Raw genomic sequence first — 72089 nt, 5'->3', positions numbered from 1 at the left:
GCTATCATGTGGCACAGTCATTTTTATTTCAAAATATTTTGTCCCCTTTTGTACTGCAATTCTCTCTCTGAGGTTGGGATTACCATTAATTTTTTTGTCTTTATTAACTTTATTACCTCCTCAGGAAGAGAAACCATGCTATAAAGGTTTTTTTTTTTAATCTATTAGAGTGATGGTATGCTAAGTGATGAATAAATGCTTCATGAGTAGACAAATATTAATTTATACCATGGCAGATTGTAAGCTGTGGTCTAGGACCACTAGCTTTGCTTTTTTTTTATTATCTTTAATGACTGAAAGAGTGCTTCAGATAGTAGGCCCTTAATCAATGTTTGTTAAAAATGAATTGAAGGACAAGAAGGGATCCAGTCTTAGGAGCTCTCTGATAAAACGTGAAATTAAGGACTCTAAATAAACTTTCAAAAGACAGAACCCACAAAGGGACACATCGAGGCAGTTCTACTCAAGGTAATCTGGAAAAGAGCAGAAAGGCTCTGCTCCCCGGGGTCGGAGGGGCTGCACGCCAGAGGGGTGGCCAGTCAGAACGAAAGAACTTCAGCCTCCCAGAGGCAGCCCCAGGGTGCTGGGAGCCATGGCTCACAGCAGTAGGGTAGTCTACTGAGCTGCACCCTGAGGAGCAGTGGGCACAAAGTGGGGGAACAGCGGGGGACCTCTGGCAGAGTGAGCACATGGAGCCCAGCCCTCAGGGCACACAGCAAGCAGCTTGGCCAGCACAGCCCTGATCAAGAAACAGAAGCAGGTGGAGCTGGTAAGCAGGAGCCACCAGGGCATGAGCCCATTGAGCTGAGGGAGGGGAGTGAAGAAAGACTGCAGAGCTCTGTCCTCTGCCTTTGGAACAGGACTCTGGGGTTCTGACCACATTCAGATCCTGATCACAGTCTAGGCCCCCCCCCACCTCAGCCCAATGGCAGAGGGGGGCGCTTATGGTCATTCACAGACCAGGAGGGAGGACAGAGTCTCACACACTGAGACCCTTGTGGGAGTGTCCCAAAAGCTCAGGAAGCACCCCAAAACCAGGCTCAGGCTTAGAAGCATGAGCAAGCAGAGAAATAAGAGGAAGACCATTGAGAAATATTTTCCTCATTAGCCCAAGAAGGATCAAAATACTCAGTCTGAAGATGAGGAAGCACAAGCTCCTGCATCTAAAGACTCCAAGAAAAGCAGAAATTGGGCTTAGGCTATGACAGAGCTCAAAAAAGACTTTGAAAAATCAAATGAGGGAGTTGGAAGAAAAACTGGGAAAAGAAAGGAGAGAGATGCATGAAAAACATGAAAATAAAGTCAGCAGCTTAGTCAAGGAAATCCAAAAAAATGCTGAAGAAAATAGCATGCTAAAAACCAGCTTAGGTAAAATGGATAAAACAGTTCAAAAAGTTATTGAGGAGAAGAATGCTTTAAAAAGCAAAATTGGCCAGATGGAAAAAGAGATAAGAAAACTCTCTGAGGAGAACAAATCCTTCAGACAAAGAATAGAATTCAGGGAGATTGATGAATTTACCAGAAATCAGGAATCAATACTTCAAAACAAAAAAAAATGAAAAATTAGAAGAAAATGTGAAATATCTCCTTGAAAAAACAACTGATATGGAAACCAGACTTAGGAAAAATAATTTAAAAATCATTGGAATACCTGAAAGTCATGATCAGGAAAAGAGCCTTGACATCATTTTCAAAGAATTCCTATGGGAAAATTGCCTTGATATTCTAGAAGCAGAAGACAAAATAGAAATGGAGAGAATCTACCAATTCCCCAGAGAAAGAGGTCCCAAAAAACCAACCCCTAGGAATATTATATCCAAGTTCCAGAACTCCCAAGTCAAAGAGAAAATATTACAAGCAGCCACAAGGACACAGTTCTAATATCGTGGACCTGCAGTCAGGATCACACAGGACTTAGCAGCAACTACATTGGAAGCTCATAGGGCTTGGAATACAATATACTGGAAGGCAAAAGAGCTTAGAATGCAGCCAAGAATGAACTACCCAGCAAGGCTGAATGTCCTCTTCCAGGGAAAAAGATGGACTTTCAATGAACCAGGGAATTTCAAATGTTCCTTTTGGAGTGGCCAGAGCTCAACAGAACATTTGATCTTCAGATACAGGACTCAGGTGAAGCATGGAGATTGGAGGAGAGGGGGGAAATATGAGGGACTTAATGAGGACGAACTGCATGTACTCCTGCATAGAAAAATGACACTGATAATACTCATATGAACCTTCTCAGTTAATAGAGCAGGTAGAGGGAGCTTTTATAGTTGAAGGACAGGAGAAAGCTGAATTCGAAGATAAAATATGGTGTAAAAATGGAGTCAATAGAAAAAAAGGGAAATGGAATGGGAGAAAGAAAAAGGAGAGGGGGAATAGTCCAAGATATTTCACTAAGATTTTTTTTATTACAATAAGCTATTGCAATGATATGGAATGAGGGAGGCAAGGGGGAATGAGGGAACCTTTGCTCTCATCATAGATGGCTAAGAGAGGAAACAGCATATATACTCAATGGGGTATAGACATCTTGAGTAGGAAGGAGGGAGCAGGGGGACGGGGTGGGGATGTGAATAAAGGAGGAGAGGATGGACCATGGGGGGAGAGTGTCCAGATATAACACATTTTCTTTCTTACTTCATGCACGGGGCTGGGATTGGAAGGCCTGCCTAGGACCATGGAGCCAGGTGGATTCTGGGTGTAAGGGGTGGTATGGGGGTTCAGGGCTTCTTGGCCCCAGGACCAGGGATATGTCTGCTGAGCCAGGCAACGACCCTACAGCAGAGTCATAGTGAAAGGAGAGAGAAAATAGAGTACATGGTAGTGGAGAAATAAGAAAGGAGGGAGTTGCGATCAACAATGACAACGTTGGAAAAATATGGAAGTAACTTTTGCGATGGACTTATCATAAAGAATGAGATCCACCCATGACAGAGTTGTTGGTGTTGGAACAAAGACTCAAGCACATATTTTGTTATTATTATTTGGGGGAGGGTTCAGGGCAAGTGGGGTTGGATGGCCTGCCTGGGGCCACATAGCAGGGTGATCTTTGGGTGTCTGGGGCCGGATTTGGACCCGGGTGCTCCTGGCTCCAGGGCCAATGCTCTGTCTGCCACCCAGCCACCCCTACTATTATTACTATTTTATTTTATTTTGGGTCTTCTTTATTTTCTTCTTTTAGGTTTTTGCAGGGCAGTGGGGATCTGGTGGCTTGCATTTCAGAGGGTTGAGTGATGGTTGGGTTTACGATGCTGGATATGGGCTCGGGTGCTCGTGGCTCCAGGGCTGGTGCTTTGTCCATTGCGCCACCTGGCCATACCTACAATTATTAGTATTATTTTTTTAATTTTAATTTTTTTCTCTCCCCTTTACTTTCTTCGCCCAAGCAAGTCTATCTATATTCATGGGGGAGGAGGGGTATTTTGTTTACTTGTAAACAAGAATATTTTATTAATGTAAAAAAATTGTACAAAATGAGAATAAAAAGTAAATTTAGAATAATAAAAAAATGAACTGAACTTCTGACTTTAAAATTGTCTAACTATGAAGCTGAACCTGAATTAAAGTAATCTAGATCAAGAAAAAATGAAGAGTTTTGATGCAGTGGATAGTCTATAAAATCTGTTTTGCAGATAAAATTGATTACATATCCTAAATCTAGCTCCAAGACACAGTTCAAGGATGGAGAGAAGCGCTCTCAGAAACAAAAACAGGGAACCATAATAGAAAAGAATTGGAAATTGAGGGGATGCCCATTAATTTTAATGTATGAAAGTGGTGGAATACTGTTGTTCTATAAGAAATCATGGGAGACAGTACTGAAAGGTCTGGGAATATTTGCATGAACTGATGTTGAAGGAAGTGAGTAGAACCAGAACATTGTACAGCCTAATAGCAACATTTTGTGATGATCAACTATGATGGACTTGGTTATCCCAGAAGTACAAGAATCAAGACAAATCTAAAACAATATGTGATAAAAAAATACACATTCATAGAAAGAACTACGAAGTCTGAATTCATATTAAAGATTACTATTTAAAATTTAAAAATGTGTTATGATATATTCATTCTCATGTTTTTTTCCCTTTTTGATTGGATTCTTCTTTCACAACATGATTAATATAGATATTTTGAAATAGTTATACATGTATAACCTAAAGTAGATTGCTTGCTGTCAAGAGGATTGGAGATTGAAGGGAGGGAGAGCAAAGAAATGTGATTGCTGAAAATGATCTTTGCATGTAGTTAAAAATAATTGAATATTTTTTTAAAGCAGGAACCAGAGGACCAGACACTATTTCCTAAATATACATCCAGGTTACAGTTCCAGGTCAGAGGAACATTTTGCTACAAAATCAGGGAACCAGAGGAGCAGTAGTAATTGCAGTTACAAGGGAGCAAGGATCCTTCCTGTTTAAGACCTATAAGAGAGACCAGGAGAACAATTGTTATGCCTCTCTCCCTGATCATGTCGTCTTGGAAGACCTGAAATCTTTCAAACCCCCAGCAAGGTCTGAAAACAGTGGTGAAAAAAATCCTGAAATTTGGGATAGTGCTATCTTCTCACTCTCCATCCCACAGAACAGAATCCAACTTTAGTAAAAAAAAAAAAAGTTCAAATTTAATAAAGTGGAAAAATTAGCAAGTAACAGCAAAACCAAAAAATTGAACCTGACCATAAAAATATATAGTGATAGGGAAGATCAAAACTCAAACTAATAAGAAGGTAAAAACATCAAGTGGTTTCTGCAGGAATTCAGTATATTATCTGGCTACCACCCCATCCTGCTCTGATGGAAGTAGTCCACTTTGATTATAAAATTATTTATATAATAAATCTGGATCTCCTGACTTATTTCTTGGTATCATGTTGGACTTCTTGTTAGGAGGAGTTTTGAATAGCTCATTGCAGGGAAATTCTAGTCAAGACAAAAGTTGTGGATAGTAGTCCCAAGGCCAGGGACAAGGTAGGGACACTGAATCATAAAACCTTACTTATGCAAATATTTCTGTTCCCCTCAAGAAGTATGGAAAAACCATTCTGCAGGAGTGAAAATGAGTGTCAGATATAAGAATTCCCAGGTAGAATTGGGAAAAATATCACTATTCCTGTTTGGATACATTCACATTCTAAAAATGAGAGTCAGAGGAGAGAATAATATATTTCCTTTTCTACATTATGTCCAATTTCACATCCAGATAGTTACAAATATTGTTTTGTCCTTCTTTGCACCCATGGCACTTAGTAAATGATCCTAAAATATATTAGGTACTCGATAAAAACATTATCGACTGCTTCTTTGTAAAGGGATTTGTGGGGCCGGCTAGGTGGCCCAGTGATTAAAGCAGTGGTCCTGGAGTCAGGAGTACCTGGGTTCAAAGCCAGTCTCATACACTTAATAATTACCTAGCTGTGTGGGTTTGGGCAAGCCACTTAACCCCATTTGCTTTGCAAAAAGAAACCTATAAAAAGGGGGATTTGTGAAAGGGGAAAAATGTTTTTTTTTTAGAAAGATTTTATTTATTTTGAGTTTTACAATTTTCCCCCCATTCTTACTTCCCTCCCCTACCCCACCCCCACAGAAGGCATTCTATTAATCTTTACTTTGTTTTCATGTTATATATTGATCTCAGTTTCTTCCTTAAGGAAGAAAAATAAAGTATGAGATAGCAAAATTAAATAATAAGATAAAGATTTTTTTGTTCTTTCTGATTGGAAGGTAATAGTGTTTGGTCTTTACTCAAAGTCCTTAATTCTTTGTTTGGATACAGATGGTATTCTCCATTGCATATATCCCAATATTGTCTCTGGTTGTTGCATTGTTGGATTGAGTAAGTCCATCAAGGTTGATCATCACCCCCTTGTTGCTGTTACGGTGTACAATGTTTTTCTGGTTTTGTTCATCTCCCTCAGCATCAGTTCATGCAAATCTTTCCAGGCTTCCCTGAATTCCCATCCCTCTTGGTTTCTAATAGAACAATAGTGTTCCATGCATACACATAACCACAGTTTGTTAAGTCATTCCCCAATTGAAGGACATTCACTTAATTTCCAATTCTTTGCCACCACAAATAGGGCTGCTATGAATATTGTTGTACAAGTGATGTTTTTACCCTTTTTCATCATCTCCTCAGGGTATAGACCCAGTAGTGGTATTGCTGGATCAAAGGGTATGCACATTTTTGTTGCCCCTTAGGCATAATTCCAAATTGTTCTCCAGAAAGGTTGGATGAGTTCACAGCTCCACCAACAATATATTAGTGTCCCAGATTTCCCACATCCCTTCCAACATTGATCATTACCCTTTCTGATCATATTGGCCAGTCTAGGAGGTGTGAGGTGGTATCTCAGAGATGCTTTAATTTGTATTTCTCTATTAAGTAATGATTTGGAGCAATTTTTCATTTGGCTATGTATTGCTTTGATTTCCTCAGCTGTAAATTGCCTTTGCATTACCTTTGACCATTTGTCAATTGGGAATGGCTTGTTTTTTTGAAAATTTAACTCAGTTCTCTGCATATTTTAGAAATGATTCCTTTGTCATAAATACTAGTTGCAAATATTGTTTCCCAATTTACTACAATTCTTTTGACCTTGGTTACAGTGGTTTTGTCTGTGCAAAAGCTTTTTATTTAAATGTATTCAAAATAATCTAGTTTGTTTTTAATGATGTTCTCCATCTCTTCCTTGGTCATAAACTGCTTTCCTTTCCATAGATCTGACAGGTAAACTACTCCTTGATGTTCTAGTTTGCTTATAATTTTTTTTATGTCTAAATCTTGTATCTATTTGTATCTTATCTTGCTATTTGGTGTGAGGTGTTGGTCTAATCTAAATTTCTTCCATACTAACTTCCAATGGGAAAAATACTTTAAGCCAAAATGTTTACTATCGTTAACTAGACTTGGTTCTTAAAATTCTTTTTCCTGACATTTTGGGCAGGGAAGGGCATTATCAAGATGAAAGTATTTCTTGAGAAAGCTAAACATTTAATCTTATCATTACTTTACCTCAATTATTTTTTACAATTCCAATCTGAAAGCAGGATCCTAAGAGAATAATAGATAGTTCAAACATACTTTTTCAGATTTAAAATGAAGGGAAAAATATAGAAATCAGGAATATGAAATTTAACATTATGATCTCTCTCTCTCTCTCTCTCTCTCTCTCTCTCTCTCTCTCTCTCTCTCTCTCTCTCTCTCCCCAATTATATTTAATTTTTTGACTGAGTGTTGGTGATATTTACTTTTTTTCAGTTCCTGCCCAGTAATGCTGTGGCAATTGAAATTGCTTTGTTTGTTTGTTTGTTTGTTCTGTTGTGATTTTTATATTGAGAACTTTTACAACTTTTATATTCCTTTTCTCTCCTTTTGCAAGAACTTTATTTAACATGGCCATTACAATGCATACCACACACACACACACACACACACACACACACACACACACACAAATTTATGTATGTATGTATATATATATGGACTGAAAATCAAAATAACTTTTATAAATTATAACTCAAAGCCACATTAGAATAAATATATTTTCTTTAATCATTTCAATTACTGTAATATGAGTTTAAATGCCTGCTAAAGCATTTCACATATGTTAATGTTAATAAATTTAAAATAAGAAATAATATTTAGAGCAAACTTGGAACTTGAAATCACCTTTAAGAAGAAATGTTCAATGCATCAAAATATTCAGAGCAGAACTTTTTTACGGTAACAAAGTTCTAGAAACAAAGTAGATGATTATTGATTGAAAAATAACTGAACAAATTCAGATACATGAATTTAATAGACTATTGTTATGCACTTAGAAACAACAACTATGAGGAATTATGAGTAAAATAGGAAGACTTAGCTGAGTTAAGCATTAAGCAGAGACAGGGAAACAGGCATCAATTGATTATGGCATTGTTAACAAAGGTGGAAACCCAACAATTTTGTTTCTATAATGATTAAGAATTGAGAAAAGTTGAGAAGAGTTGAGAAAAATGTATTACTGCTTTCTCTTTGGAGAGATGTGAGGACTGCAGTTGCAAAATATTGCATATATTATAAGATATGGTTGATGCATTGGTTACTTTTGCTGACCTTTTTTCCCCTCTCCCCATGCCATCATTTATCTATCTATCCATCCATCATCTATCTGTCTACCTATCTATCTACCTACCTATCTATCTATCTATCTATCTATCTATCTATCTATCTATCCATCCATCTGGATTTTTATTTATTTATTTAATTTTTATAGAGGCTAGCTGACTAGATTGAGAATGGGAGCACTTATTAAGAGATAAAGATTATATAACTGAAACAATAGTAAAAATACAATTTTAAAGGGTTATTTTATAACCTCCTCCTCCGCTAAATCTAATGCTCTTTACCCACAGCACTCATCCTTCTCCATTCTGATGCATTTGCCATGTTTTCTACTTCCTCCTTCCAAATTTAAAGTTCTTAATTTTTTTGTGTATCCTTAACCACATTGGCAGTCTAGAAAACTTTACGAAATCCTTTTCAGATGAATATTTTTAAAATGAATAAGTAATATATGTGATTTCATTTATATTGAAATAAAAATGCATTTTCCCTTGTAAACAAAATCTGTGTTCCCCATTTGATGACATTTTAAGCTCTGTGTACTCTCTCCTTCCAGAGTACTATATGTTACAAATACTTAGTAAATTGTTTTTCATTCTTTCATTTATTCATTTACTTATGTCTATTCTAGTACTTTTCTTAACTCTCTAATAGTCCCTTCTCTTCCTCCTTCAATGGTTAATTTTTTAATCAAGTAATAAATTAGTTAATTTTCATCCATATGCACATTCATATTTCCAAGTTCCAAAATTTCCCTCCACCCTCTCCTCAACAGGGAAAAATCAGGTTAGCATTTTACATACATATTTTGACAAACATGTTAATGAATTAAAAATTTTCAGGATGAGGATTTAGGAATAAGGGAAACAGGTACATAAGAAATAATTTTTTATAAAGTGTTCATCAGATTTGGACGGGTTTTCTCCTGCGTTTTGTTTTATTTTGTTTTGCTTCCTCTGGATGGGGATAACATAGGCAATAGCCAGTGAAATAAAGTTATCCTAACTCTCTGGACTGCCAAGGGGAGTTGCTTCCATCAAGGTTGTTCATCCTATATTGTTGTTTTTGATGTGTACCTTATTCTTTTGGTTCTACTCCTTTCACTCAGCATTATTCCATGCTTCTCTTGAGTCTGACCATTTATGATTTCTTTTTTTTTTTTTTTAGGTTTTGGCAAGACAGATGGTGTTAAGTGGCTTGCCGAAGGCCACACAGCTAGGTAATTATTAAATGTCTGAGGCCAGATTTGAACCCAGGTACTCCTGGCTCCAGCGGGTGTTCTATCCACTGCACTCAGCTGCCCCTCTTTTGAACCTATCTTAATCCACTGATTCATTACTCTTATTTCTTAACCAGTATCAGGCAGTTTTGATGACTGCTGCTTTATAGTGTGGTTTTAGATCTGGTAGAGCTAAGTTACCTTCCTTCATGTATTTTTTCAACAGTTCCCTTGCTATTTTTGATCTTTTGTTACTCCAGGTGAATTTTGTAACTATTTTTTCTAGCTTGGTAAAGTAGTTATTTGATAGTTTGATTGGTATGGCACAGAATAAGTAATTTAATTTGGGTAGAATTGTCATTTTTGTTACATTAGCTTGACCCAGTCATGAGCACTTGACATTTTTCCGACTATTTGGATCTCACTTTATTTGGGTGAGAAGAGCTTTATACTTGTGCTCATAGTTTCTGGGTTTGTTTGTCTACTTTGCTGAATTTGTTAATTATTTCAAGGAATTCCATAGATGTTTTTCTTGGGTTCTCTAGGTACCCTATCATATTATCTACAAAGAGTGAAAGTTTAGCTTCCTCATTGCCAATTCTAACTCCTTCAATATCTTTTTCTTCTCTTGTGGCTATTGCTAGCATTTCTAATGCTATATTGAATAGTAATAGCAATAATGGGCATCCTTGTTTCACCCCTGATTTTATTGGAAGTGCTCTGGGTTTATTTCCATTACATATAATATTTATTGATGGCTTAAGATATATATTATTTATTATTTTAAGGGAAATGTCATTTATTCCTAAACTTTCTAATTTGGTTTTTAATAGGAATGGATGTTATATTTTTTCAAAGGCTTTTTTAGCATCCATTGAGAAAATCAAATTTCTCTTGATGTGATTTTCATTTTCTACCCTAAACCTTTTACAATTGTCCTTGATTGGGGGCAGCTAGGTGGAGCAGTGGATAGAGCACCAGCCCTGGAGTCAGAAGGACCTGAGTTCAACTCCAGCCTCAGACATTTAATAATTGCCAAGCTGTTGTTAAAATCTTATTTAAATTTTTTGCATCAATATTCAGTAGAGAAATTGGTCTATAATTTTCTTTGTTTTCATTCTTTCTGATTTCAGCATCAGCACCATGTTGGTGTCATAAAAGGAGTCTGTCAGAACTCCTTCCTCTCCTATTTTTTTAAAGTAGGTTATGTAGAAAAGGAATTAATTGTTTCTTAAATGTTTGGTAGAATTCACTTGTAAATCCATCTGGACCAGGAGACTTTTTCTTAGAGAGTTTAGTGATGATTTTTTTCAATTTCTTTTAATTAAATGGGCTTATTTAAAGTAATTTATTTCCTCTTCTCTTAATCTGGGCAGTTTGTATTATTGTAAATATTCATCTATTTCACTCAAGTTATCCAAGTTTATTGGCAAATCAGCAAAGTAGCTCCAAATTATCCCTTTAATTTCCTCCTCACTGGTGGTTAGTTCACCCTTTTCATTTTTGATACTGTTAATTTGGTTCTCTTCTTTCTTTTTTAAAATCAGATTAATCAAAAGTTTGTCTATTTTATTTGATTTTTTTGTAAAACTCTTACTTTTATTTATGAGATCAATGGTATTCTTACTTTCAATTTTATTTAACTTTCTCTTGATTTTCAGGATTTCTAATTTGATATTTAATGGAAGAAGTTTGTTTAACTTTTTCTTTTTTCTATCTTTTTTTAGTTGTATACCCAATTAATTGATCCACTCTTTATTTATTCATATAGGCATTTAGAGATATAAAGTTTTCCCTCAATACTGTCTTGATTGCAACCCATAAATTTTGGTATGATGTCTCATTACTATCATTTCTAGGATATAAGTATTGATTATTTGTATTATTTGCTATTTTATCCATCCATTATTTAAGATAAAGTTAACTTTCAATTAGTTCTTGGTTTATTTTTCTCTGATCCTTTATTACATGTAATTTGTATTTTGCATCATGATCTGAGAAATGTTTATTATTTCTGCCTTTCTACATTTGACTATAAAGTTTTTGTGCTCTGGTACACAGTCAGTTTTGGTGAAGGTGTCGCATGCTGCCAAGAAAACGGTATATTCTTTCCTATCCCCATTAAGTTTTCTCCAGAGGTCTATCATATCTAAGTTTTCTAAGAGTTCATTCACCTTCTCAACTTCCTTCTTGTTTATTTTTTTGTATACCTGTTTAGTGATGATATAGCTTCATTACTAATCATGCCTTTAAGAAGATGTAGTTTTCTTCCTTATCCCTTTTAATGAAATTGATTTTTGATTTTACTTTGTCTGAGATTAGGATTCTTAAACCAGATTTTTTTTACTTCAACTGAGGCATAATATATTTTGCTCCAACATTTTACTTTCACACTGTGTGTATCTCTCAGTTTCAAATGTGTTTCTTGTATACAACATATTGTAGGATTCTATCTTTTAAAGATCATAATATTCCTCATAGTTTTACCATCAGTTTCTAAGGCTATCATCTCTCCTTATATTCTCTCTCAGGGATCTTATTAAATCCCATAATTTCAATGGTTCTGTCTGTGAGAAACATAAGCAAACTTATGTACATCTTCTTGTACTTCAAATTCATTAATAAAACTGCTTATAGAATATGTTACCCTTCCCATAGAATATGTAACCCTGCCTATAGGTTATATTATCCTGCCCCCTTAAACTCATTCCTAAATAAGCTTATTATCTTTTCCCCAAGATGTGCTTTGAATTCTTTTCAGGTTTTTTTTTTTGCAAGGTAAACAGGGTCAAGTGGCCACACAGCTAGATAATTATTAAGTGTCTTAGACCAGATTTGAACCCAGGTACTCCTGACTCCAGGGCTGGTGCTTTATCCACTATGCCACCTAGCTGCCCCTTTGTGCTTTGAATTCTTACTTTAGTTGTTCTATTGAATAAATACCATACTCCAAAATAGTCATTACTAAACTTTCAAAGTCTGGTTCCTTCTAATATTTTTCATATTTCATTTTATTCTCCCATACTTGAAAGTTAGTCATTTTCAATCATGTTCAGTTCTTCTCTGGCTAAGGTCTAGAGTCATTTGCTATTTCTTTTTCCAGCTCATTTTATGGATGAGAAAAGTATGATGAGGCAAATAGTGACTTGCTTGAGGTCAGACAGTTAGTAATTATCTGAGGCTGGATTTGCACTCAAGAAAATTAGTCTTTCTAACTCTATGATTGTTGATCTATCCCATGCAATACACTCTATATTGCAAGCAGACTAGTTGATTTTTGTTTTATAATCTTGGAAGTTTATCTCTAATATTCATAGAATCCTAGAGGTTGTTTCTTGTGCCTCTAAGGTATTCCTTTCTCATATCTACTTAGAAATGAAAAATGTTTCCATCTGAAGATTATGTCTCAAGGTCATACAACTTTTCTAAATTCCATATTGTTAGGTAAGAATTGAGAAAAAAACAAAAAATGATGACCCAGTTTGCCTTCACATAAGAATCAGTCTGGGAGGTATAGAGCTCAGAGTTTCTGTCCAGAACAGAAAATAATTGCTGTTTACACTCACCCTAAGCCATAGCTCAAGGTGAGGGCCAAGGGAGGGTGATCTACAGAATCTACAGGAAATGATCTACAAAATTCTATTCATGTCAAGAATGTAAAGGTTAAAGTTCCATTTCTAACATTTTGATTTTGTGACCCTAGACAAATCATTTATTTATTTTGTTAAATTAAATTTCAATCTTAGTCAGGCCACAAGAGAAAGTATTCATACTAGATGTTAGACTGTGTATTTGATACTTTTGTTTTAGACTCTCTAAAACTCTAAACTTCAGAAAAAAGTATTGACCTGCAATAATAAAGGTATTATAATCTTTCAAGACTTCCCTCTATCAATGAAATCAGAAATCTAATCCCTATTCCTCTTTATGTTTTCCTACTATGGGCATGGAGCATAGTAGGTATCTAAAAATTGCTTGTTGCTTGATTAATACATTGCTTGAGCATATCTGAATTTAATGACACAAAATTTAATCATATCCAAGCTGCATTGTTTTTTGGAAACAATTATTCTCCATTTAATCCAAAAGTGATCTGAGTCTTTTTGTAATACTTTATAAAATTTCTGAATATGCACAGGTTTACATTTGTAAAGGGAACTACATCAAAGGGTAAATTTCATCTACCATTTCATGTTACCACATCCTTTGTGACCTATGATCATAGAAAATTGACCAGAGTACTGAGAGATCAAATGATTTGCCCTGGCTCATAGAGTCACTTAGTTTCACAGGTTGAACTTAAATTGATTTTTTTCTAGTTTTGAGAATGCTTCTTTATTAATTACATCATGCTGCTTTTCAGATATGATAAATAGTATGTGGATGGCTAGATATATGACTGGTCTATATCAGAATGTCATAAAACATAGATCTAGAAATGAAAAAAACCTTAGAATCCATGTCTCGTCTACCTCTTCCAATGTGGGACTCAGGCTCAGTGTGGTTAAATGTCTCTCCTAAGATAACATAGGTATGGAACTGAAATGGGATTTGAACACAGTTCTCATAACTCCAAGTTGAACTGTCTTTGCATTTTACCAGAGTGTGCTTCTCAATGAATTTTTTATGCTTTTCTCTGTAGATCCATAAGGGGTCTTAGAAGTGAGAAATGTTTTTCAATCTTAAACTCTTAGAAGGCAGGAGCTATCTTTTGCCCTTTTGGTATCCCTAATACTTAGTTCAATGTATAAAGTAGGTATTTAATAAATATTAATTGAATTGAATCTATTATCTTGTTAGAACAATAAATATCATGAAGGAATACTTCTGGTTTTTGTCCATAAAATGTCTCTTAGTAACATTGTTCATAAGACACAGAAGGTGTGTTATAGTTTATAAAGTGCTTATTTAGAATCAAGGGATGTGGGTTTAAGTTCTACTTCAGGATACTTATTAGCTATGAGATGAAATTTCTTTGACCTATTAGAGTCTATGTCAACTTGTCAATACTATACAAATGTGAAACACCAAGTCTTTATTAGACCCTTTCTGTGACCAATATTCTAACAAATCTAATTCGTCAAAAAAAAAATTCTTCAGTTTACATTTTAGTTAAAAGAGTTGGTTAAAATGGAACTCAATGCTATATATTAACTTATAAAATACATTGGAATAGTTTAAGTATAGCAAAACAGTGGTCCTCAAAAACCTTGTGGTATTAACATGGAAATAACATGGAAATCTGGATTTTATTAATGAAAAATGAGTGAATTAATGAAAAAGAGTGAATTAACTTCTTGATGTTACATGAACCTTATCTTTCTCAAGAAAAAAGTCATTCAAGTCATGGCCTATATAGGCCTTCATTTCTTCTTTTCCAATGAACTCCCTTTTTTTTAGGTCATTTGGTCTATATCAAGTAAACCCATTAGGAATTGGCCATAGAGATGACTTACTTATATCACAGGACAACCATCTTGGAGGAAGGGCATTCAGTTAATATCAAAACAGTTGAAAGTTGAACCCAGAGGAGGCAACCTTCCTCCTTGAAGAAAATGTCATGAATTTGCATTGGCAGAATACTCAATTTATCACCTTTTTATAAAGCCAGGGAATATATAAATTATCACGAATTTCTTTAGTCAAATAAAGTCTCCCCCATATCACCTCAGAAAAAGGTGAATATTTCAATTTTTGTAAATTTTAAGTGGTAGTCTATTTCTGGAGCAAATTGAAAAGGTTAGGAAGTTTGGGAATTCAATTAGGTCTTTATGTTATGGTCTTATTTTAATAAAAGTTGATGCCTTCATACTCTAAATTGTTTAATATCTCTAAGTTGGAAGTTAAGGGTTGGATTAATATACTTAAAATCCAAAAGAATGATGATTGTTTTAAGGAGTCTATACAGAAATATGTCTTATGAGCACTGCTTTTTTTCCTATTTAAAATGAATTTTTTGAGAAGTGAATAAATTATTTTTGTTAGTTTATTTTTATATCTTCTTTTCTAAATACCCTTTCCTTCCCACCTTGTTCTTCCACTCTGTCCTTCTACTTCCATAGTAGAAAGAAAAAAGGAGAATAAAATGAAGAAATAAAGTATAAAAGGCAAGAAAAAAGCTGGGAAGAAAGGAAGGAAGAAAGGGAGGAAGGAAGGAAGGAAGGAAGGAAGGAAGGAAGGAAGGAAGGAAGGAAGGAAGGAAGGAATTAAAGGAAGAGTGGGAGGGATGGAGAGAGGAAAAACAGTTTAGCAAAAGTAAATGATAAAGTATTGCAGGTTGTGATATTATGTGCCCTTTGCTCTCTGCCTCTACAAAAATAAACTAGCCTAAATAAAACATAACAAACTGCAGTTTAATAAAAAAAAAATAAAAATCAAGAAAGGGATTAATGGTTTTAACACCTACTTACATAAGTCCCCAGATATCTAGGTAGTACAGTAGATAAGAGTATTGGATCTAAGTCAGGAAGACTCATCTTCATGAGTTTCAATCTGGCCTCCAGTTGGCTGTGTGACCCTGGGTAAGTCATTTAATACTGTTTGCCTCAGTTTTCTCATCTATAAAATGATCTAAAGGGAAAAAATGGCTAATCACTCCAGTATCTTTGCCAAGAAAACTACAAATGGGGCTATGAAGAATCAGAAATGACTGGACATAACAATTATCAAGTACTCAAATCACAAAAATGCCAGAAAAGACAGATTTATATTGAAGGTCACATATTAGTGATTTGAATGCAGATCATGGAGGGATAATTTGAAATCATACTTCACTGTGCTGCTTGCTAAATGCTGAATGTGCATCTTTTAAATGAAAGGACTATGTATTCAGAAATTAGGATACCTACTTGGCATTATATCATTACTTTACAACTTCAAAAAGCAAAACAAAACAAAACAAAAATCAAAGACTATGAGGTATCCCAGAAGAGAGTAAGGAAGTTTGCAGATATTAAATAAAATACTATGTGAAGGTATTCTCCACAAAATATTCATAATTATTACATTGAGAAAACAAAAAAATTCATAGAGACTGGCAAATTCCAATGAAATCCTTGATAGCTAGATGGTTTTCAGGAACATTTAGTAACTTCTCCAAGGTCTGACTCTTCTTCTCTCTCCTACCTGCTCCTCAGATAAAAATAAGAAGTGACATGTATAATAGGTATCATATTACTTGTCTTTTCAGTGAGTAAGGTAGAAGATAAAAGAAGGGAGAAAATTTGGAATTCAAACACTATTTAAAATGTTCAAATAAATAAATATTTTAATGGAAATTAATGTAAATAATTTAAAGGAAATTAAGGTGGCAGCTAGGTGGCACAGTGAATAGATCACCAGGCCTGGAGTCAGGAGGACCTGAGTTCAAGTGCGGCCTCAGACACTTAATGATTACCTAGCTGTGTGGCCTTGGGTAACTCACTTAACCCCATTGCCTTGTTAAAAAAAAAAAAACAATTAAGAAATGAATGGTGATAGTCCTGAATAAGTTTCTAAGTGTTTGCATAAATTAATGAATTAATTCATGGTTAAAAATATTCCTAGAACTGAAAAAAAGACGATGATTGCAATATAGGCCAAGATAAAATTGGGCTAGCAAGCTAGCGATTCAGTTCCAATGTTTGTTTTGCTTAGTGATTATGACTTCAGCACTGTTGAATAAGAAATCAAGATTTTAGGTTACTGGAAGCAAATGGAAATGAACATCTAGTCAAGTCAAGTCAATAAGCAGCTTACTTTTTACTAAATGCTTTCTAAGTGACAGCCACTTTACTAAATTGGAGATCAAATTATATCAATGATTTAGATTTGAATGGAACCATAAAGTTCACCTAGTGAAACCTTTTGATTTTATAGATGATGAACTTGATATCCAAGGATGGGAATGGCCAAGATCATATGAGTAGAAAAATGGAAGTCAGACTTTGAATCCATGCCCTTTGACTCTGTGTCCAGGATTTTTTTTTTCTCCCTTTAAGGCACTATTTCCTGAATGGGTTTAATCTCATTTATTCCACTGTTTGGTGGATTTAATGTTTTCTATAATATTCTTCCAACACTTTATTCCCATATTCCAAAGTGACAGATGGAATATCCCATCCTCTCACTTCTCTCCATCATCATCACCACAACTATATAGCAAATGTTCAACTTGTAAGGCAGTTTGGTATAGGAAACAAGTCAGTAAGCATTTCGTGACAATAGAGTAAGAAAACTGGAACATTAAAGTTACATTAAGGAAAGATATTGGTCTAGGATAGAGAAGATCTGTGTATTAATTCCATCTTTACTATGAACTAGCTATATTATGCTAGGCAAGTCATGTGACCTCTGGTTCTTTATTTCCTCACCCCTAAAATGAAAGAATTGGATGAAATAATCTAAAACATCTCCCAGGTCTTACATACTGAGTCTGTGAGACACTTACAAAAGAAGTTGCTTCCAGGTGTCATGAAGGTGATATTCTCTCATAAGTCAGTCTTTTCATCTTTTGCCCAAGTGTTTCTTCATGTCTTTTGAAGTCATCAAGATTTGATTATTCCTTCTTTCTTATACTTACTCATGCAATCAGTTGTCAAATCCAATTAATTTTATATTCAGAGTACCTCAAGTTTCCATCCCCCATCTCCACTTTTATTTACACTATTCAAATCCTCATGCCTTATCTGCAACCCTGATCTAATCTCCCAACTGGTCACTTTGTATTTGGACATCTATTCTACAATCAACCCTTCACACAACTAATACTTAGTTGTCCTAATGCTCAATTCTGATTGTATCACTTCTACTCAAAATCTTCCATATAACCTTTATGATAAAATAGCAATTCTTCAGTCTGATATTTTTAGAATTCTTTATAATTTAGCACTAACCTATCTTTTTTTTCAGTCCCCTTAATATAATCTGCATCCAACCAAACTAGACTTTTATTGTTTCTCTATCTTGTTCTCTATAACTTTTATGCCTGAAAGAGTCCCACCTTATCTCTGCTTAATAAAATTATTTTTTCCTTCGAACCCCATTGAGATGCTCCTTTTTCATGAAGCTCTCCCTGAATTTCCCCAACTAAAAGTGATCCTCACATTTCCTCATAACACTCTTTCTAGATCTCTCCTTGTAAAATAATTATTTTAGGTGATGTTGTGCTTCCTTTTTTCCCCTTACATATTTCTTGAAGTCAGCAGGGACTATGCTATTGTTCATTATTATATCTCTTCCAATCTCTAGATTTATGTCATATGCATAGTAGGTACATAATAATAAGTCCAATGATACTCGGAAGTATCCTAGCCTGAAAATACTGAACCTGCTAATTCTCTCATTCTTGTGACTATACAACTTCATGAAGTGATATCAACCAGCTTTCTGAGTTTAAACTGGAGAGTGAGTATATAGGTCAGAGGGTAAAATATTGTTTAAAATTTTTAACCTAAAGATTTGAAGCTCCTTTTAACTCTCATTTTAGGTTTCACTTCTCATTAATAATCATGAATAGTCACTGAATATTGAATTAATTAAAACCATATTATTTGCTGGATATATCAGAAAGTAAAAAAGAAATAAACCAAACATTCCCAAATGGAACACCTACAGAACCTTTACCTGAAGCTTCTCTCACAACATTACAGTCAGAGATATGAGGGAGGAAAAAGGGGGAAGGGAACAAGTATTTGCAGTGTCTATCATGTGGAAAGCACTGTGTATATGTTTCCACAAGTCAGTACTGTATTCATACTGTATCAAGAGAAGCAAGACACATGCATGCACATATGTGTGTGAGTGATATGTGTGGGGGGGGAGGGAAAAAGAGAGAGAGAGATAATATGCTTTCCTTCCCCCTTCATTCACAAACAGAATTTTTAAAAATTTCCTGCCCTGGGTTATTAGTAATTAGGTCTTCTCTCTAAGAATTGGTCTCTGATGATTTTACACTGGTTTTGGTCCTGGATAAAATTACCACAGGGGCTCAGAAGTCTAACTCTTACTAATATATTTAACATGTAATGGTCCTCAGTATAACTTCAGTTGCCCTCTCTCTTTCAAGCACCCTGAAAAATGTTAAGACAGGAAATATTTCTCAGAAGTAAATAAAAATAGGAAGTCTTAATATCTGTATAGCCGCACACAGATTTTACTATTTCTTGATATCTTGCTATTTTATTCTCCTAAGATGATTTCTGCCTCTCCCTCCCACCCCAATTTTTCATGGGATGAAATATCAATGTAAAAATACTCACTATATATGCACAAGTCAAACTTAAAGGTATTCAAGTAATTCCAAGTTTAGTCAACTCAATCAAATTTGAGGCTAAACTTACTGTCTGTATCTTTCATGTCTTAGTCTCACCAACTGAGACTGATTAATAGAATATTTACTGGTGGATAAGTCTTAACCTGAAACATCATTTAAGATATATTGCTCTTAAAAATAATTATCTCTTCTGTTCCTTAACAGTATATCTTGAAAAGCTTCATAAAATTTTTAAGTTTCAGGGGGTTTAAGGGAGGAGAGTACCAATAAACCACCAAAAGAAACATCATTTGAAGTTAATATAACCAGAAAATCTGTGTCAGAAGAATGAAAAAATATCAATGTGAACATTTAATGCCTTGTCATAAACAACCTTCATAAATTTACTCTTTACTATATCAATTAGCTTTGAAATAAAGAGACTTGCAATAAACTCTTCATTTGGCAAAGGAAGATGTGTAGTGAAATAGCTTCAGGACTGAAAAGAGTTCATCTCTTTGTTAAAAAGTTTTCCTTCCATACAACCTTGTTTGAAACAACTGAGATAATATGTGTAAATCACTTACACTTATCTTTGTGTGCTACCTCTGAAAGTTGTGAGCCACTCACCCATTTTCTGAGCCTCAATTTCCTCATCTGTACAATGAGATTAATACAGTACCAAACTCATAGGGTTGCATGAAAATTTTTATTTGAAAACTTTAAATTAATTCATAAATGTCAGTTCTTACTAATACTGTTTATATTATCTTTGTGCCAAGTTCAATTTTAGAGTAATTCTTCAAACAACTTGGAGACTGATCAAGCCAATCTGAATGGAGGCCAAGATTTTAAATAATAATGAAATGGGACAAAGGCTTAATGTTTCTCTTTAAATCTTTGATTTACAACTTTTATGACTAATCATGCCATGATCTTTAACATTTCACAGTCACTCAGCCTGAAACTCCACCACAGACACACACACACACACACACACACACACACACACACACACACACACAGAAAGAATCATAAATTGACAATTATAGAGTGGCATTTCTTCAAATATGTTGAAACTTCAACATCAAAAACATCCTGGGAAATTATGTTAATTAATTTTTCATCAATTAGACAGTAGAGAATGGTTTCATCTATTTAGAATGGAATTATAGGTTCTTATAAGAGAACCAATAAATAACCAAGTTACCTTCTATGAACTCTACCCCACTTCTACAAGTCATCTTTCTGTATCCTTTACTCAATAATTTGCCATAATGCCCATTTAAAGATGGACTTCACCTTGTCCTTTTTAATATAATCCTTTTCCATCAAAAGAAATATGGAGGTGTTTAAATACAAGTCAAAAACCATGGATTTTGGTTGGTTTGACAATTTTTTGACCATGTCTTAGTCTTCCTAACTGATAAAGCAGGCTAACTATTTGAGGCCAGTCAGGAATAATTTTATCTGCAAGAACAAAAATATGCAATTAACCTGGCAAATGCAAGTTCTTTGTCAGAGGTCAGACCATGTCTATTCATACCTTATCTATTACTACTAAAAGCTAAGAAAACAAACCAGAAGTAAGCAAATTCAAATGTAGGAAAGGAACTGCAGTTTAAATTTATGCATGAGATAGCATTTACATCTACTTCAGAGATCCTACCAATGAACAAATTTTTGCACAATGACATCCTACTTACTAAAAAGCAATTTATATTATTAGAGCATAGTTATAATATTCTAAAATCATGTCTACTACATGAATCTGTTAGAAATGAATCTTTGTGACATTCCATCAGATGACCATTGTGCAGATTGGGAGCTGGATCAGTTATTTGCTCAACAAGCATTTATTAAGTGTTTATTATGTTCTTAGCATTTACTGAGACCTGGAAAAACAGATCCTGCCTTCAAGAAGATTTAATTCTAATGAGGCATACAGTTAAAATAACTAGATAAGTACACACATTTATGATATATATAGAACAGATGAATGGAAGTTGCATTGGGGAAAACAATAGCATCGGGAGAGAAGTGGAGCAGAGAATCAGCAAATACTCTCTAGGTAAAATCAGAACTGAATTTTGAAGGAATTCAAGAAAACTAAGAGACAGAGGAGAGAGAGGACAATGCATTTGAGAAATGGAGAAAAGCACTGCAAACACTGTGGCATGAGATAGTGCTTCATGTGTGAGAGAAAGTGTGCCAATGGAGCCATAAAGTATGTGGAGGGGGGGCAAAATATAAGCATATTGGAAAAGACAATAAGGGGTCAAACTATGAAAGGTTTGAATATCAAATAAAGGACATCTAGAAGTAAGAGGGAACCACTAGATTATATTGAATATTGAAGGAATAGTCAGACCTAAATTTTAAGGAAATTACTTTAAGTAGAGCATGAATTGGAGAGTGGAGAGACTTCATTTGGAGACAAATTAGACAATTAGACATCTTTTTCAAAAGATCAGGTAAGAGATGATGAGGGTCTAAACTAAGGTAGTGCTTCTATGAGTAGAGAGAATAAAGGATACACAAGAGATGATTTTCCTTAGAAACAGATCTGAATATTTCACTCTCTTGATCAAAACCTTTGTTGAATCACTTTTGCTATAGAATAAAATAGCAAAAACAATTTCATGACATAAAATATGACATATTTTACAATCTGATTGCTATGTATCTTATTAACCTTATGTTATATGTGCATTCCCAGTCTTTTGTGAGTAGCTTAACTACTAACCTTCCCATCTTCTATTAAGACTTTAGTGAGGGGCAGCTAAGTGGCATAGTGGATAGAGCACTGCCAAATTCAGTCTCAGACACATAATTGTCTAGTTGTGTGACCTAGGGCAAGTCACTTAACACCATTGGCTAAAATTCAAAAAAAAATTTAACTTCAGTGGAGACTTTGGAACGAGTATTGAAATTAGATTCAAATTCCATCTCTGATACTTAACACTTGCCTGTGTTACCTTGGACAAGATCAGCTGGAGTCTGGACATCTCATCTTCATGAGTTCAAGTTAAACCTCAAACTATCTCAGTTTCCTCATCTGTAAAATAAGCTGGAGAAGGAAATAGCAAACCACACCTTCCAAGAAAATTGTAAAAGCAGTCGTGAAGAGTTGGACATGACTCAAATGATTGAACAACAAGACCTTGAACAAATCATTTTTTTTAGCTCAGTTTAAATGGGGTGGTTGAACTAGTTGGTCTTTAGTATCACATTCTAGCTCTAGGCAACTGATCTTATGATATCTCACTACCATGTATTCCTGCAACTTATGTTCCATCTTCCTTGCATAATAGACATCTTCCTCATTTCTAGTTCTCAAAACTCTGATCTTCAATCAAAGCTAAGTTTGGTCATCTGCATAATTAAAACCTTTCTGATTTCCATCTAATTATCTAATATCTCATACTATTTTATTATACTATATAGTATACTATATAGTAAACTATACTATATATTTTACTATACTATATAAAACATTTTATCTAATCCTTCTCCTATCCCTTCCATTTATGTTATTTTGGCAGAAGAAACATTTTCATTTTCCTTCTATCACCTTTGTTCACTTCTAGCATTATTTTCTTTACCTTATTTTAATATTAGCTGTCCAGAAAAGTGTAGTCAGAAAAGTTCTGAACACCAGCATTCTAACACTAGTTTTATAAAAATTTAATAGTTGTAATATTTGACAGTCATCTAAGATCCTTGGGCCATCATTTCTCCTCTGTGAATTGAGGTATGAGGTATTGAAAGAAAAAAATGAGATAAGAAGAAAAAAAAGAGAAAATACTTATGTGACAACCTTATTATATATTTAAAAGGAATAGCAAGTTGTATATAATAGATTTGCAGTTTCATGTGCAATCATTTTTTTAATTCTACTAGGTTCTAGAAATGCTTGTCCTAGTTCATAAATTAAAATGTTAAAAAATGAAGGCTTTGGCAAAAAAATGAGATATTGAGCATGGTGAGTTTTAAGATTACTACAAAATTTAATATAATTCTGTTTTATGCCCAACCATTCTCCTTAACCACAATAAAACATTTCATCTTATAAGTGACTACTTCTTGGCTAATATGCAGTTCTTTTTTTCAATTAGCATAGAAACAGCCACATCCATGTTCTTCTACAATATTGCCCATTTATGGATTCCATTGGACTGGCAGTTAAAATACCCAACTGAATATAGGTCACTAAGGAGAGTTGGGTGATTAAGGCCCAAGAGGCTCGGCAATCTACTAATTGCTTTTCTGCCTCCTGATAAGGGATTATAATTTTATATGTTGATAAAATCTAGAAAGTAATGTAGTAGAAAAAGATCCAGCCCACAAGATTTAAAAGTTGCAATTAACATTTAGAAAATGCACAGTAGCACTGGTCATGGATAGAAGGGTAAATTAAACTATTGGAAAAGTCTTTCCATTAAGAACAAAGATTGCATGTGCAGACTACTGCCTACACTGTCAGTCATTACTATTCTAAAGATTAATTCCACATATCTGGACTACTTTAGATGAAGAGAAAGGAGCTAGCTTACATCTGCAGAAACAATAAATAAAAAATGCATCAAGAATATACCAATTCTAATTTAAAACAAAAAACTTAAAATGTAGGAGTAATTGGGTAAAAGAACTCACAATAAAAATTTTATATAAGTAAGGGAGAGAGGGGAATTACAAATACTTTGAGTTTCACTGGACTACTAGTTATATTAGTTTTTGAAACATCTCATTCCATTTTGAAAAAAATTCCATTTTTGAAAGTAATTTATATTCTTATGAGAATATTTCAAAACCACAATATAATACATTATCATTATCAAAAGTACAAGATCAGACAGACATGGCTAGATAGCAATCAAGCTGAAAAAAAAGATTTGAAGATTTTAGTGAACAACAAATTTAATAAGATTCAGCAGTGATATGACCATCAAGAAAGCTATTACAATTTTGGGTTGAATTAAGAGAAGCCTAGCTTCTGGTATTAAAGAGGTGATAGTCACTGATTTGTCCACCTTTGGAGTACTATGTGCTCTTTTGGATTTTGCATTTGAGTAGGGCCAATAATGAGTTTAAGAATTATCAGAGGATGGGTAGCAGAAGAACTAAGGTTTACAAGTACATTTCTATGATGATGGGTTGATAAACAGGGGATTTTAATCTGGAGGAGAAAAACATTTAAAAATTAAGTTGTCTGGGCCAGCTACGTGGCATACTAGATAAAGCACTGGCCTTGGAGTCAGGAGTACCTGGGTTCAAATCCAGCCTCAGACATTTAATAATTACCTAGCTGTGTGGCCTTGGACAAGCCACTTAACCCCATTTGCCTTGCAAAAAAAAAAAAAACCCTAAAAAAAAAGAATTAAGTTGTCATTATGGTTCAGTCCTGTCTGACTTCCCACTACCCATTTTGGGAGGAGTTTTCTTGGCAAATATACTGGAATAATTTGCCATTTTTCTCAAATATTTAGAGAAATATAATCATAATAATAATAATAATTAGAAATTATAGAGTACATCATTAAGATCATCAGTTATTTCCATACTTACAATTAATTTGAAAGAAGATATTATTATTATGCTCCTCTTATATTTGAGAAAAGAATTCGGGAAAGGTTAGGTTACTAACTCAAGACAACAATTTAAATTAAAATTTCCTCACCTCTAACAGGAGCATTCTATCTACTGTGCCATCTAGCTGTTCTAGAGGTGGTCTTATTCTATTTAATCTCAAAGGATAGAACTAGAAAAATAAGTGGAATTTTCAAAGAAGAAAATGTGTAAAGAAAAACTTCCCAAGAATTAAAATTTCCCAAGTCAGAATAGATTAAAAGGGTAATGGTTCCCCCCTTATAGGATAACTTCAGGGAAAAACCATTTGAACATATTCAGGTCAGATATATTATAATGGGTATTCTTATACCAGTTTAAGTTTGATTACATGACCACTACATCCTTATGATTCTAAAATTACCATTTATCTATATATTTATCTTTCCATATTCAATAACTATTTATTAGGTATATGGCAATATAAATCACTGAATGTAATATATAACAATGCAGTATAATAAATAAAAACTTTAGAAAATGGGAAATTTGTGGAAAAATATTTTATATGATTGCACAACAAATTCCTAGCCTTCTCAATGGGTATAAGGAGACAGAGAATTTGTATCTCAATATTTGTTTTTTGTTTCTCAAAGATTGTTTTTACGTGTAATTGTGGAAATATAAATTATTAAATAATTTTTTAAGTAAAGAAGTTGTAACATCCTGGCAGTGACTTTTGTTTTAAGATTCTCAATTCTCTTAAAAAATAGAGTTAGTTTCCAATTTCTTTAAGGTTTAATGTTATGCCTGTAAATAGGCTCATTTAATGGAGGTGTTTCAGGGAGACCAATTGTATCATATAGTACCAATAAAGCATATATTACAATATAAACTGCACTTATAACTTATAAATAATACCTTTACATATGAAAAGAGAAGAGATAATATTGCTTTTCTGTTTCTATCTCCAGCACTTGTCATAGTGCTTTGAACATTAGAGGTTTAATAAATGGTTTTTCATTCAATCCTTTACTCATCTGATGATTAATATACAATATTTCCATCTTGCCACTTTCCCAGTACAGAGTACTGTAGTACTAGTAGGCATTTAATTATTATATATTGAGTGATTGCTCTTTGTGATCAACAGATTTCATAATGCATACCAGAGAGCTTTGAAAAGATATAAAATATGAAGACTTGTAAAATCATAAGATTTTAAAGTATCATTATTATTAAAATACAGTATAGCATAGTGAATATTTTTTTTTTTGTTTTTGTGAATCAATGGGGTTAAATGACCTACTCTAGTTCACACAGCTAGGCAATTATTAAGTGTCTGATATGAGGTCATATTTGAACTCAGGTCCTCCTGACTCCAGGGTCAATGCTCTATCCACTGCATCTCCTGGTTGCCCCAATAGTGAATAAATTTTAAACATGTAATTAAGATGACCAGAATTCAAACCCTAGCTCTATCACTTAGTGGTTCTACAACTCAGAGTAAGTTAATTTCTCTAAGACAGAAATAACTGGTCAAGATTTTCCTCAAATTATTTTTTAAATTTATGGAATAAAGCAAACATTTTCATAACATAGTGTAATAAAAAGATGATTGAACTTGAAACTACAAACCTATTAAGTACAACTTTTCCTTTCACATGTGTAACAAAATCATGAAAATTCATAATCAACTTTTCTTTTTTTCTCCTCTCCCATCCTATATATCTATCTCTATCTCTAGCTCTATCTCTATCTCTATCTCTATCTCTATCTCTATCTCTATCATCTATATCTATATCTTTCTATGTCTATATCTATATCATCTATATCTATATCTATATCTATATCTATAACTATATTTATATCTATATCTACATCTGCATCTACATCTACATCTATATCTATCTGTATAGATGTGTGTACATATATATGTACATAAATGTATGCATGATTGTATGTATGTATATCTACACTGTAGGGTTCCAATTATTTGAAAGCCTAAGATGTGGATTCATTAAACCATAAAAGCCATAATAATGCATATATATATGTATATATACATATATATGTATATATATATACATATATATGTATATATATATATATATATATCTTTAAGCAGTGAAAGCTATAATATGGGTTTCCAGAAAAAAATTTCTATTAGTGAAAACAACAACAATAATAACAATATTAAAGACTCTTCTCCAATGAATAATGGAAACCAATATGAATGTAAACCAAAAGAAAGCATACTGACTTAAAGCATGGCTAGAGCAGATTCCTTTAGTTCCATTTTGCATTTGAAGGAGTTATTTTCCTCAGAGAACTTTTTTATCTCCTTTTCCAGTTGGCCAATTCTGCTTTTTAAGGCATTCTTCTCATTTGCCTTTTGTTTTGCTTTTTCCATTAGGCCTAAATGGGTTTTTAACATATTACTTTCTTCAGTATATTTTTGTATATCTTTCACCAAGCTTTTGATTTGTTTTCATGTTTTTCTGTATTGGTCTCATTTCTCCTCCCAATTTTACCTCCACCTCTCTTAATTGCTTTTCAAAGTCTTTTTTTGAGCTCATCCATAGTCTGAACTCATTTTCTATTTCTCTTGGAGGTTTTGGATATGGAAGCTTTGATTTTGTCATCATCTGAGTATGTGTTTTGATCTTCCATGGGACTAAAGTAATTCTCTATGGCCACATTCTTCTTTTTCTATTGTTTATTCATTTCCTCAACCCAAGACTAATTTACAGCACTTCCAAGATTTTGGGTTTTTTTTTGGGGGGGACACCCCACTAGGACCTTTATTCCTCCAAAGTCTTATGTTCTCTAGCCTGTGCTTTGATATGTAAATGACCCAGCATTGCCCTCTGCCCTGGGGCTATAAGGGTGGAATCCTTCTATCTTAGCATGGAAACCCAAATTGCAATATGTAAGTGCAGCAAACACTAGAGTCCTACCCCAAGAAGAGCAGAGAAATCTCTGCAGACTTCCCTTATAGTCTCTGGGAGTGCAGGCTGCTTTCTCTAAATTCTCACTGAAGGTTCTGCGGCCAGTACTCTTTACTCCACACTCACCGGGATGCAGCGGAGTTCTCTCACCACCCCTTGGAGCTGTTGTCAGTGATTTATGGGTTGCTCTGGGCTATGCTGGGCTGTGTTGGACTGTGCTAGGCTGCATCTTGACTTTGTTTTCCCAATCCCTGGTCCTGGTGAAACACACCTTTCCTGTGGAAGTTCTAAGTTATCTTGGACTGGGAATATGTATCACTCAGTCTTTCTGTAGGTTCTGCCCCACTAAATTTTGGCTAGAGACAACCTTTGTTTGATTTTGCGGGGTTTGGGGGATCAGAGTTCTCAGGAGATGTTGCCTTCATGCTGCCATCTTGGCTCTGCTGGAATGAATAGACCTTTAAAATACTTTCATATAATTCTGGGGGTTTATGATTATTTTTCTCATAGAACAAACAACATATGGTTTTTAGCATTCCCTGTAAGAAAATTATTCTGATGGGACTCAAATATTTTAAGTTATCTAAAACAACTAATAATTTGAAGAGAAGACTTCTAGTCAGGGTCCAAATAATCCCAAATAAATAATTCCTCTATTTTTGACTATATTATAGAACATTTCCTATATTTAGCATCAGAGTATTACAGTATAAATACAAGAGTGACTATTACTCTCTTTCTATGAGATCTGCTAGAAAGCTCTTTTGAAGTCATTTTTCACATTTTTAAAAGGAGGGAATAAATCTAAAAATCCCTGAAGGTTCCTCCAGTTCTGAATCATATAAAAGTTTCTGATTTGGGCACAATCCTGCCAGCTCAGGCTTCATCAGGTAGAGGACCAAGACCACCAAGCTACTTAAAGTGCTTCTTAAACCTGTTACTCTGGCATTTAAAGGGGCTTTTCTAGACAATCCCCTTCATTGTGTCTACCAGTTCCTGGTTGACCTTGACATTCTCAGTAAAGGACTCTTTCCATTTGTCATCAGTATAGAGAAGAAAAGCTGAAAGCTTTTTTTTGGGGGGGGGTCACCTGAATTCTCTGGGCATCCAACTCTTCCTCTTGGGGTATCAGGACCATGAAATATGAATGACTGAGCTGGAGGCGGAGGATAAGTTTGCACAGTTCCAGTACCCCATTTTCTAGGCACTTGGTGAATTAAAAACTGATGTGTTGTTTCAAAACCCATTATGTGTTAAGAAATAGAATTGCTGCAGTATAAACAGATAATTAAAGCTAAACAGAATCAAGTATGGGTGATCAATTCTCTTCAACTCTTCCAGTATCTCTCCCAAGAAAACCCCAAGTTAAGAGTCAAACACAACTGAAAAATAACACAACAAGAAGTCAATCAGAAATTGAAGGCAGCAAGTGGATAGAAAGCAGAACCTCCTTGAGTCTTGCCCACCTAAGCTTAAATCTAACCCTTTCTGCAAAATATGGGACTTGGATTAGATGGTCTTTTCCCAACTCCAAATGTATTATCCCACAATAAGGTTAATACAGTACCAAAACAAACACAAACACACACACACACACACACACACACACACACACACACACAGACACAGACACACAAGCCAAGGTTTTAGTGACCATGTATCTTTCATTTCAAAAAGATTCAGAAACAAACACAGAATATTTAGAACTCTAAGGGAACTTGGAAGCCATGTCATCCAACCCCCTCATTTTATAAGTGAGGCTACAGAATCCCAGAGCACTTAAGCAATTTGCCCATTGAATAAACTCTGTGCAAATCTTTGAGACAGACACAGCAGATACAATGTTAGAAAAAAATATATAGCTTCTACATCACAAAATTTATAGTAGTGTAGAAACAATAATTTCACATTTCTTCAAAATAATGTAGCTTAGCTGATTCTCACAAGGTGCTTTAATTATCCCCATTTTATAGATAAGAAAATCAAGGCAGACAGAAGCTCAGTTCCTTGATCAGTCTCACAGATAGCTAGTGTTTCAGATTGGATTTGATCTTTCTAGTTCCAAGGGCAGGAAAATTATCCATCACATCATTTAGCTGCCTAATAATTTGCAATTATGTGTTTCCATATCTATGTTTCCTCTTACAACAATCCTATGAGAAAGATGAAGTTATCTTAAACATATTGTCATGTAACTTTTGATGAAAATATGTTATACAGTTGAGAAATCCAGACAAAATTTTTTACTAATTAAAAGATATTTTCACCTGGAGGAGAGGAGAAGGAAGGGGTGATGCACTGCTTTGTAGTAGGAAAACACTCATTGGGAACAAGAAGTCCTTTGGTTCTAGTCCTAAATTTACGAAATAGCAACAACAAAAGCAACTATATGTATGAACTAGGACATGTTATGACTCTTTTTGAGCATAATTCTGTCTTTTTGTAAAAAAAGAGGGTTGTACTACACAATTCTTATGATCCATTCTAAAATTCTAAAAAAATAAATTTATAGAACTCCCAAGCCACCTTCTTTCCTTCATCTTGCCCTATTAGTTTCCTGAACTTATATTTTGAATCTTACCTTATTACAGATTCACTTATCCAGAAACTTCCAGGAAGAAGCATGCAGAATAAATCATTTAGAAATAGTCTTTATTATTGTGAAAAGAACAATGGAACATGATACACCTGGTGACCATGATTAAACTCACAGAATAACATTAAAGTAGAATAGCTTCAAACAGGAAATTGAGTCCTGATTTTAGACATTTCAAAGTTTACTTAACTTCTCTGTGTCTCAGTCATATCTGAAGAACTTATCTACAAAGTAATGTATTGTTATCTTCATTTGTGCTCTGGAGCCAGTTTATACTAAATGAGAAGTCATTGTTAAATTTTCAGTATGAGCATTTAGCAGCCACTACAAATCAAGACTTGATTTATTGTTTTGTTGATTGTCTAGACTTAAGAAAGCAATGGAGAGCATATTAATAATGTAGATTAAACTTAAAAGTGTGTCCTGAGTTTTCTTGAGGAACCTGTTGATTAACCATTTACCAGTATAATCTTGGATGCCAGGCTTATTGGAGGAAATTCCTTACACTGATGAAATCAAAGATCCTTAGAGTAAAACTCAAATTAGCCAGTATTTATACAGTGCTTTAAGACTGACCAAGTGCTTAATCCTTTTGTCAGTCCTGTGAGGTAGGTATTTTTATCATTGACTTTTGTAGATTGAGAATTTAAAGCTGAGAGGTTAAAGGGACTTAACCAGGATATTATAGGTAAATACAAGTCTCATGTATGGAGTTCAAAGAGGACTAATACCTCTGTTGTGAGGTCTTGCATTACCTTTTTCAGGGTTGATCATGTACCGCCTGCCACACAATTCTGACCTCTGCCTCCAAGAAAGCTGTAACATGGACAGTGACCATATTCTAGTAAAAACTGACTTAACAGTTTTTTTAAAGGTTAAGGGTAGCCAAAGGGACATGAAACTATCAGCAATTTAGGGAATACCTACTCTAACCATTTGAAGTCTTCTTTTATTGGAATGGGTGGATAAGAATAATTTATTCCAAAGACCATGAAAGGTGACTGAAGCAAGTACTATGGAAAGTTGAGAAATAGATCAGGCATCAAAGAAGTCTGACCAAAGTCATCCATTGTATCCTGAACCATCACCAATCATCCTGACTTAATTTTTGTCACTGAACTTCATTGACTCTGGAAGAAAGAGTAAGGATGACTTTGCTCCACTCTGTCTCATTTAAATCTAATTTACCCTAAAGTTAATATCACTAAAAAGAGTTTGGTCTTTGGTCTTTGAAAATAAAGGATATACAACAAGTGTTTAGGGAGAAATTTAAAATCAAGCTTTCCAGACTCCATGTCCAGTCTTCTATCCACTTCACTATCTAGGTGACTCTAAATTATGACATGATTGATGTTGCTATGTTACATAGCTAAGCTAGGACTACATGAACTTTTCCATTAGGGCTTATACTGAAGACATTGTTCATTCAACAAGAGTAAGAGTAGTTGTCCTTCTGTAAGGAAGAGGTCCACACTAACCAACCAAGTGATTCATCACATGACTTACAATTATGTTTATTATATTCAGGGGTATACTGTGCAAGACATCCTTCTCATTCGCCTCTATCAGAACCATTCCACTCCATGACCTGATTGATAGAAAACAGGACTACTGGTGATGTTATGGCTACTATGAGAGTCTCCTGGTCTTGAATAAGTTTCTCTTCCATATCAGCAAGGCCCTAGGGCTCGCCATCAATCTTGGACAAAGCAACAACTTGTGATATCTGACAATAGAATGTGACAGCTCCATATATTCAAGTCTGACTCTCAATGGCTTAATTGTCAGTTTGGTCTTTCCTTCCACCAAGATCTGAACTCACAGTGACTCCTCCCAGGCCCACAAAGACTTCCAATCCCACTTCACAGAACTCTGCTCTTTGTTATCTGGTTCCTGAGGAAACTCTAAATCACCTCCATCTTCTCTTGTTCAGCTTGATCTTACCAAGAAAAGGGTATGTGCTTGAGGATTCAATACCATTCATTTTCAGCACTGGTTGATCCAACTGGTGGGTTGTTACAAGAATGCCTAATGGGCCACTTTGGGTAAGTATAACTGACACTGAGAGATCAGACCCAGAACAGAAAACGTTTGGTTGATATAGACAGCAGGGTGGGAGCTGCTCAACAAATAGCAAGCAAAAATATTCCTGTTTCTCTCTGGTAGTTGTGAAATCACTGTGTAATACTCCTTTCTACTTTCATCTCCTTTCCTTCCATATAGAGCTTCACATGCTTACCTCTGGCTGCTCTGCCCAAAAGGAATGTAAATTTTGATTATTGAAATCTGGTAAGATATCTTGAGGTTTACAGACCTCAAATCACTCTGGCTTTCAGAGATTGGTCAATAGTTCTGAGTCCATGTCCCACTTGATCATTGTTTGGGGCCTAGTTGATTGAATGGGTCTTCCCTTCAGAGATTGATTTTTCTTTAGCTAGACCAATCTCTGTATCATTTCTTTCTTCCCTAACCTGAATCATTAAATAAGTGTTCATCTCAAACAGAGCTGCTAAAGACCCTAGTTTAAAAAGACCAAGATCTCTCACTGCATCCAGGACCATCTACAATTCTCATAAACCATATCTGGTCATTGAACTCATATGGCTCTGGAGGACAAAGTGAGGCTGGTGATTTTAGACAGTGCTCCCTCACTTAAATCTAATATATTTCTATGTTATGGTCTCACCTTCCTGATGTCATAGTCCTCTTTGAGAAAGACAAACCCCAAAATATAAAATCACCTCCTTCTATGTGAAATCAAGTAAAGATATCTATGATACTTTGAACAATAAGATTGAAATCTTGTCTAAGCTACCATTTTGACTATAGAACTCTTAATTCAGCAAATGTTTATTATAAGGTTATTATTATAGGCAAAACATTGTCATAGGCAATAATAGGAGAGGGGGGGAAAGGAATAAGCATTGATCCAACACCTATTATGCGGCATACATTAGACTCAGTGCTTTCTAAATATGTAATTTGATTTTTACAATTCTGCAATACTGCTGTGTTATTACTATCTCCATTTTATTGTTGAGGAACCCGAGGTACAAAGTGAGAAGTGATCTAAATATTTAAGGTCAAAGGTTTCAAAGTCTTCTTTGGTTTGGTTACTAGGGTAAGTTCATCAAAGTTAAGTGGATGAATTAAAAATGAACAATTCACTCTTCCCAACTGGTAGCTGACAATTTACTTTGTTTCTATTTTTGTCTGAAAATGACTGTTGCTTTTGACTACATGGCTGTCTTAAAAGAAATAAATGTAATAGACTGGTCTGTTCATATTTCAAACTCTATTACAAAATAAAGCCCTTATAAAAAGATGTGTTAAATAATTCAATGAGCAGATTATTATTGCAATGAATTAAATTAATGGATGTGGTAGATCCCTAATCCCCTAGTGGAAAGTCAGTTTTAATTCTGTAATCCCAACTGGATGTGAAAAACACTTAGATGAGCAGCATAAACACACATTTTCTATTCTGCTTAGAAACATAATAATGGTTTAGAAACATTTATTATGAAAACATCAACTCTATTTGCACATTCTTAAAAAGAATATTAGAAAAAAATTTAATTTTCGTGAGTATAATTTGTTAATATAATTAGAATAGAATACAATTAGGTGCTTTCAGATCTTTCAGTGTTAATTAAAAAGCTAATAACTTGAATAGCTATAAATACTGAATTAGAGGGGCTAATGCTCCAGGCAGTTAATCCTTTATTTGTCATTTCTTAAAGACCATTTAACTAGCTTGCCATGTTTCATTCAGAATGCATCATTTTCTGACAAGGGTCCCTAACCATTAGATTGGGTAGAATTCCAAACTTTACCTGATAAGTCTCCAAGCCATTTGGCACTGCCAACTCCCATTTTCTATTGCTTAGACCGATATCCAGGAAGTAGGGCAATACTGCTGGCAAAGGCACCACCTCTCTTCCTCTAATTAAGGATCTTTAGTCAAAGTAAAATCTTTTTCCTGACAATATGAAGGAATAAGAAGGTATAAACACACACACACACACACAGTTAGAGAAATAATCCTTATTACTTCTGGATAATTTTTGCTAACTGATTGGGTTGGTTCTAATCTACAGTCCGATTTAACATTACTTCACATTTAGCATGATTCTACATGAAATATTTTTTTTATTTTTGTACACATTTATTTATGTAAATATTCTCATCTTCCTTAATAGAATATATGCCTTCTTGAAGCCAGATACTAGCTTTTTTCTTTTTATTTTGTCCTTCTGTGACTACCACCATTTCTAGCATGCAGCAGGGGTTTAGTAAATGGCCTTTCATTGACTGATTGAGTCATTTAAGCTACAATTCACAGATGCCATATTCTAATTCAATTAGGCTACTCAAACTTGTTCCCAAGTCTTTCTATTTGCTGTCTTTGGGCATTCATACAGGCCTTCTCCCAAAACTGAGGAAAAGACCTTTATTTTACCTGTTAACATCCTCTTCTTTCAAAACCTATTTCATTTACATCCTCTTTCACCTATCTATCTTTTACCCAAAGTGTTTTACTTTTTCCACTATTATTCTTGAAGAATTTTGGCTCAATATGTGTGATGCAATGTAAGGGTCTATGAATTGGGAATCAGGAGACCTGAACTTGAATCCAAACCTGGACATTTACTACCTATATAATTCAAGTAAAGTCACAGTTTTGGAGGGTCTCAGTTTTCCTGATCTTTTAAGTTACAGGGCTAGATTAGATGGCACTTAGGGTTCCTTCTATCACTGAATCTATGATCCAGTGTCTCATTTAATCAGACTATCTTGCGATATGCAATTGAGTTCTGCTTAAAGTTAATAGCAAATCCTAGAAAATAACTGCAATGTTTGAATTTGTACTACGTATTTCCATTTGGATGAAATCAGTTGCCAAATTTTATGCAATTGTGCCTTTGAATTGTGTGAATTTGAATACATGTAGCCATTTCATGGGACTTATTGTTCTCACTAATAAAGAACTTTGTATTATATTACTCTTATCCATTCTTTACTATGAACTTAAGTTCCTTGAGGACAAATGATTGTGTATTTATTATTTTATATTAAAAGCCTCCCTAGTTCTTTTTTTGTTCTTCCATGTTAATTTATTTTTTAATAAGAAAATGTATGTTTTTAAGTTACAAAATTTCCTTCCACCCTCCCTTCCCACTCCCCTCCCCTAAGTGGCAAACAGTCAGGTTGGTATTGTACGTAACATATTTTGGATAAACATTCCACATTTTAGTCATTTTTGGTATGAAGTTTAAGGGAAAGAGATACATAAGAGATATTTTTATAAGGTGTTCATCAGATTCTGAAAGGTTGGTTTTTCTTTTCTTTTCTTTTTCTTTCTTTCTTTTTTTTTTTTTTTTTTTTTTTTTTTTTTTTTGCTTTGTTTTTCTTCTTCCGGATGGAGATAACATTGTTCATAGCTGGTCTAATATGGTTGCCCTGACTCTCTGAACTGCTGAGAAGAAATGCTTCCATTAAGGTGGAAAATAAATCTCATAATGTTGTTGTTAATGTGTACATTGTTCTCTTGGTTCTCTTCCCTTCACTCAGCATCAGATCCTGTAAGTCATTCCATGCTTCTCTAGAGTCTGATCATTTATGTTTTCTTATAGAACAATAATATTCCATAGTATTCATGTACCATAACTTGTTTAGCCACTCCACAATTGTTGGTCATCCCTTCAATTTTAATTCTTTGCCACTACCAAAAAAGGAATCCTATAAATATTTTGAAACATGTAGAACTTTTCCCATTTTTAATAATTCCTCCTGGATATGGGTCTAGAATTGGAATTGCTGGATCAAAGGATATGAACAATTTTATTGCTCCCTAGTTCTTTGTATATAGTAAATGCTTAATAAGTATTGTTTGACATAAATTGAAATATTATTTTTCATAATCAGATAGAAATAAGTGCATGTAAATCACTTTCTGCACTATTATGCATTCCTTCATAGTCTCCCCAGTTCACTCTTACACCCACCCTTATTCTTTTTTTGATCTTTAGCATTGTAAATTTATAGTGACATGAACTGCCTTTTACCAGTACCTGAATCTAATACAATAAAACTCTGCTTTAGAAACCCAAACTTATCCTTAAACTATTAGAACATTGGTGAGATGAAGACTCAAAGATCAAACTAGAAATAAGTATGTTTATCAATGCAAAACCAGTCTTCAAAGGAGATTTGATTTCACTATGAGCTGCTATATGTATTTATATATGTATATCTATGCATATATATGTATACATATAGCATTCCACTGGAAAATGTTTTGAAATGAAACAAGCATTTCATCAACTTATCCACAAAGGAGATCAACTGGTCAGTCAAATTAATGTTTTCACAAGTGAGTGAGAATGTGGCTATTTTGTCAGGAAAATATCAATTTTACTTGAAATTATAATCAAATAGTAACATGTTTCCAGGTACCACAAAAAATGCGATTTCACGAAAGCTGGCATTAAAAAGGGAAAAATTAAGAACATCTGAACAGGGAGCTAACATTATATCTTGCCAAAGAAAATGTGCAACCATCACACCTATGTGGCAATTTCAACCCACAATGATTTACCTTAAGGAAATCATTAATTTTTCTCAGCATTTGAAAACAGTTGCATGAAGATGGGACTCACAAAAATACAAGTATGAAACACTGATTGCTGTAGTCTGCTCAAATTGATGTTTCTCAAACTTGCATTGTATTTGAAGGACAATGTTTTTGGTAATAAATTTCTGTTTCTACACAGGCAAAGCAATATATACAGTGTGAGCTATAGTTTATTACCTTGTATTATGTATGAGAAGATTTTGCAAGCAGGTACACAAATGCAAAAGGAAAAATTGCAGTAAAAGCAATTTCTTTTATCAATCTATATATGACAAGAATGATGTGGAAATTTTTCAGAGAGTTCATTTTGGAAAATTCTTGCAACCACTCTGGAAAAAAAAATGTTATTTGTGCATTGCTGTTAGATAATTTCATTTTAATTATGGCTTAGTCTTGTGGGTGTTTCCTATGTGGGAGAAAGAAAAAAAAGGAGAAATTACATTCTATAGATGATTCTCAATAACTGCAAAGAACCAGCTGCTTGGGGAGAAATAATTTTTCAAAAATTTTTAAAACTAAAACTTGGAGTTTAGAGGAGATTCATTATATCCTAGAGTATGTAAAAAAGGAGGAGAAAAAACAGTCTGACATACTCCCTAAATTTGGGAAATTCAGATTCCAAAATAATTCAAAGGTGAAAAATGGGTAGAATTCCATTGACTAATATGCCACAGGAGAAGTTAGCTTATGAAGGTTAAGAAGTTTACAAGAATAAAATACTGAAAATACAAAGGGAAATTCCAATGTGGAGGGAAAATTGGATTTATTTGAAGAAAATAATATGGATATACAGGGAACTTGCCAACCAACTTATATTTTAAAAAGAAATATATATATAAAAGATGGAAGTAAAGCCAGGTAGCAGGGTATAAATATAAACATGTGGCATAGTCCTGTAAAGTAGAACTAGGAATGTTACAGATGTCAATAAGTTGAATCTGGTTAGAGAGACTAAGAAAAATAAAAAAGACTAAGATTTTTTGTTCTACTTTTAAAAAAATCTTGTAGGAGAAAAGGGGAGATCACAGAAGATATGTTTGAAGTATATGAGACTACAAACCCATGCAATTTTTAAATTTTGCTACAGTTTTATCAATCAAGAACAACAACTTTTACATGGGAAATGTTCAATAATATTTAAAAGGGAATTATATTCTCAGGATAGAGATATTCAGAGAATATGAAGAGGCAGTTAGGTGGTATAGTGGATAGAATGCCAGATCTGAAGTCAGAAAGATTCATCTTACTGATTTTAAATCTGGCCTCAGATATTTAGTAGTTATATAAACCCAGTTAAGTCACTTAACTCTTTTTACCTCAACTTTTCCATATGTTAAATGAGCTAAAGAAGGAAATGACATGCCACTACAGTTTCTTTACTGAGAAATGGCATTCACAAATAGGTTCGCAAAGAGTTAGACAGGACTAAAATGTCCAAACAACAATAGCAAAGAGAGCACCAAGCTCCTCTTTATGAATTCAAATCACATAAATCAGATGAAGCCCTCCTTCAGGTCCCAGAAGAATTAGCAGATATGACTGCTGCGCCACTGTCAGTGTTAGTTCAAATACCTCAAGATTGAAAATGGCAAATATGAGATTTCTTCCCCCACCCACCAAAAGAAAGGGGAAGGAAGAGAACATAGTCTGGGCAGTAGAGGTCAATTTATGAGAAAATTATAGGGAAAAATCATCAAAGCAAATATTGACAAACATTTAGAAAAGAAATTGGAGATCACAAAGAGCAAGGATTACTTCACTGAGAATAAGTTGTACCAGACAAAAATCATTTTCTTTTTGGGAAAAATATATTACTAAACTAGTAGATACTGTTGATATAGTTTACCTAGATTTTAGAAAGGTTTTTCATAATGTGTCCCAAACATGTCTGTGAAGAAGATGCAGAGCTGTAGCTTAGAAAATGAAATGATCAGATAGAATACAGGCTGATTGGATGGATTAACTAAAATAACAATTACCACTTCTTCTATGAGAACATGACAGGAGATCTCCAATGAAGTAGCCCAGGGCTCAGTATTGATTCTATAGCATTTTTTTTAAGTGGCTTGCCCAAGGTCATGCAGCTAGGTAATTATTAAGTGTCTGAGGTCGAATTTGAACTCAGGTACTCCTGACTCCAGGGCCAGTGCTCTATCCACTGCACCACCTAGCTGCCCAATTCCACAGCATTTTAGGGTCACAGAATTGTTTGTAAGCAACTGCTAGAAAGAATCAAAAGAGGTTAAGAAGATTCTTTCATGGAATATGGAGATCAACTGTTAGGAGGGTACCTGAGAGACATCATCTAGGGAAGCATTCAGTGAAATATTTTCTATATTTCTCTAAAGGAAATTTCTACTGTAGAATTTCTTATGCCAGTGCAAATTATCACTTATATTGCAACTTAAGTCTTAAAGAGTCAACTGGAGCACTAAGAAATTAACTGAACTTCCTAGTGTCATATATTCAACATTTGTTAGAGGTAAAATTTGAACTTAGATCTTACCAGCTCTGAAGCCAACTCTAACCATTGCTTCATAGTCATAATTACAATTATTTTTTCATTAAATCAATAAACTGTTATTAAGCTCCTATTATGTTCCAAGGTTATGTATATACAAAAACAAAAATGAAATGGCATTCTAAGGAGACAATACTATATTTAGGAAAATATAGTCATAAATTAGTGAATGAATACAAGTTAATGAGGTGCAGTTTCACTAGTAAGTGAATAAATAAGAAAGGCCCTGGGTAGAAGTTACCATATGAAATGTATTTTGAAGCCATTTAATGGTTCTAAGAGAGAAAGGTGAGAAGAGAATATATTTAGGACATGAGTAATAGCCTGTGGAAAGGCATAGAAATACATGATGAACTGTAATGTCTGAGGAATAACAAGGAGACTAGTTTAGTTGGAATATAAAGTATGTGAATGAATAATATATAATAAGAATGAAAGCTTAGTGTAGTTGGGTTTTTAAAGGCTCTCAATGTCAAACTGAGGAGTTTATATCTAATTCTAGCAGCAATAGCTACATTTTTAACCAAGGATTCATAGACCTTCAAGAGGTCTCCATAAGGCTTCCATAGATATCTACATTTTAAAGATTCTATGACCTTGAGTTGGGAAAAAAAATTAATTTTTTATTTCAATTTGAGTATTTTCTTCCTATATAACCTATGTATTTTATCTTATATAGTTGAAAACTTTATATTGAGGTGGATCCATAGGCCTCCCCAGACTATAAAAGGGGTTCATGATACTCATATGCACACATACACACACACATTGAAAGCCACAGTAGTAAAGTTTCAGAAGCAAAATTGAACAGGATTTTTTGACAATAGGATCACAAGTAATAAAAAATTTGAACTTTTCTATTCATTCATTCATTCATTCTGGATTCAAAGCAGAAAATATTCCCTTTTTTTTTCCCTTGACCATAGATCCCATTATTCCCTAGAACTTACATGAAGCTAAACCCTGAATAATGAATATAGACAGCAAAGAATTGATTATTGTAATATTGGAAGATTAGCATCTTAAGTTAAATCTTTTGTTTCACATAAAGTGTTGTTAATCAGTTATGAGAAATGAAATGAAAACTTATGGAATGCCTTTAGCAAGCTTAATGGCAATGGCATTTTTTCATACACACATTGCCAGAGAAACCAGCATGTATAAATCTCATGGTACTATTTTTTTTTTGTTCAACCTTGATTCCTTGCCATGTAATCTGTAATTTATGTCTAAATGAGTGTAAGCAGAGCTAATGTGCATGTTCTTTGTGTTTTTGGCAGATCGAAACCACTTCTGATCCAAACTCTCTCCAATCTGGCCAATTTTCTGCAGTCTTCAAAAGAATCTTTACTTTCGGTCTAATACTCAGCATGAGAATTTCCAGACCCAGAGGAGGTTTTGTTTACAAAATCAGAAGGGAGAAGGATCAAAATGTAGGCAAGAACAGAGGAGGTCCTACAACCTAAGCTGTTCTTGGGTTCATGTTCCAAAATGCAGAATGAGAGCCAATTCAACACTGTGAAAAGGTTAATTTTCTTTCACATTAACTATTTCTCCAACTAGAGCAAAAAGCACTTCCATTATTAACATTCATTAATAATTTCTACTGAGAATCCAGTCCTAACTAGTGAGTACTTTTACATTGTAGTTCAGTTATAGGCAATAAGAAGGTGTCTAGACTTTTGGAGGAAATACTCCTTTCAGTATAAGCATTATACTGAAAACATTATGATATCATAGACCATCTCCTAATGACTTATAGTTGGGAAAGGGGGAATAAAAAAAAAAACAGAAGTACTTATTATAGTTCTTGTTTCACGATAGAGAACATACATACACACATACACACACACACACACACACACACACATATATATGTGTATATATATATATATATATATATATATATATATATATATATATATATATATATATATATATACATACTCTGTGATAAGTAAGAAAACTTTCCCAGAGGGATAGTTTTAAAGATTGGGAGCAAAATTAAAATTCAGCTTTTCAGCTTTTCCTGACTCCAAGTTTAGAAAATTATTGCCCTGAGTCATATTGCTGATACTTCAGCATTTTTCAGATGGAGAAACTAAGAGAGAGTTTTAGTAATGACTCCTAATAATAAATGTCCAAGGTAGGATTTGAAAAGCTATATGGGTTGGACTAATTAATCAATCTACAAGTATTTTTTATGTTTTTGCAAGGCAAATGGGGTTAAGTGGCTTGCCCAAGGCCACACAGCTAGGTAATTATTAAGTGTCTGAGACCGGATTTGAACCCAGGTACTCCTGACTCCAAGGCCGGTGCTTTATCCACTGCGCCATCTAGCCACCCCATTCTACAAGTATTTTAAGTATCGACTACATGCTAGGTAGTGCCCTAGTGTTAAAAAACAAAAAACAAAAAACTGGGAAACCTTCCTCAACAATGAAATCAAATTTTATTAAGAAACAAAACTGGAGTCTACAGTCTGCCCAATATCATGTGATCATCTGAGATGCAAAATTCACATCTATATGTCTCTTAATTCATGAATGGTGCAAAAATGTCATCCTCTAGAAGCTAATTCGTGCAAGATTACATTTTACAGGACATTATGTCCTAGCTTTTTGACTTCTTAACTTTGTTCTTTGTCCTTTAATGGGTCTTTCTTACTTCATTTATTTTAATATAGATATGAATATGTAGGTATGTTTATAGGTATATACTTTATAATGTTTTAGTTAACACTTCTAAGGTTAGCTAACACAAGAATTTCCCTGGGAATACATCATGGTTTGGTTTTTATCCTGGACTATGTTCTAACTATAAATCACACAATACTAAAAGAGTGGAAAGATAAAGCAGATCAAAGCATTCAAGATATTGATTATTGATCTTTTCCCTTTCAATAGGTATTAGGAAAGCAAAGAAAAAAAATGAAAAGTCAGAATCTTAATTCAAGGAATTTGTGATCTCTGAAGTCTTGATAACCCTCTCCTCTCTACTCTGCCTACTGTAGTTTCTTTTAAATATCAACTAAAATCCCATCTTTTATTGGAAATTTTCCTCAATCCCTCTTGATTTTAATGCCTTTCCTTTTACTTATCTCCTATTTATCCTGTATATTGCTTGCTTCACAAATATATTTGTTTACATGTTGAATATCCCTTAAATTCTAAGTTCCTTGAGAGTAGGGACTGTATTTTGCTTCTTTTGTAACCCCAGAGTTTATTTAGCAGGGCTTGACAAATTGGGGGTGTTTTATGAATGCATATTGAATAATTGATCTAGAAAAGAGAGCACAATCACGCTCAGGCATCCAGGCCAAACCATAACTCCAACGTCCAATGCATCATTCTAACTTTAACAACATGTTGTGTCTTCTTCCTTGTGGATAGAATATTCTGAATTACATGGCTTTCTTAACATCCAACAACCCTAAAATGATTATTTATAAATATTCCTGAGAAATAGAAACTATGTAGATGGGAGACTAAGTTCTATAACTTAAAAGAAGAGCAATAGAGAATACTCATTAACTATTCACTAGATTTTAATCCAGTCTGCCATCCATAAATGAAAAGTAAAACTGCTGAAACTGTACTATACTTCAAACTTGAACAGTTATTAGTCATTTAGTAAAATTAAGTATAAAGGGTAATCTGAATTGATTAAATCTTTGAGGCAATTTTAGATTAGTAGAACTTATTTTTAATACCCTTTTCTGCCAACAAGGAGCTAAAATATGTATTAATAAAAAGTATTAATAAAAATTTTCTATACCTCATAAGAGATTCAGTAGAAAATACATTATTGTTCTATCAGTTCATTACAATATCTTACTCATATTGGACTAGTTCATGTATATAGATTTTACATTTAAATGACTTTCATAATCATTATTTGATTAAAAAATCTTTTTCTTCTTTATTAGTGCCACCATCATAGTGCTTTATAAGAAACCAAAAGATCTGGTTTTCTTCTTTGAAATTTGATACAATAGTCATCTGACCTGAAAAACCAGCATGGTGTTTTTCTCACCCAAATTTTCCCAAATAGCTTGGTTGCTCTCTATTTATGTTTTTCTCTCCAATATTCTGTTTTTTAGGACTAAATGAATATTTTTTTTTAATTTAAGGCAATGGAGTTAAGTGATATGTCCAAGGTCACATAGCTAGGTAATTATTAAGTGTCTGATCTGAGGTCCTCCTGACTCCAGGGCAAGTGCTCTATCCACTGCACCACCTAGCTGCCCCCAGGACTAAATGAATTTGTTTTTTCTCTTTTTTTTAAGGCAATGGGGTTAAGTGACTTGCCCAAGGTCACACAGCTAGGCAATTATTAAGTGCCTGATCTGAGGTCACATTTGAACTCAGGTATTCCTGACTCCAGGACCTGTGTTCTATCCACTGCATCACCTAGTTGCTCAGACTAAATGAATTTGAAAGAGAATGAGTACATACAATGGTTGTTCCCATAGTGTTCAAATAAATCAATTTTATTATATTTACCAAGCAAAAAATTCAAATCATCAGCAAATGTAATGAGACTTCCAAGGTTACAAAGAACATCTAAATCTTTTACTGTAATGAATTATGAGACTAGTTACCTGTGACTTAAGAGATGATTGATCTTTCCTGGAATCTCTCATTATTAAGATTTCTCTGGGGGCACCTAGGTGGTGCAGTGGATAGAGCACCAGTCCAGTCCTGGAGTCAGGATGATCTGAGTTTAAATCCAAACTCAGACAATTAATATTTGCCTAGCTGTGTGACTTTGGGCAAGTCACTTTACCTCATTGCCTTAAATACAAATAAAAATAAAAGATTGCTGTGATTTAAGCCTGTACAATCCTAAGGAAGTTAAGGAACAATTCTATGGAGAACTCAGGTATCCAGATTAAGATGATTCAAAGATAAAATCTAGCTGACTGAATCTCAATGAATCCTGACAAGAACACAGATCTTGATATGATATTGTTTCATCTTCCTTACAAAGGTCTATGTTTTCTCATGATCCCCTATGCTGACTACCATTAGGTACTAATAAAGGCAGGCTATTTACATAGAAGGAAAACTAAATAACTTAAAATCTGTACTTTGAGATTTGGGGGTATTAACAATTGACACAGGCACTTAAGCAGGGAGGGATACTCACATTTCTGACTCATTGTTGAACTTAAAAGTTTATTGGATGTGGTGTTCCTCCCACTTATCTTGTTTTGCAGATGACTGAAATTTGAACTATACTAGAATCTCACAGACACATATATGAACACATATGCATGTATGCATATGTTTATATATGTACATATGTATACAATGATCCAGTAATATAGTTGTTGCTGTTGTTGCATGTGTTTTTATATTTATACATATTATGTTTGCAATGTGAACCATAATAGTTCTTATGGCAGTAATTATATTTACTGAACAAAAATTTAATTTACCAATAAATGAAATGAAACCTGTAGATTAATTTTACAAGATCACACAAAAAATCTAAATCCCTGGCTATAGGGAATTGTGGGACTAATAATAATCCAATAAATACAATACCTATATCTATTACTGTATAAATATAAATATAAGATAGATAGATAGTCTATAATTACAATATGCATATCCATATAGATATGTAACCAACACACAAACTCAAGAGTATTTTAATAGCAAATGGTGTCCACAAAATCCCTTTCATTAAAATATATCTTCAATATTATAGATGCTCCAGGATGCTCTATGTGATTCTTTATGACACCATTTCACTAGCATAATTTTTCATTATTTACCATGTAACTGAAAATGCATTGGCAGGCAAACTCTGTGAAGAACAGATGACTTTATTATTATAGGCTTGATACTTAAATGACCCATGCAACTTCTCTAGGGCCCTCATCCTCATTTAAGTAAAGGCTTCATTGATGTCTGTCTGAAAACCAATAGAACAGAAAGACTAAAGCAACTTGAAGTGAGTGGAACTTTTGCTTTACTTATGCCAAAGTATTTTTTATATAAATTCAGCATGTCATGAATTCTCTGCCAACATCTCTGGGAACTGGGATGGAAACAGAATGCTATTTAGTAAAAGTAAGAGAACAAGGTATTCCTAGGATCTCTTCATCCTCCCACATTAATTAGGTAAAATTCTGGTCAAACAGATGGATATATATCAATCCTTGAAAACAACTCTTTCTCTACCTGACCCTCAAAAAATTTCAAAGTTTATAAGATAAAAATCAGAATGTTTAAAAAGTAAACAAGAAATCTTCTTATATTGTTCTCTTAACAAAGCAATTTCTTTTTTGTTCTTTCTTGCCTCTAGTTGTGTGTTAATAATCAATTATTTATCTAGTTTCACAGCTTTTGTTCCTTGCCATTATTTAGTTTTTCCCATAAAAACAATTAAATATAACCATTGTCATACACACACACACACACACACACACACACACACACACACACACACACATATATATTAGGATGGCTCTGTGAATGTGAACAGAGGAGCATGTTTTGTCAGAAATGGTAAAATATTTGTTAGAGATTGTTATTAATTTTGGCAAAGAAACCACTTCCCATCAGCCCATACATGCTGAATTTAGCAGCAATCTATCTATCATGTCACACATAGATTCTTTTTAATATGAGAAAAGAATGAAAGGTTACATCTGGTACTTAATACTTCCTACTTAATAATTCCCTTAGCAGATCATACAATATCACAATTGATTGAAGAGTAAAACTTCTTTTCAAGTAGTTGTTTTATGTCCAAGGCTTGAAAAGCAATTTTAAATGAGTACAAGCACCTTCTCTTCCCCTACCCCTGGCCCCAAACCATTTCCATCCTATTGTGCATTCAGGTAAATAGTATGAACTGATCATTCAGATATTATATAAAATGTTGGTTCCTTAACTATGAGCTTATAACCACATATGTATAATTTCTGTGATCCGAGTAAAGAAACAATCAACCCCTCACATCTCATTTTGCTTTGTACTTTCCAAGTATGTTAATCACAAATTGTTGTTTAACAAAATTATTTGCGTCTTATCACACTATGAAATTTCTCTGGAACTCTCCTTGTATGTTTGGCCAACAGTTTAATCACAATATATCTAGAATCGAACTCTTTTCTTACTCTACAATCAATGCCTTCTTCAAACTTCCCTTTTGTATAGCATGGACATTACCACCCTTGTAGACGCCCAAGTATGTGATCCTACATTCATAGCTGACTCTTCCTTATCACTTCTCCCCTCCACATATTCCCCAAATCTGATGAAATGCAAAATCTTAACAAGTCTGCTTTCACTACCTCTCATCCGTCTATTTATATAACCAATACTCTAGTCCAGGAATAAATCACATATCACCAAGACTAGAGCAGGAACTTCCTGAATGATCTCTTGCTTTCCAATTTCCTCACAATTCATTCTCTATACATCTACAAAAACAATTCTACTAATAAATAAATATGATTATTTTATTACCTTGCTTAAAATTTTGAACTGCACCATCATCCAGTTTTATAAAATTTTCATATTTTCAAAGCATTGTACATATATAATAACATTTAATCTTCATTACCTTTGAGGTAATGTCACTATCATATCTGTTTCACAGTTGGGGAAACTAAGTTTATGATAGATTAAGTGCCTTGAATAGAATCAAATAGTATCTGACATAGAATTAAAGTTCAGAGCATCTTAATACTAAATACACTATCATTATCCCATCTAGATATTTATTAAAGTTCATCACAGGCTGGCTGTAGTCTACCTTTCCAGTCTTATTTCATATTATTTTCCCTGTACAATCCAACTGACAGACTTACTTGTTGTTCTCAATTCTTAAAATTCTGTCCCCCATCTTCATGTTCAGCTGTCCTCTTGCCAAAAACACACTTCCCTTTTCACCTTCAAGTCTCAATTTAAATGATATCTGTTATGAGAAACTTTGTTGCCCTTTTGCCTTTTAATTCTCATTGTCTTCCATGATGCTTGGCACAGAGGAGAACATTTAATAAGTACTTACTTATTTTATTGTTATGGCTACTTTTAATGTTGCTTTCTTTTCCACATTATTTGTACTTATTTTCTTGAATGAACATTTTTGAACTTATAATAGATGAGCTGCTTTGTTGGGGCTGTTTCTGTTTCTTTTATCTGTTACCTTATCACCTATTTTATGTTTACTAAATTCTTGTTGAATGAATGAGCAAAGGAAAAGACTGGGTCTTTATATCTGTGTCTTTTCCCCATCATCTAGCATACTGTTGTGTACACTGTTGACAATAAATGCTTGCTGAATTTTTTAAGTGTTTAAATACATGGAGAATAAACAAGCCCATATTATCTTTCTATATTTTTAATAAACATGACAAAAACAATATTAGTGGAAACACACATTCATTACAATTGCTTTGCATTCATATACTTATATTTGTTGACTTATTAAGTAAATTTTGACCATTAGAATATTTAAAGCAATCGTGTAAAAATTGGCAATTAAGCAGTGTTCCTTAAAATGTTCAGAAAAGATGACTTGAAATAAATGTAGTTGTCATAGTAACAAGCTTTGCCTATGGAATATAAAAGTATTAAGAAGGTTTGGACTTCACTGACTTCATTAAGTCTGGTACATGAATAAATGTTGAAATATCAGAAATCAGAAATTTAGTTACTGTAGCAGAATGTCATTAACATACCCTTAAGTATTATTATTTTTCAATAGATATAAGGTTTGCAAGATGTGACAAAAGAACTCTTTAGAAACTGGAAAGTTTTAAAGCTTGTCCTTATCAATTCAAAAATATACAGAGATATTCTGAATATTTCTGATGGCCAAAATCAACTCCAAAATCTACTCTACATTGCTACCATGTACCAGGGAAACCCAACATTCACTCACATCCCAGTAGTGATCAAACAAACAGAACAGCTGCTTGGTGTCAATTTAGTTTCATGCTCAAAGGCTGCTTGTTTGATACATCTCTCCTGGGAGATTAGTATTTAAAATGAGACTAGAAATCACATTCCGTCCCATAAAGCAATCTTGACAGACTCCAAACTGGGACTATACCTGTAACTAATCAATGTAAATTACTGAGTTCATTTTCTAAAGGTAAGAAAGCAAAAACTATTATATCCTCAAAAAAAAAAATACACTACCTGAGGAGGCTTGGAGACAAAAGCAATTTTAAATAAACAAGTTACATCATTTGTTTTTGTCTACTACAAATATGCTGAATACTTAAAGAAACTTAGCAAGTACCTTTAAGCTTATTGTAGGCAAGGGTCATGTCTTATACTTTAAAAATATATTTTTAAAAATGTCTAACACACCTAACAGTTATGTATAAAAAGCAACTATTGCTTTAAAACATTTTGATTTAAGTTTATTCCTCTTTTACAAAAGAGAAAGTTTATGTTCCTCCTGCCCCTCAAAGTCATAAGTAATAGAATGTGATACCTTGTGGGGAAGACTAAGCCCTTAACTTCTCAGGTCTTCAGCTTCCTTATTTTTAAAATAAGAGGGTTAGAATAGGTGATCTCATAGATGCTTTCCCATTATGAAATTCTATGCCACAAAGTAGTTCCTCTATCATTTTTTTCAGGGAAAATGAAAAAGAAAAGAAAAGAAAAAAGATGTATTAGGTAATTCAACTCATCCTAACTCCTGTCAATTATTTTTAGCTTCAAAGTAAGCCATTTATCTTCTGCTGTATGCATTCCACTTTTTATTCATAAACTCAATATTTATCTATTCTGTAAATACCATATTTACAAAGATCAAACTCTTTGCAAGAAACTATTCTAAGCATGATAATTATTCGTTTCTAATTACCATGTTTAGATAGTTCTCTCTAAACCATATTTTTTGGGGGGAGGCTTGAAAGGGAGGGGAGAAGGAGAGAAGGGGTGTGTGATTTTTATTGTGGTCAGAAACTTCCCATGTGGAAACTTTCATGAATCTAGAAGAGCAACACTTTTGTAGCATACAGTTTCAGAGGATTGTCTAGAACAAGGAACAGTTAAGCAGCTTGAGAAGAATAACACAACTAGCATGTGTCAGAAGCAGACTTGAACCCAGTTCTTCCTGACAGCAAAACTATGTCACACTGATTTTGATTATGATTTTACTAAATCATTTATATAAAAAAGAAGATACTGGTTTTTTGCCCAATAAGGAAATGTCCTATATACTTTTTAGAAAAAAAAAATTGGTATGGTTTTATTTCTATCACTTTCAAATATATATATATATTACTCCACCTTGATGGTCATCTCTTATAACAAAGAACAGAAACAAGAATCAATACAATAAAAATAACCAATAACCTCAGATGAATTTGAAACTATATACAGGGTTTCATACTCATAGTTCCCCACCTCCACAAAGAAAAGAAGACAAATAAGTCTTCTCATCCCTTCTTTAGATCATGCTCTTCTTTCTCCTTCTCCTCCTCCTCCCACTCTTAGTTCATCTTTTTATTCATCTTACTAATTGTTTTCAAAGAACCTGTCATCTGTATCCCAGGAACACCAAAAAAAAAAAAAAAAGGAAAAGGATCTATATGTGCAAAAATGTTTACCACAGATTTATAGCACCTATTTTTGTTATGACAAAGAATTGTAAATTTAGGGGAATTCCATCAATTATAGAATCACTAAACAATTTATGAAATATGACTATGAAGAAATGACAAGGAATCATCAGAAACATCTAGAAAAAATTTACATGAACTGATAAAAAGTAAAGTAAACAGAATCAAGAGAATATTGTCTAATGATAGCCAAGTCTAGGGTGGTGAGAGAAAAGAAAAAAAAACATATACACCATGATTTTGTTGTATATTTGCAAGGAATACCAATTTGTGCATAGTAGATCTACAATTTAGTGTGTAATCATCTTTTTTATTATTCAGTACTATGAAAATGTTTGTTTCATTACATAAACTAAAAATAAAAAAGACCTAATAAAGAATCTGTCAGTCTTCACTCAGTGTCTCTGGGACAGGTGAAATATATATTTATTTTCTTTATTAATACATTTGTAGTTTATTAATGAAATCATTATGCTCAAACCTTTCTACCATAATTTATCATATTTTCAATAACAACATTGTTTATATGTTGTTTGCACATGCTTGTTTGCATGTTGCTTCCTCCATTAGATTGTAAACTCAAAATCCACAAACTGTATTTTATTTTCATCTTTTCTTTAGATTCCTTAGACTTTAACATGGTATCTTGACATATGGTTGATACATAATAAGAGCATGTTGATTTGAATTAACTTGACTTGAAAACCCTTCAATTAAAAACATCTAGAAATACCACAGAAGAAATCTAGATGTTTCAAAACAAAGCAAAAATACTGAGAGCAGCCAGAAATAGTGTTCAAATATTAAGGAACCAAAGTCAGAATAATAAAGGTCTATAATAAAAGTACTATAAGGGGAAATTAATTTTGGAATTCAGTAATAAATAGGCATAAAATAAATACTTACAATCAGGAATGACTTCTCCTGAAAAACTGAATTAAAATTTTACATTTGGAAAAAAATTAATATAAAATAGAGGATTTTAAAACATTTCTGATTAAAAATACAGAGCTGAGTATAAACATTGGAATGAAAACACAGAATTCAAGCAAAATCTAGAAATGTAACAATATTAAAATAACTGGAATGGGCTAAATGATTTTGAAGTTCTTGCACTCTAATTAGGGGAGAAGGGAAAATATTTCTATAAATACTTCCATATTCATGGATCCTCCAGAGTTTGGTAAAATAATCATAGGGCCTAGGTGTGATTTGTTCCATGTTGTACAATTAAGTAAATAATTAAAAAGAGGAATATAATAGCTTAAAGGAAGGAACTTCAATTTTTGTATAATTGAGACACACACAAAGAAAGGTAACAAACAAAAAGGGTTATCGGTAGTATTGTCTGGTAAATATCTAATAAATACCCAAGAGAGAAAAAAGTTTACATATATTTATAAGTAAAAGACATCTTTTGTCTGAATTAACACTTTTAAATTTTGAATTAATTTGATTTTTCAAGTTTAACATGGAAAAAAAAACAAGTTTCCATATTAACTTTTAAAACTTTGAGCTCCAAATTCTCTCCCTTCCTCCATCCCACTTCCCCTCTTTGAGAAAGCAAGTTATTTGATAATAGGTTAACAATGTACAGTCATGAAAAACATTACCACAACAGTAGTCATGTTGTAAAAATAAACATAACCCCCACCCCAAAATAAAGAGAAACTTTAAGAAAAATAAGTAAAAATAAATATGCTTAAATCTACATACAGACAAAGATATCAGCTCTGTCTTTGTGTTGGATAGCATTCTTTTTTTTTTGGCAAGGCAATGGGGAGTAAGTGACATGCCCAAGGTCACACCACTAGGTAATTATTAAGTGTCTGAGGTCAAATTTGAACTTAGGTCCTCCTGACTCCAGGTCCAGGGCTCTATCTACTGCTGCACCTACCTGCCCTGTTGGATAGTATTCTTTATCATGTGTTCTTCAAAATTCTCTTGGGTCACAGCAGGTCACAACATTGCTGAGAAAAATATAAGTCATGCACTGCTGATCAATGTTCTATATTGCTGTTACTTTTTGTATACAGTACATTTCCCTTTGCATCTGCTCTTGTAAGTTTTTTAATGAGAGTATCCTGTTCATCATACCACAATTTGTTCAGCCATTTCCCCAACCACTGATCCTTCCCTCAATTTCCAGTTCCCCACCATCAGAAAAGGACTACTATGAATGTCCTTATACATACAGGTTCTTTTCTTCCCATATTTCATCTCTTCTGGAATGTAAACCTAACAGTGCACCACTAGGCCAAAAGGTAGGCATAATTTTATAGCCCTTTGGATATAGTTCCGAATTTTTCTACAGAATTGCTGGTTCATTTCAAAATTCTTCCAATAGTATCAATGTCTCAGCTTCCCTACAAGCTTTTCAACATATTTGTTATTTTCTCCTTATGTCCTATTAGTCAATCCAATAAGCATAAGGTGGCACCTCAGAATTGTTCCAACCCACATTTCTCCCATCAATAAAATGTTAATACATTTTAAAAAATGATTACAATAGATTGCATTGATAAACTCATCTGAAAATTGTTTATATTTCTTGATCATTGATGAATTGGGGAATGATTTTTTTTTATAATTTTGACTCAGTTCTCTATGTTTGAGAAATAAGATCTTTGTCAGAGAAACTGGTTTCACTAATTTTTTCCCCACAGTCACTGTTGCTGTTTCCCTCCATTCCTGTTCCCTCAACTAATTGTGTACTCTCTCTTTCCTTTCATTCTGTCCCTCCTCAACAGTGTTTTTCATCTGATTTACCCCCTCCTCATTGTTCCCTCCCTTCTATCAACTAACACCACCCATTCCTTTCCTCTCCTACATTCTTCTCAGGAAAAATAAATTTCTATACCCAAATGAGAGCTCATATTACTCCCACTCTGAGTCAATTCCAGTGAACTTACTCACTTACCCTCACCTATCCCCTCTTCCACTCCAGTGCAAGTTTCTTGCCTCTTACTATTTGAAATAGTTTACCCCAGTCTACCTTTCCCTTCACTTTCTCACAGTATACTCCTCTCTCACTCATTTACTCCATCTTTTCAAAATATTATACCTTCAAATGCAATTCCCACTTGTGCCTTGTCTATATGAGCCTTCTAAGTGCCCTAATAAATGAGGAAGTTCATGAGTTGTCAGTAGCATCTTCCCCTTCAGTATTATAAGCAGTTCATCATCCTTAAATCTCTTTTGATTTATTTGCCTTTCCTGTTTGCTACTTTTATGCTTCACTTTGTTTCATATTTGAAGATCAAATTTGATGTTCAAATTTGGTCATTTCATCAGGAAAGTTTGAAAGTCTCCAATTTCATTAAATGTCCATCTTTTCCTTTGAAAGAATTGGCTAAGTTTTGCTGTGTAGTTGATTCTTGGTTGCAATCCAACCTCTTTTGCATTCTACCAAAACTCCTACAATCTCTTAATATACAAACTTCTAAATCTTGTATAATCCTGACGGGCTTCACAATATTTGAACTCTTTCTTTCTGGCTGCTTGCATTATTTTCTTCTTGATTTGGGAGTCATAAATCTTGGCCATAATACTCCTGACAGATTTCATTTTATGATCTCTTTCAGGAGGTAATCAGTGGATTCTTTTAATTTGTCGTATGCTCTTTCTAGAATTTCAGGGCAATTTTCTTAATAATTTCCTGAAAAATGACGTGTAGGTTCATTTTTGGTCAAGGTTTTCAGGTAGTCAAATAATTTTTAAATTATGTTCAATGGATCTATTTTTCCCAATCAGACATTTCATATTTTCTTCTAGGTTTCATTCTTTTGGTTTTGCTTTATTGTTTCTTGATTTCTCACAAAGTCATCAGCTTCCTTAAGTTCACTTCTTTAATTTAAGGAATTATTTTCTGGGGAACTTTTGAATCTCCTTTTCCTTTTGGCCAATTCTACTTTTTAAGACAGAATTATTCTCCACATTGGCCTTTTGGATCACTTTTTCAATTTGTCACAGACTGGTTTTTAGGATGTTATTTTCTTCAGAGTTTTTTGTATCTCCTTCACCAAGATACTAATTCAGTTTTCATGATTTTCCCACATTGCTCTTATTTCTCTTCCCAATTTTTTTCTCTATCTCCCTTACTTTATTTTCAAGATTTTTTTGAACTCTTCCATGGCCTGAGACAAATTCATATGCTTCATGGAGAGTTTGGAAGCAGAATTTTGACTTTGTTAAGTTTTTCTGAGTGTATAATTTGATCCTCCACATGACCAAAGTAATTGTCAGTGATTGGATTTGTTTTATTCTGGTGTTTGTTCATCTATGATTTAATTTTAACTTTTAATTAAGGTAGAACTCAATTACCAAGGTAGAGTACACACTGTCCTGAGTTTTTGGAGGATTATACCATTGTTTTTAGAGATAACTCCAAGGACGTGCAAGTTTTTGATTCCTACAATGAGAAGCTATGACTGCTCTCCTGGCCTGTGCTCTGGAATGTGGTTGACCACAAATACTCCTATTTGCCCTGGAATTGTGAGAATATACCCCCTGCCATTAAAGAAATAAACTGAAGTTTTCTTATACTTCTTTCCCTGAAACTGGGACCCCCAGACTGTGACCCAGATCTTATGGGCAACAGAACAGAGTCCTGACAGAGATAAGAAAGAAACTTCCACAATCTCCCCAGACCCCTTTACTATCAGCAGGCTGGGCCCTCCAGAAGTAGCTGCCTAGTGGCTGCTGAGGCCTACTCCTGGTCCACTGGGCTTGAGTCTGTGCTGCTGAGACCTGAGCTGGACTAGGTGCCCCTCTTCCCTGGTACAGAAGAGTTCTCCTGCTGACTTTCCAATCCCTGGGCTTAAGGCTCTAGAAACTGCCAACACTGCCACTGACCCAGATGCCCTGAGCTCTGTTCCTGGATGACTAGAGCCAGTTACTTCCAGTATGACCCAGGCAGGCAGTACTGTTAATCCTTTCTTTCCCCAATATAATTGACCCTTCCCAAAGATCTTCCAAGTTTTTTCACTCAATCTTTTGGTAGGTCCTACCCCTCTAGGATAGTTTGAGGGAGAGCTCAGATGAGTCCTTGCCTTTAACCAATCATTTTGGCTCCACTCCATTAGTTATACTTTCTTCATCACTTAACAAGTTGCTTAGTTTAGACAATAAACAAAACAATAAATCAAGATCTGATTAGTAGTGTTAGCAAAGTTTTTATTGAGCTGCCTCTAATGTGGTCATGATAAGGCAGATGAGAGTCAAAATGGCAGTCAATCCAATAATGGGTTATTACTCTCTTTGCCAGGAACTGATTTGAAGATCATAGAATTATTCCATTCCTTAGAATTCTGCATTGCTGTTGCAGAGCCATAAGTGCTCATAAGTAAGCAGGTGATTCATTGAACAATCAGCTTTGGGCTTGAGTGATCTTTCCAGACAAATCCACTTTGAAAGACAATATGCCAATTATATCACTTGTGACCATCCAAGTAGGAGTCCTGTAGGAATGACTGGGTTGATTGTACAGTTTGGGGATTGCATTATAGTACAAATTATACTGATACACTTCACTTAACACAGGCAAGCACAACTCAGGACAGGACCAGTCAGATGATGAATTCTGTCACTTCGTTTTCACTGTTTTCCCAGACCCAGAGTCTGACTATAAAAAGGATCTCTAGAAGTCAAATTATAAATAGTGAATTCATTACACATATTAAACTAATATAAAATCATAACTCTTGGCACTAGTATTTCCCTTTAATTTGTAAGTGCTCACCCTGAAAATTTAAAACAATTGTACAAGATATGTATACAAATAACAATTTCAAATATAGATTCAGTGTTGGTCATGTCATTTTTCTTTCTCTACCTTCTTTACCTTTACAAAGTGAAAGGAAGAGAGAAAAAGAAGGGGAAAAGCATAAGAGAATTTGATATTGATAAATACAAAATTAACTATCTATGAATGCGGTTGAGATGAATTCATCCACAAAACAGTAGCTTTTGGTTGTGGTTGGAAGTAATGTTATTAGAATTGAAAGCAAGGTCCAACAGTAATAAGGATCAGTTGTATGTAAATTTAATTTAAAAAAATCTCCTTAAAAAATAATGAAGAACTTAGCTGGAAGAATGTCTTAGTGCTCATGCTTGGGACATATCAATATAATAAAAACAACAATGCTATGAAAGTTGATTTCCAATTTTTATGATATGTTAATAAAAACAATCAAAGGGAAGCTTTATTGAAAATGATAAAATATTAAAATTTATTTTTACATAAATGGATGTAAAATAGCAACAGAAATAATAAAAAAGGTAGAAAAGAATGGATCGAATAGCAGTTCCAAAATTTAAACTATATCATGATGTAGTGGCCATCAAAATCATTTATTATTTACTTAAAAAATAAAAAAGATCAATGGAACATACTAGATGAAAATGAATCAGAAACTAGTTAACTCAATAACTAATTGTTGAGTAAACCAGAAAACATATTACTTAGGAAAAAATCTATATGATAAAACTATTAGAAAAAACTTTTAGCTACCATCTTAAGCTAATTTCTTAAGTCCTATTCTCTTTAATTCTATCTTTCTGATTAAAAAAACCTGCTTTATCAACCTCTAATTGTGGTTAGCAAGTCTAAATGGTAGCTTTGGTCCTCCACAAAATCTGTGACAATACAGTTATAAATCTGAGGGCAGTCTCTGTCTCTGTGAAACAACCTAGTCCCCCCTAATAATCTACAGTTCTATAAGTAGAGTAAAGACCATCCTGAGAAGGCAGGAAAATGATCTGATTGTATCTATAAGAGACTAAATAAATTCTTATACTTATGACATTTTTGAAAGGGAGAAATCCCAATATATAAAATCAAATATCAGTTCAGAAAGTAGTTATGTTGTTAATTGGATCTGTCACTTCTGACATAGAACAGATCTTATGGATGGGTTAGAAAGTTGTAAAGTTACCAATGATTCATTTATGTACTAATGTGTAAACCTGATTGATTGGTTGCCAAAATTTTACAATCCTTTATGAGTTTTCTATAAATACTTCTTATTAACCTTTTGGTTGGTATCTTTAATGATACCATCCACCCATAGGATGGTAAAATCCTCGAGAATAAAATTGGTAAAATCCTAGAGAATAAAACTTCATGAATAAAACTAAAACTTTTTTTAAAAAATTTAACTTTCAGTTTATTTTCACTTATACATTCTCCGTCCCTTTTATCACTCCCTTCTTCCTTTATCTTTCCCTTCCACCAGTCCCTCCATCCCTGTAGAATAGATTTTAAAACCAAGTGGGAATATATCTTATTCCCTCTCTGGGTCAATCTATTGAATAGAATTTACTAAGTGTTCATACTTGCCCTTCTTTCCCTCTAAAATTATAAATCACTGTCCTTCTTCATCTGGTGTTATTTAACACACAAGTACTATTAATCAGGCATCATCAGTCACAGCTTGACTAATTGCTTAATAAACTCAAAGTGATATCAAAGTACCATCACAGACTGATTCATTGATTGACTGATTGTTTGATTGATAAACCAGCATTGCTCTAAGTCACTAAAACTTTCCCCTCTTATGTCTCATTAGAAGTACACTTTTCAAGAGCCTTGAAGTACATTAAATTATAATCATTTTTTAACTGAATCCCTTTTCAAGTGCTCTTCAAGGACACACCATCCTCATGAGCCTAAGTATCATCCAAAGCCCCTTCCCCCAAGCACACTTTCTCACACACACAACTCCCCCCCCTGCCTCCAGGACACTTAATCCCTTGTAAAGTAATATATGGATTAAATCCAATGCTGATTTTATTAACATAAGAATCTCAAAGTGCTCTAAGTACTGGAGTGCTCTGAAGGTGAAGCTTAAGAACTTTACAATTCATTGTAAGTTAGGGCAGACTCTGACTTAAGACAACCCAGCTTATGATGTTCTCAGAGAAGGTACTAAGCTTTGTGAGCACAGCAGAATTAAAGATGGTCTAAGGAAATTGAGGTGCTTAAATTTATAATAATCCACCTGCTTTTCATCAGGGTTTTATGTCTCAAATATATTGATGTCATTTTGGTCTTCTTCAGTGGAGAGACAAGACCCAACCATATCCATATCCTTTAAGATAAACCTTCTCAATTTATATTCGACCCTTTAATTATGATAAGAGAAATACAATTCTCAAGAGTTATCAGTGTTCTATCTTCCCTTTTCTAGTTGTTTAAAATTTGATGGTCTTGACCAATATTTATTTTGTTTTGTTTTGTTTTTTCTTTCCCTTTTTCATTTATCTTTTTATACATCTCTTGATTTATGTACTTTGCAATTGAATTCTCTGGTCAGTTCTGATCCTTTTGTCAGGAAATTTAGGAAATCTTCTATTTCATTGAATATCCATCTTTTCCCAGAAAATATATGATGAACTTTGCAAGGCAGTAAATTCTTGCTGGTAATTTCAGGTCCTTTACCCTCCAATATATGGTACTCCAGGTCCCCCAGGCCTTCAAGGTTTAAGCTAAAGTTTTTGTGGGAGTCTGTGTATCTTTTGTATTTGTTTCCTTTCGGCTGCTTGCATTATTTTCTCCTTTATTTGAGAATTCTGGAATTTGACTATAAGAGACCTTGGAGGTTTATCCTTGGGGTCTCTTTCTAGAGAGGTTCTGTGTATTCCTTCAATGGCTATATTGACTTCTTGTTCTAGCAGATTTTGACAGTTTTCCTTGATAATTCCCTGCAAGATGTTTTCCAGGTTCTTTTTTTTTGATCTAGACCTTCTAGTAGTCAGATGATTCGTAAATATCCCTTCTGAATCTATTTTACAGGTCATTTTTTTCTCTAAAACGTACTTTATATTTTCTTCAATTTTTTTAGCCTTTTTATTTTGTTTGAAGGATTCTTGTAGCCTCATAGATTCATTGATTTCTACTATTTCAATTCTAATTTTTAAGATTTTATTTCTTCTATTAACTTTCGTGTTTCCTTTTCCAGTTAATCAATTTTATTTTTTGACGAGTTACATTCTTTTTCCAGTTTATTTTTAATTTTAAAAGAGTTGATTTATTTGGTCAATTTTTCATAATTTTCCCACATGACTCTCATTTCTTTTTTCTATTTTTTCTTCTATCTCTCTTTTTTGGTTTTGAAATTTATTTTTAAATTCTTCTATGAGCTTTTAGATTTGAGTCCAATTCCTAGACTCTATTGAGACTTCCCTGTGAATAAATTTTCACTGATTTCTTCTTCTGCTATGGCACTGTTATCATCTTTATTTGCAAAGTAGTTTTCTCTAGTGAACTCTCTCTTTTAGTGTTTTGCTCATCTTTATTTGAACTCTGCCCCTGGGGTAAAGGGAAAACAGATCCAAGCTTTTATGTTATGGCTAAGATGTTGTGTGATGCAGTCCAGGCCTTGCCTTTGCAGAAGTCTATTTCCTCCTTTGTGTTCAAGTTCTGACTATGCAGTGGTTTGTTCCCAACCTAGTCCTTTCTTTTGCCCTGGTGTTCCCAGGATACAGATTGTGTTTGGGGTTGAGACCCTCCCTGCTGGCTTTCTAGCTAGCTGCCAGGACCTATGCTCTTGTCAAACTATTGGGAACTGGACTGCTCTGTGGCTAAAAGTCTCCCACTGGTTTTCCCTGCTCTTCAAACTTGTTAGGCTTTACTTCCCCCCCTCCAAAGAGAGAGACCTTCACTGAAGATGTTTATGGTTGAAACCTTCTTTTTATATTTCCTTTCTTTTTTTTTTTACAAGGCGATGGGGTTAAGTGATTTGCCCAAGGTCACAGCTAGGTAATTATTAAATTTCTGAGTCTGGATTTGAACTCATGTCCTGTTGACTCCAGGGTCAGTGCTCTATCCATTTGTGTCACCTAGCTGCCCCTCTTTTCTTTTTCTTAGTGTGATCTGTAATTTTCTAAAACTAATTTTTTGTTATTTCATTTTTAGCATAAGAAAATTATGTTTAACACTATATTACACAACAAATGCAAAAGGGAATCATTATCCTTATATTAAATGTTTGTCATGTCCAACTCTTCATGACCCCATTTAGGGTTTTCTTCCTGAGTTCTTACAAAGTTACCAGCTTCCTTTAGTTACATTCTGCATTTGAAGGAGCTATTTCTTTGGAGAACTTTTTTATCTTCTTTTCCAGCTGGCCAATTCTGTTTTTTAAGGCATTCTTCTCCTCCATTTGCCTTTTGTATTGCTTTTTTTCCCATTTGGCCTAAAAAGGCTTTTAATGTTATTTTCTTCAGTAATTTTTTGTATTTCTTTCACCAAGTTGTTAACTTGGTTTTCATGACTTATCTGCATCACTACCATTTCTCCTCCCAATTTTACCTCTACCTCACTTAATTGCTTTTCAAAGTCTTTTTTGAGTTCATCCATAGCCTGAACCCATTTTCTATTTCTCTTGGAGGTTTTGGATACAGAAGTTTTGATACTGTTCTCATCTGAGTGTGTATTTTGATCTTCCATGGGACCAAAGTAATTTTCTATGGTCAGAGTCTTCTTTTTCTGTTGTTTGTTCATTTCCTCAGCCTATGACTGATTTACTGCACTTCCAAGGCTTTGGGGTGTTTTGGGGACAACCCATAGGGACCTTAATTCCTCCAAGGTCTTATGAGAGACTGACTGCTCTCTTGCCTATGTTCAGGCCTTCCCCTTTGTCCTGAAGCTGTGAGAATGGTCCCTGCTCAGCTATGATAATGTTGTGGGGGCCTAGACTGCAACCTGGATCTGAATGTGAGCAAACAGTTGAATCCTGCCCCAGAGACAGCAGAGAGACCTTTGCAGTCTTCCCCAACCCCTTTACCATCTAAAGGCTGTGAGCTCTGGAAGTGCTGGGTAGCTCTGCCCACTCTCACTGCAGGTTCTCACAAGAGAGCTGCTCTGAGGCTGGAGTTGTGCTGTGCTGTGGCTTTTTCCACCCCCTCCCCCCAGGTCCCAGTGGAATAGATCTTTGAACTGGGAAATTATGTCACTCAGTCATTCTGTGGGTTCTGCCCCTCTAAATTTTGAGTAGAATCATAATTTGATGGCTTTTGGAGTTTTTTGGGGAATGAGTTTACAGGAATTCCTGCCTTCATGTTGCCATCTTGTCTCCACCCACCTCCATTTAGGGTTTTCTTGTCAAAGATCCTGAAGAGATTTGCTGTTTCATCTTCCATTCATTTTATATATGAGAAAGCTGAATTCAGCACTGTATCTGAGGTCATATTTGAACTCATTTCTTCCTGATTTTCAGGTCTACTGCATTACCTACTGAGCCACCTAGTTGCTTTCACAAAAGTAATACACTTATTTATCTAGGATAAGAAGGAAAATATAAAATGGGGGAGGGGGAAATCTTTTTGTCACCTTTTTAGATGATAATTTGTTAATCAAGTTATGTGTACAAATAAAACACATGTGCAATATACATGTTTATAAATGTCTATATATTGTGTGAATTACATGCTCAACGAAGTATAATCAAAAAACATTCTGAGGACAAACAGACAGAGGATGTGAACAAACAGTTCTCAAAAGAAAGAAAATCAAACTCTTAATAATCATATGAAAAAAAATCTCCAAATACTTAATAAGATTTGATTTTGTCTCACACACAGTGGTTTCAACCTCATATACTTTAACTCACAAACACAACAAAAGATGAGAATAATCTAAATAGCTGAGGGTGCAGCAGGAAACAAAAACACTGGTATATTTTTGATATATTCATAATTATTGTGTAAAACAAATTGGAATTATGCACATAACTGGCTAAAAAGTCCATCCTATTTTCCCAGAGAATTTGACTATTAAACTCATATCCCAATAAGGTCAATAAATAGAAGAAAGTCCCCAAATATACCAAAATATTTATAGCAGCACTTTCCTGAGGATTGCAAGGAACTGAAATCAAAATAAATATTATCTGGGAGTAATCGAACAAATTGGAGTAGATCAGTGTTATACTATCAGAAATTATGAATACACTAAATAAAGAGAAGTATGGAAATACTTTCATGATGTTATACATGAAGTAAGCAAAATCAAGTAAATATTATACATAATGAATGCAACTATATAAATGGAAAGAACAGTCACCAAAATGATAGTCATTTTTTGAAACAGAAGGACCCATGATTTCAGGGGATCAGAGATGTAATGACCTGACATGAAAGTGAATTGGATTGGGGGGGAGATTGGACTGTGAATATATCTAGGAGGAGAAGATTCAAGGTTTCTAGGCAAAATATAAACAGTTGCTATTTACATTCACTCTTAACCAACCAGGATCTCATGACCTAATGGGGCTTGGCCTGAGACCTATTGTTGCCTAATGGACAAGGACTATAGTGATTTAACCCTATAAAAGCCAAGATATCTTGCTAGGTTTAGGGGGGGGACAAAAAAATCAAAAAAAAAATTATATTCCTTTGGGCAGAGCATCGGCAGGTAACTAGGCCCTTAATAAATGCTTAAGGGTCTGTGGCTTTAAGAGGAGTACAAAGTAACAGTTGAAGTCTTCCTCCAAGTCCACTAGGACTGGGTGGAGATGGGGTGCCGGATGGTGGTTGGCGGAGAGGGAGTGGAAGGGGTGAGAGAGATAAATAAATGTGTAGTCCCTGCACAGGTGCTTTTCCCTCCCTCTCTGAAAAATCCCTAAAGATTGTGGGCCACCTCCTCACTGGGTCTTCGGGTATAGTCATAACTAGAGAGAGACTGGACTAGGGGAGGTCTCCATCAGATTTATTAGGTATGTGCTTCCTGCCTACTGTCCAAGCAGTGGCGTAGCACTGAGCTCTGGGGATCCCTTTCAGCCTTTAGACCTAGCTAGCGCTCCGTATATTTCTCCCAGGACCAAGCGCGAAGCAATCCTCAGTACTTGATCTTCCCGGCTTCCCCGCCCTCATTATGACGCCAGGTGCTACACATCTGGCCAGTCCGGTACCCTGCTCCCCGATTCACACCGCAGCGCCCTCCTAAAGGACCCTTCAACTTTCTGGCGCTGCGTCCTTGCCCTCTGGATGACTTAGGTCCTACCTGCCCCGCGTAGAACACCCCTGTTGGGGCAATTCGATCCTGGATCCTAGTCTTTCCACCATCCACCACGGCCGGTCGGTTGTCTTTCCACGTTTCACTTGACTTCAACTCTCTGAAACACATGAGTCCCCAGTTTGGATCGATTCACATCGGCACCTCCTTAAACATTAGGAGGAGTGACGGGAGGGTCCACCCTGCAGTAGTCGCCTCTCTCAACAAGAGCAACAACAGCGTGACAGTGGAGTGGGTTGAGAAGGGCACCAACAAGGGCAAGAAGATCGATCTGGCCACTGTGTTCCTGCTGAACCCAGGACTGGCCACCCCAGAGTACCTCAAGTCCTGTAAAATCCAATCCCCGCTGCCATCATCTGCATTCTATTCAACCAAAGGCGACAAGAACTTGAAAACGCAATGGGTGGTGAATTCACAGGAAAAGGAAACAGCTTTGGGGGACAACGCAGTGACCTTCAGTGAGCCTGTCCTAGTGAAGCAGAGAAAGTCCCACTGCCTAAGGGAGATTGAGAAACTACAGAAGCTGCGATTGAAGCGGAAGCAGCGACTGTTGGAATTTCAGGCCAAGAAAGCCCTAAATGTCAACAGGGTTAGTCCCAACTATGAGATCATGTGTATGATTCAGGAGTACCGGAGGCAGATGGACTACTCCAAGATACTCAGCTCAGAAACTGCACATGACCACCGAATCTGTGTCTGTGTACGCAAGAGGCCACTCAATGAAAAAGAGACCCTGTTGAAAGATGTCGATATCATTACCATCCCCACCAGGAACGTGGTCATAGTGCATGAGTCCAAACAGAAAGTGGATCTAACAAGATACCTTGAACACCACACCTTCCGCTTTGACCATGCTTTTGATGACACCGCTTCCAATGAGTTTGTGTACCGATTCACTGCCCAGCCACTGGTGGAGAACATCTTCCACAAGGGTATGGCCACTTGCTTTGCCTACGGTCAGACAGGCAGTGGTAAAACTCACACAATGGGAGGGGACATTTCTGGCAGAAACCAAGACAGCTCCAAAGGCATCTATGCTTTAGTGGCTGAGGATGTCTTCTTAATGCTCAAGAAACCCACTTATGATAAATTGGACCTGAAGGTCTATGGGACATTTTTTGAGATTTATGGGGGCAAGGTATATGATTTACTGAACTGGAAGAAAAAACTTAAGGTCCTTGAGGATGCCAAGCAACAAATCCAGGTTTTAGGACTGCAGGAACGGGAAGTGTGCTGTGTAGAAGATGTGCTGAACCTCATTGAGCTAGGCAGCAGTTACAGGACATCAGGCCAGACATCTGTCAATGCCCACTCTTCTCGTAGTCATGCAGTTTTTCAGATCATCCTTAAGAGGAGAGGGAAACTACATGGAAAGTTTTCCCTCATTGACCTAGCTGGGAATGAAAGGGGAGCAGACACTTGCAGGACCAGCAGACAGAGACAGCTAGAAGGAGCAGAGATAAACAAAAGCCTCTTGGCACTCAAAGAGTGCATAAGAGCATTGGGACAAAATAAGTCTCATACTCCATTCAGAGCCAGTAAACTGACACAGGTGCTTAGAGATTCATTTATAGGCCAGAACTCCTCTACCTGTATGATTGCTACAATCTCTCCAGGTCTGAATTCTTGTGAAAACACACTCAATACTTTAAGGTATGCAAACAGAGTGAAGGAATTAACTCTTGATGCTAGATTCTTAGGTTATCTCCATCCACATGGGCTCCAGGAGTCAAGGCTACTAGATAAACACAATGTGACCCCAGCAGGGAACCAGAAGAAGAATGATTACAAAATATTTTTACAGAGTGAAGAAGAGGATGAGGAAGCTGAAGAGCAGGTGACAGCTTCAAAATCAGACCAAAAGAAGTCAGTGTCATACAAAGAATCCAGCCAGTGGCTTAGAGCTTTTTTAGAGATGGCAGAAGGAATAAGCTATGATGTGGATTTCTGTGCTGCCCAGTTGGAGTCCATTTTGGAGCAAAAAATTGTTTCTCTGAAAGAAATTCAAGGAAGGGTGAAATTATTTAGGGAAAACCTCCAGAAGGAAAATTCTGGCAATTGAGAAGACCACAGGAACAGTTTTGAAATAATGGATGCAGTGCTACAATATTTAACTATCTTGCATGTGAAAATGGTCCATACAGTCTGAATGTAAACAATCTTCTACTAGAAATGTTAAAATCTCTTAAATCATGCCTGTGATCAATGTACTCTTCTTTCTTCCTCTGCACTGAATTTCAGTTTAGGGATGGGGAGGGTTTTGTAATTGGGAGGCCATGGGGCTTTGGGGAAGGAGAGATTGCTAGTAATTAAAGGGGATTTTCAATTTTATTCAATTCATTAAACATTTCTTAAGTGCCTACTGTGTGCTAGCACTGTGCTAAGTGCAATGAATGCAAAAAGAGGCAAAAGACAGTCCCTGATATCAAGAAGCTCAACATTCTAAAGGAGGAAACAACATAAATAGAAATTATGTATGCAAATAAAAGAGGTGCACATACACACACACACACACACACACACACACACACACACACACATATAAACCAACATCAAAATATATACAAGATAACTGAGAAATAACTAAGAAATAGACAGCATTGTAGGAGTGGTTAGGGAACCTTACTGTAGAAGGTGGGATTTTGGGTGGAGCTGAACAGAAAAATATATGTGCACACCAGAATAGATTCTTCATACATGTATTCAGTTTTAGCCATTACATGGAAGGGGGCCTTGACATTTTGGAGCATATCAAGAGTAGTTGTATCAAGCTCAAATGGAAGCAGAGGCCACTAAACTGTATATAATATTCCCTACAGGAGAGACATGGATTTAGAAAACCACCTTATGATATGTTCTATGTTTTATGAATTCTTTGGTTGCTATTTTTAAATATTTTATGATTATATTTAGCTTAGTCCTGGCTATACTGAAATGCTGTGCATGCCATGTGGTCTATTAGCCACATTTTGATACATCTGATCTGGAGGAAAGAGATATACTCCACAGCAGTATCTATAATACTCAACTGTTGCTGAGATGGAAGGTAGATTGGATGTGGGGTCAGAAGCTTTGGATGGAAGTTCAGTCTCTCTCTCCTTGAATCCTAGCCAACATACAAGTCACTTGAACACTCAGTTTCTGTGTAAATATAAAATCCTCACCTGTAGGATAAAGAAAATTGACAGCAACTAGGAAGAACAGCTAATGAAAGCAACTACTTTGTAAATTATCAGATGCTTTTCCAACATGAGTTCTTATTTTCAAGGGAAAAATCTTTCCAAGATAATTTTTTAAAGTGAGGAATTTTGAATGAATTTCTAAAAATCCTTGGAATTTCCAAACTCTGGAGCAAACCAATAGAGGAGGAAAGTTTTTGGATGTTATAAAAGCAAGAACTTTTCTGATAGTATAATATTGCTTAGTCTATCCACTCCATCATGTTCTCACGCTAATATTCTGTTTGTGTGATTTTGGGGGGAAAAAAAAGCTTCCCTGAATCAAATTTGATGGGAAAGAAAATCTCAGTTTTCAAAATGAGACAAATCATTTAGAACTAGTGACTGAACTGCAAACTCACACAGATCTTGTTGTCAGGAATTTCCTATGTCTGTCATAATCATAGTATTAAAATCCATAATAATAAAAAGTAATAAAATGAAATCTTGTCTTTATTAAGAATTATTCTTAACATAAGAGACAGTGGTGTAGTGGACCATAAGCCAGAAAGGAATCTAGAAATCATGTGTTCAAATTAAACTTCTGTTATATGTATTTTTAGGATTGTCTATCAGTCTTTCAGTGCCAGATGCAAATTTCTAATCCAATGTAAATTATAGGCTTGGCTGATACGCTGCATCAGCAGAAATAGTTTCAACCATAGTGGGGAAAAGAAATCATAAATCTGCATAAGCATTTTTTTCAAATTCTGATAATATATTCCCTTCTCTATTGGATCTGAATAAATATCTTATATGGATACTTCTAATATAAAAAAATTATTTGCCTTTTAGAATCATGGAATCTTAATATTGAGGAGCTCCTTTAACATCATATAATAGAAGCCTTATGTGGAACAAGAAATTAGGCTAGCAATCCTTGACATTGTCAATTAAGCACTGCATTGCCTAAGTACCTCCATTAATGAAAAATTCATAACCAATTGAGATAGCATGAATATCCCCATCCTTCATTTTTGAACAGCTCTTATTGTTAGATTTTTCCTTTTAAAAACCCAAAATTTACTTTATCTCTATGAAGCCTTTGATTATTCTCTTCTCCTTGATACTTTCTTCTTTCTAGGTTTTCAGGACACCACTCCTGTTTTTTCTCCTACCTGTTATATCATTCCTTTTCTGTGTCCTTTGTTAGTTCCTCTTCCAAATCGTGTCCATTCTCAGGATTGTGTTCAGGGCCTTCTTCTATTCTTCCTCTATATTATTTCATTTGGGGATCTCATCAAATCCCATAACTGAATCATTTTTTTCTGTATAGATAATTCTCAAATCTAATCTACTACTGAATGCTCTACTAACTTACAAATTCACATCTCTAGCAGTTTTTCAGGAATGTCAAACAGGATGACCAGTAGACATCTTTTTTCCCCAAATTATTTAAATATTTTATGAAATAATACTTGATTTTTTGTAACATAGCAGTCTATTATGCACAACTTGCTGTTCCTTTTAAATATATTACAAATTTATCATGTAAATTCTTTTTCTTTTTTTCTTCCCTTCTTACTCCTACCCTAGAGATGGCTACCATTGGACACAAATATGTGTTTGTGTGTGTGTGTGTGTGTGTGTGTGTGTGTGTGTGTAAAATCATTCTATACATACTTATATTTATTAGTTCTTTCTCTAGATGCAGATAGTGTCATCTTTCCTTGGTCCTTTGTACTTAATTTGGGTATTTGTAATATTTACAATAACTCAGTTCCTCAAAGTTGTTCCAAAAACAATATTACTGTTTCTGTATAAAATGTTCTCTTGGTTCTGCTTACTTCACTCTTAATTATTATAGTGCAAGTCTATCCATGTTTTCCCAACATTAACAAGGTCATCATTTATTATAGCATTGAAGTAGTCCATTTTTATTTACATTTTTATTTATTTACACATTACCGTAATAGTCTTGTTGTAAGAATTATAAACGTAATCTCCCCTCCTCAGACAAAAAATAAAAATCCTCATGAAAAATAAAGTGAAAGAAAGAAAAAAAATGTCCTTCAGTCTGTTTTCTGATACCATCAGCTGTCTCTGGGATGAAGTCCATTCTTTACCATAAGTTCATCAAAGAAGATACTTCCATACTTTTCCACAGTTGCTGTTGCTGATGTAATTCCCACTATCCATTTCTCCCTACTACTATTTATTAAAATTTCTCTCTCCTTTCATTCTCCTTTCTCCCCTCTTCAAATGTGTGCTATAGGGAAGCTGAGTGGCACAACAGACAGAGAACCAGCCCTGGGGCCAGGAGGCCACAGGTCCACATCCTATCCCAGATTTCCAGCAATCACCCAACCCTGTGATCCCAGACAGGCCATCCAATCCAACCACCTTGCAAAAAGTTAAAAAAAATGTGCTATATCTGACTATCCTCTCCCATGATCCTACCTCCCACCCCCGTCCCCTTTTTCTCTTTTTCCTTCTGGATTTCTATACCCTATTAAACATGTCTTTTTTCCACTCTGAGCCATTTCTGATAAGAAAGTAAGTTCCCTCATTCCCCCTTACCTTTGGTTACCTTTCAGTTTTTGAAAAATAAAGATTTTATTTATTTTGAGTTTTACAATTTTTCCCCTAATCTTACTTCCCTCCCCCATCCCCACAGAAGGTAATTTGCAAGTCTTTAAATTGTTTTCATGGTATACATTGATCCAAACTGAATGTAATGAGAGAGAAATCATATCCTTAAGGAAGAAACATATTATAAGAGATAGCAAGATCAGACAATAAGATATCAGTTTTTTTCTAAATAAAAGGTAATAGTCCTTCATCTTTGTGCAAGCTCCAAAGTTCATTCATTGGATACAGATGGCATTCTCCATTGCAGACAGCCTCAAATTGTCCCTGATTGTTTCCCTAATGGAACGTACAAGTCCATCAAGGTTGATCATCACCCCCATGTTGCTGTTAGGGTGTACAATGTTTTTTTGGTTCTGCACATCTCACTCAACATCACTTCATGCAAATCCCTCCAGGCTTCCCTGAATTCCCATCCCTCATGGTTTCTAATAGAACAATAATGTTCCATGGCATACATATACCACAGTTTGCTAAGCCATTCCCCAATTGAAAGACATTTACTTGATTTCCAATTCTTTGCCACCACAAACAGGGTTGCTATAAATATTTTTGTACAAGTGATTTTTTTTACCCTTTTTCATCATCTCTTCAGGGTATAGACCCAATAGTGGTATTGCTGGATCAAAGGGTATGCATATTTTTGCTGCCCTTTGGGTATAGTTCCAAATCACTCTCCAGAAAGGTTGGATGAGTTCACAGCTCCACCAACAATGTAATAGTGTCCCAGATTTGCCTCAATCCTTCCAAAAATGATCATTGTCCTTTCTGGTCATATTGGCCAGTCTGAGAGATGTGAGGTGGTACCTCAGCAAAGCTTTAATTTGCATTTCTCTAATAAGTAATGATAGAGAAATTTTTCATATGACTAAGGATTGCTTTGATCTCCTCATCTGTTAATGGCTTTTGCATATACTTTGACTTTTTGTCAACTGGGGAATGGATGCAAAAGCTGTTTCTTGACTTTTTTACATGAAACATCTTAGTCTATCCTACCTTTCCTTTCCCTTTCTCTCAGAACATTTCCTTTTCACACAATAACCCATTTTTACAATATATTATACCTTCAAATTCAACTCCCTCCTGTGACTTATCTATCTATCTATCTATCTATCTATATCTATATCTATATCTATATCTATATCTATCTATCTATCTATCTATCTATCTATCTATATATCTATATATCTATATATATTATATATATCTATATCTATATCTATATCTATATAAATATATATATATATATATATATATATATATATATATATATATATATATATATATATATACTCCTAACTGCTCTAATAAATTAGAAGGTTCATATGAGCACTATAAGTATCATCTTCCCATGCAGGAGTATATACAGTTCAACATCATTAAATCCCTCATAATTTACGTTTCTTGTCCACCGTTTCTATGCTTCACATTGAGTCCTGTATTTGAAGATCAAATTTCTGTTCATCTGTGGTCATTTCAACAGGAACATTTGAAATTCCCCTGTTTCATTGAAATTCTGTTTTTCCCCTGGAAGTGAATGTTTGGGTTTTTCTGGGTAGTTGATTCTTGGTTGCATTCCAAGCTCTTTTGCCTTCCAGAATATTATATTACAAGTCCTATGAGCCCTTAATGTGGATGCTGCCAAGTCCTGTGTAGTCCTGACTGTAGCTCCACAAAATTTGAATTGTTTCCTGCTGGCTGCTTGTAATATTTTCTCTTTGGACATTGACTATAATATTCTTGGGGTTTTTTCATCTCTTTCAGGAGGATATTGGTGGATTCTCTCAATTTCTATTTTTCCCCTCTGCTTCTAGAATATCAAGACAATTTTCATGTAGAATTTCTTTAAAAATGAAATCAAGGTCTTTTGCTGATCACAACTTTCAGTTGTCCAATAATTTTTAAATTTTCTCTTCTGGATCTGTTTTCCAGGTCAGTTTGTTTTTCATTGAGATATTTCATATTTTCTTCTAGTTTTTTCATGCTTTTGGTAATTTTATCATTTCTTGATTCATTGCAAAGTCATTGGCCTCCTTTAGCTCCATTCTACATTTGAAGGAGTTGTTTTCTTCAGAGATCTTTCTTATCTCCTTTTTCACCTGGCCAATTCAGCTTTTTAAGCTATTCTTCTCCTCATTACCTTTTTGGACCACTCTTTCCATTTGACCCAAACTGGTTTTTAACATATTGCTTTATTCAGTATTTTTTTGGATCTCTTTCACCAAGCTTCTGACTTGGTTTTCATGCTTTTCCTGCATCTCTATCATTTCTCTTCCCAATTTTTCCTCTTCCTCCCTTACTTGATTTTCAAAATAACTTTTGAGCCCTGTCATAGCCTGAGCCTAATTTCTATTTTTCTTGGAGGCTTCAGATGCAGAACATTGAACTTTCTCATCTTCTGAGTGTGTGTTTTGATCCTCCATGGGACCAAAGTAACTGGCTATGGTCAGCTTCCATTTTTACTATTTATTCATTTCCCCAGCCTGTGCCCTAGCTTGGTAGTACTTCCTGAGCTTTTGAGAATTATTGGGACACTTCCTGCAAGGAAGTTCTTTCAGAATCTTGGTCAGCTCTGACTGTTCTCCTGGCCTGTGTTTTGGTCTGTGGATGATGACCCTTCTGCTCTGAAGTTGTGAGGAACATCTCTACTCTATGACAATGGTGGGTCCCAGACTGTAACCAGGTTCTGCATATGGACAAAGCACTAGTCCTGTCCCAGGGACAGAGGAGAGAATTTGACAATCTCCCTCCCACCCCCTTACATTTAGGTTAAGTGCTCTGGAAACAGCTGTTGGGCGACTCTCTGCTGGGATACTCTGTAGATCT

General features: G+C 34.7%; 1 protein-coding gene across 2 annotated transcripts; it reads left to right on the top strand.

Moving 5' to 3' along the window:
• Positions 1–32592: 32592 nt before the first annotated feature.
• KIF2B (kinesin family member 2B) lies at positions 32593–65651 on the top strand. 2 transcript variants are annotated; one of them, XM_074220538.1, is made up of 2 exons: positions 32593–32725; positions 63260–65651. In XM_074220538.1, the coding sequence occupies exon 2, from the start codon at positions 63566–63568 to the stop codon at positions 65516–65518; it is 1953 nt and encodes a 650-aa protein (XP_074076639.1). In that variant the 5' UTR covers positions 32593–32725; positions 63260–63565; the 3' UTR covers positions 65519–65651. The 2 variants fall into 2 exon arrangements, with proteins under 2 accessions (XP_074076639.1, XP_074076641.1); XM_074220540.1 differs by lacking the exon at positions 32593–32725 and adding an exon at positions 62820–62856.
• Positions 65652–72089: the final 6438 nt, after the last annotated feature.

The sequence above is a fragment of the Macrotis lagotis genome, chromosome 2, assembly GCF_037893015.1.
Source record: "Macrotis lagotis isolate mMagLag1 chromosome 2, bilby.v1.9.chrom.fasta, whole genome shotgun sequence".
Classification (NCBI taxonomy): domain Eukaryota; kingdom Metazoa; phylum Chordata; class Mammalia; order Peramelemorphia; family Peramelidae; genus Macrotis; species Macrotis lagotis.
The sequence above is the reverse complement of the archived record's forward strand: the minus strand, read 5'-3'. Positions and strand labels throughout refer to the sequence as shown.

Excerpts from the sequence above, each read along its gene's own strand:
- KIF2B (XM_074220538.1), top strand. The coding sequence starts at position 63,566 with ATGAGTCCCCAGTTTGGATCGATTCACATCGGCACCTCCTTAAACATT.